Source organism: Chamaea fasciata, unplaced genomic scaffold (genome assembly GCF_029207755.1).
Source record: "Chamaea fasciata isolate MVZ Bird 193981 ecotype frontalis unplaced genomic scaffold, bChaFas1.0.hap1 SCAF_1, whole genome shotgun sequence".
NCBI classification, from domain to species: Eukaryota; Metazoa; Chordata; class Aves; order Passeriformes; family Sylviidae; genus Chamaea; species Chamaea fasciata.
Window position 1 is genome coordinate 52,189,592 of NW_027094086.1, and position 72,089 is coordinate 52,261,680.

A 72,089-nucleotide genomic window follows, 5' to 3' on the forward strand; every position below is an offset into this window, starting at 1 on the left:
CAAGTATACAGTATCAAAGTAGTTATTTAAAATTTTTTACGAATGTAGCACTTTAAAAAAGGGTAGTATGGTTAAGAGGGAAAAAAAGTAAACCTAGTTAACTAGAAGATACAACTTCTGTAGTAATTCTGGGCACCAAATTTAACCCACTTAAAAATACATATATATAAAGTTCATTTAAGAAAAAAGTTATTTGTATCAGTGCACAAGTTATTTGTGCATTTCTACTCATTCTCTAACAGCTGTTGACAAACACTGTTGCCCAGGCTTGCATGTTTCTGCTGCTATGTTTGAAGCCAGCTTACTTAAAAGAAGCAACCAAACATTAGCTTGGAACTTCATTATCCTCCTGGGAGGGGGGAGGGTGGAGGGAAGAGTTGAGAGGTGACATTTTGCCAAAGGGGAAAAGACAAAGTCAATAAGCAAAACTTATCTTTCAGGCCTTCTTCAAAGTTATTAAAGGTTGAAGTATTAATAAACTATTAAAAATGTAGCGGTGTCCTTTTTATTTTGAAACTTCTCCCTGACTCCATTCTGTGGACTGCTGCTAGTGAAGAGGTGTATCTGGTCCATGGGCGCTGTTACTGTTCTGCTCTAGGTTTTGCTGGCAAATGGCAAGAGGCTGCCTTGGATGAAGAGTCAGTGTTGGAGTGAAGAACAAGTGCCTGGATCCAGGCAGCACTGAGGGTGCTGTTGGGTCTGTCAGATTTATAAGGGTCTTCTTGACAAATAATTTTCCTTTTGGGAGTCCCCAGGTTATCTGTGATTGACTTGCTGGAGCAAACACTTGTTTCAGTCTGTAGCAAAAGATGGAATGAGAGCTATGCAGTTACAGAGCAACCCTAATAAATACTTGCTCTAATACTGAAAAGCCCTGCTTTCCAAGTTTGCAGGCAGGATTGAAATTGTCTTTTTAGCTGCATTACTGTGAAGGTAATAGTTCCCTGCCTCGCCTGCTGCTCTGGTTCCTGTGGAATGGCTTTGTCGGGTGTGTTCTGGAAGGCCCATCTGTGTGTAGCACTCGCCACTGCTGCTGGAGAGCCTCTGTCTTTGCTGATCCTGAGCTTCTGTGGTAGCTTTAGAGTGATGGCACACTGGAGTGTTGGACAAGAGGGGGAGCTAAATGCAGGAGTCAGTTTTCACAAGGGTTTGAGCTCCTTCCTGTGGGAAGTACTGAAACTAATGATGGTAAAATGAAGTAGGTTATTTCTTGTCCAAATGCGTTTTCCAGGGGCACTCAAATAGTGTAACCAAGTGTCTGATTGAAGTTGGTCTGTTGTGTTTTTCTGTTTCAGTGTGTGTTAGGCAAGTTGAAGAATTGCTGATTCTGACAGGGCTGCATATGCAGAGGTAGTGCTGGTGTTGTCACCTCTTGTTTGCTGTGTATGTGACAAATGATCACACAGAACAAAGGTCTTGTGCAAAGACAAAACAGTTGCTTCTTACCTTTTATCTGGCATTGTCATTACTGCCAGGGAGTGGTAAAGTCAGTGCCTGTGCCTCATTTGCTGGGACAAGGGTTTATGGGTTTGTGTGGTGAACTAGATCTGGAAACTGCTTTGGATGAAATTACTGTTTCATCCCCTATAAATTACATTTTAACTGAATCCTGGTATAACCATCTCAGCCACACTGCAGTCCCATTTGATTTAAAACTTGGTACCAGTTTATGTAATGTTGGTAGCACTGCCAGCAGGCTATTGAATCCCTGTTTGTACCGCAGCTACTCTCTTGCTGGCAGTGGTGGAAGGCTGATGTCCTCCCTCTTCCTTATAAGACTTAAAAGGATGTTTGTGGTTACCAAGCACAGAGGTTTGATTCAGCCAGCCATAATTACACTGAAGCAGTCTGAGCTCAAACACTTGAAATAAGTGAAACGGTAATTGAAGGGTGGCTGAAATAGTTATTGTTACCTTTTGAGTTGGTTGATAAGAAAAAAAGCATTCTAAGTTGTTTTGTTTAGTTGTGTGGGGGTTTTTTTGTGTGGGTTTTTTTTTTTTTTTTTTTTTTTTTTTTTTTTTTTTTAAGATAGACTGCTGATCATCCAAGTTCTGGAAGGGAAAAAACCCCAACAACCAACAAACCAGTTGCCATAGTCTAGGAATAATTATTTCAGGATAATACAGAAAGTTTTTACTAACATTGGTGCAGGCTCACATGCAAAGGTGAATTTAGAGAGACTGCTATTGGGGTTCAGTATCTAGGCTTTTCTCACTGTTGGTAGTAGTTAAATAGAAGTCTCTGTGAGTGTCTCGGTCTGCCTTGTCAAGGATGAGTTGTCCTGGCTTTTGAGATGGGGAAACTGAGGCATGAGTGTTGAGGCAAATGACTAGGTAATTTAAGCACAGCCCTTATACTCTAGCATACACTCTGTCCTGTTTCCCATCAAGTATTCCTTGAGCCATGTCCAAGTCTTTTTTGTTGTTATTGGATTTCAAAAATGCTGCTTTGTGTTGCTTAGACATCTGTAATAGTATTTTGAAGCAGCTTCCTAAAGACTTAGCTGTTGCTTTGTCTGTTCCTGAAGTCAAGTGTTGAACAGACAGAAAATGTAACTGTTAGGTGTTTAAAAGTGGAATGTACTCACTGGGATTATAATGCCTGACCTCAGCCAAAGATAGTCAAGAGGGAAAAAAGGAAAAAATATGCTAAACATTTGGGTGTGTTGTGTTTGTAGTCCTGAAACATAAAAGTCAGTCTCTGTTGCAAATAACTTCTGTGGAGCCAGTGTTGTTTGCACTTAACAAGTAAAAGAAAGCAAACTGTCCTAAATGTGTACAGCTGCCCTGTTAGTGGGGATATATATTTCTGCACTGGGTTTCCATGGCAAGGCTTTGGTAGTGGAGGGGGTCTGCAGAGGTGGCTTCTGTCAGAAGCTGCCAGAAGCTTTCCTGGTGTCCTACAGAGCCAATGCCAGCTGGCTCCAAGATGGACCTAACACTGGCCAAGGCCGAGTCTGTCAGTGATGGTGGTAGTGCCTCTGGGATAACATGGCTGCAAAGGGGAAAAAGGTACTGCAAAAGAGCAAATGGAAGCCAGAGAGTGAGAATATATGAGAGGAAGCCTTGCAGACAGCAGGGTCAGTGAAGAAGGGAGGAGCTGCTCCAGGCACCTGCACGGACACTCCCCTGCAGCCCATGGGGCAGCCTGTGATGAGGCAGCTGTGCCCCTACAGCCCATGGGAGTTCACAGGGATTCAGAAATCCACCTGCAGCCCATGGAGGATGCCACACTGGAGCAGGTGGATGTTTGAAGAGGCTGTGACCTTGTGGGAAACCTGCAATGGAGCAGGCTCCTGGCAGGACCTATGGACCCATGGAGAGAGGAGCCAATGCTGAAGGTTTTCTGGCAGCACTTGTGACCGTACTGGAGCAGTCTGCTCCTGGAGGACTACACCCTCTGGAAGCGACCCATGTTGGAGCAGTTTGTGAAGAACTGCAGCCCATGGGAAGGACTCACGTTAGAGAAGTTTGTGAAAGACAGTCTCTTACAGGAGGGACACCATGCTGGAACAGGGAGTGTGTGAGTCATTCCTTGAAGAAGGAGTGGCAGAGACAATGTGTGATGAACTGATCACAACCTGCATTCCCCATGCCCCTGCACTGTTTGGAGGGAGAGGAAATCGGGAACAATATCAAGCCCGAGAAGAAGAGGGGGGTGAAGGGAAGGTGTTTTAAAATTTGGTTTTCTTTTTCATAATCCTACACTGATGTGATTGGCAATAAAGTCATTTGCCCAAATAGTCTGTTTTGCCCATGATGGTAATTGGTGAGTGATCTCTACCTGTCTTTATCTTAACCCTTGAGCCTTTCATTGTATTTTCTCTCTGAGGGGAGTGATAGTGCAACTTCGGTGAGCGTCTGACATACAGCCGTGGTCAACTCACCACAATTGCTCTGCCCATGGAAGTGGAGAAATGTTTTTCCTTTGCTGCTTTGATAACCCAAACACAGATGATACAGACAGCTACTTCAGAAGAGCCAAGCACTTAACTTTTTAAAACCTAAACATGTTTGACTCTTGCAAGCAAAGATGCTCCAGAATCCATCTGACTCAGAGGTTAAGCCCACTGATGTGTTTTCACTCAAAATTAGTAAATGTTGCTACTACTGCTTTTCAGACTGCTGAACTTATGCACTGGTATGAAAGTTGGTCTGATGAATATTAATAATGAGAAAAGAGTGATTATCTCTGTTTCTTAATGGTTGAGAGACATTATCTTAAATCCTTATGTAGTTTATAGAGCCATGTTGTGGAAAGGCTTACGAAGAAAGTCTACAGGAAACAAAACCTGAACCTTGGGTCCAGCCCTCTTGAACTGCAGTCGGAAGTACTAAGAGTGCAGCTTTTATAATGAAGTGAGTGGTTCTTAGAAGAAGTTTATGTAGTGGCTATTTTTTCACAGCTTGTCTTAATCTCCTCTGGTTAGTTTAAAATGTTGAAGTGATAAGTATGAGATATGTGTCCCACAGCTCAGGAATGGTTGGTGTCAAGTGAAGAAAATGGAAGTATGGTGGGAAGAGGTGGCTGTAACAAAAGTGAGGGGGACTGCTTCAGAAGTGGCTTTGTGATGGCTTTATAGTCCCAGGACGCTTGGAGTGTTGGAAAGGTCAGTATGTGCTGCTTTCTCTCCAGACATATGCTGGAAATGCTGGAAACTGCTGTGCCTTCTCCGGGCATGGGAATTTCTCTCCAGTTTTAGGGTGTAAAGCCTCAAACGTGATGGTTTCCCTTGTAAACAGGAGAATGCCAGGACAAGGATTTTCATTTTGTTCATGCCCAGGATTGTCTAACCTCAGATTTCAAGTGCAGTCCTCAGCTTCATGGCAGTGCATTCTGACTGCACTGAATACCTTGGAATACTTTAGCCCTTGGGCCTCTCATTTCACATCCCGGCTTCAAGAAAATGAGAACAGATTGCCTTCCTGATTAGGTGAAATAATCTCTTCATCCTGCCTCCACAGGAACCAGGTTACAATGGCAAAGGAAGGTCAGCGTATTTGTGGGAAAACCTGACTTAAAAGAGACAAAGAGACAAGATTATGTGATTTCAGCATTTTTATGCTGCTCTTCCCTGTGTGAATTTGAAATCTAGTTCAAGCCACATTTGATAGAGAGGTGTGTGTTTCACAGATACCAATTACCTCCAATTAAAGGAAGATTAGAGCTTGGATGAAAGACATTTAAATTGAGTCTCCCAGCCTGGACAAGCCTGTGTGGCAAACTGGGAAGATACCTGTTCTTCTTGCTGCTGTTTCACCAGTTAATGCTGGCACCCTTGCCAGGCTGTGGGCACAGGCACAGATCAAACACCCCGGCAGCTGCTGGCAGTGGCCCTGCTCTTGTCAGCAATGAGAGATGAGTGGGCTACAAGGGAGCAGGCTGGCGGGAGCAATGGGGGCAAGAGCTGTCACCAGACTAAGCTCAGGGAGCGGGTGTGGAGGTGAGAGTGCTTGATCTACCAGGGAGCGGGAATAGCTGACCCAAGACACCTGCTAAGAAATGGGCTCAGAAACGCTAAAAATTGGAAGTATAATCCTGCATGTTATGCATCCTCACTTCTCTGCTCTGCTCAGGCACTTCAGAAATGGTTCTATGATTGCAAACAGATGGGAGGAGTCTGCTGTTCAGAGTAGCCTAAACAAAGCTCAAAGCTTCTTGTAGACCAGAGCTTTTTTATAAATTGTGGGTTTCTAAATCCGCTTTGTGAGGTGTGTAGAGCTTGCATGTGTGGAAATAGAGGTTTAGCAATGAAGCAGCTAATCAAAAGTAAACCAGCAGTGTATGGAAGGGGTCTCCTGATTTCCTTGACTACTGCTCGGGGAGAGCAGCAGGGAACAGTGGTGTGTGACCAGAGTCCTCTGGTACTCTGCACACACAACACAGTGTTAGGTGAGCCACACAGCATTAACTGCCATATGGGGGTGACAAGGGGGTTTTGCTAAACCATTTTGTATGGCTGAGTATGTTTGTATTTACATCTGAGTTGTGAACACCATTCTTTCTGAGGTGCCTGTATGTGGGCTGGTGGTTACAGCAGACTGGCTTTTTGGAGGGCTTTGCATTGTAGCATACATTTGTAATATCTTCAGTTGCCTCTAATCCATTTTCTTTCTTCAGCTGCTGCTAATTTTTTGAGTTACTTTAAAATTGCTGATTTTGAGGGTGGCTGCGTGCAAAAACACTTCCTTCCTTCTTGCCAAATTGGAGCCATCTCATCTGAAACCCCTCTGAAATGCACTCTGAGCCTCTGCAAGTGTTGAGACCTTCAAAGACAAACATGAGGCTTAAGCAGGAGAAGGCTCACACAAGGCAAGTTTCCAACCTCCAGGAGCAATTGCTACTGCTTTTGTGAAGTGCACCGGTCTATGCTGAAAATGCAAAAGCAATTTTATATTTAAGAAATTTAAATACAGATTTTTTACTTTTGCAGGAGATCCTTCCCAGTCTCATGCCTGATGGCTCCTAAGTCCTGTACGCTCCCTTCTGTGTCACTATACATGGATAGTTATCTCCTAATCATGGAAACTAAAGCACTTGCTTTTGTAACAGGGTGAGACAACAATAATGTAAGATCTAAAATTATAGTGTATCTGTCAAAATTCTGTAATTCCCCCTGCATTAAGTGTATTTATGAGTTTATGTCTCTTAGTTTTAGTTGAGTGTGTGATACTTATTAAAAATTTCGGTAATTCCCTGGATAAAATACTTTCATACGAGCTGTGCATATATCATTACAATTTTTGGTTGCTACCTATATATACATTTCTGGACAGATCTGGAATATGGACAGATGGTCATATGTTGAGGCAATGCAAGGCTGGCAGTTTATTAACAGTATTTTCCTTCTATGGAAAATGCATAAATGCAGAACTGATTGGCATAGCTTAGACCATATAACCATTTCCCCTGTATTTCCTTGCAGAGTATGGAGAAGGGAATTGTTTAGTGCACAGGTTCAGCAAGTTTTGCCCTGATCATATGGCACTGGGCATGCAAGAGGGGTTTCAATGAAGGCTCCAGGGGCAAAGCTTTGTTTTGACATTTTCTAGCTTTGGAAAGCGTAACTTCACATTTTTTGGAGTGTAATTCTTGATTTCTTTTATCACTACTGCTCCCATGGATGGTGCGCCCCTCTGGTCAAGAGAGCATCGTGCATCATGTGGAATGAAACTGTAGTGTTAGTCTGACCCTCAGGGAAGACTTGTGAACTGGCTTTAAAAGATGGACGTTTTATTTTCTGTACGCTAAAACCATGGCCTCCGCAGAGAAACTAGCTTCGTTTCTCATTCAAGTTTTTGAGGTTTTTTTGCTGCTTGTGGTCGATAAAGCGGACAGAGCCTCACATGGCTGGGCAGGGTTTAAGCCCCCCCGTCCTCCTCGCTCCCTGGCCGCGTTCCCGCTGGATTTTGGCGGGGTACGCCGCGAGGGGAGCCGATGTTCCGCAGGCTCCCGCCGCCAGATGGCGCTGTGCCCCCGGCCCGCCGCTCCCGGGCGGCTCCGGAGCCCCGCTCCCGCCTCCCGGGCATCCCGGGCCGGCCGCTCCTCCTCACCCCGCTCCCGCCTTCCCAGAAAGCGGCGGGGTGTCTGGGGGCTCCCCTGTCTCTTGTTCGTAGTGTTGAAACTATTGTTTGTAGTGTTTGCTGGAAGATGCGATTGTTTCCAGTAATGCCCTAGAGAATCCTGGAATGGCTTGGCTTGGAGGGGACCTTAAAGATCATCTGCTTCCAGGTTGCTCAAAGCCTCATTCAACCTGGCCTTGAACACTTCCAGGAAAGGGGGCATCCTCAGCTTCTCTGGCAACCTGTTCCAGTGCCTCACCACTGTCACAGTAAAGAATTTCTTCCTAATATCCAATCTGAATCGACCCTCCTTCAGTTTAAAGCCATTGGCTCTTTTCCTATTGCAGCAGGCCTTGCTGAAAAGTGTGTACCCATCTTTCTTATAGAACCCTTTCGGGTATTGAAACGCAGTAATAAAGTGGCCCTGGAGTCTTCTCTAAACTGAACAGTGCCAAATCTCTCAGCCTCTCCTCGTAGGAGAAATGCTCCAGCTCTGATCATCTTCATGGCTCTCGCCTGGACCTGCTTCAACAAGTACAGGTCTTTCTTGTGCTGAGGACTCGTGCTGGATGCAGCGCTCCAGATGTAGGTGGAGATCTCACATTGAACAGTTAATAAAGCTGATGCCCATACATAATTTTGATTATTTTTTTGGCCTTTGGTTGGCGCTAAGAGCAAAGGGATTCAGTCGTTAGGCAGTTGTTTAAAGAAATTAATAATGCGTCTGTCCAGCAAGCATCTGTCCTTTAGATGAAAGTACATACTTTCATCTTACTGATTCTGTTATTTTTTACTGTGCGTTAATCTAGGGGATCTAATGCCCAACATTCCCAAGTATAAACTTTCTCCTAGCATTTTTCATTTATTTACTTGAAGACAGCACCACCCTGTGCAGCTTGCTTTCTCATTTTCCAACAGAACATCTTGGAAATGGCAGCAGACAAGGAGCACTGTGGTTCCCATGGGAAAGGATGTTTGTCTGCTTTGAGGTGGTGATCATGGGCAGTTCCCATTTATTGGATGACATGCAGGAATTAATTACTGGCCTCAGGGCTAGTACCTTAGCTAGAATCCATCCCATGGACTGGTCCTGTACTCTGGAACAGACTTGTGAAGGCGATGGATGGGCAGTGGGTACCTGATAAGTAATTGCTCAGGCCAACAGCACTTCTGCCTTGGCTATTAAGGGTACCCATGGTATGATTCCTCAAAACTGTGTTTGTCTGCGTGATTCAGAAGTGGAGTTTCTTGTTATTATTTATTACTGGTAGCAAATGGCAGTGAAAAAAATCCAAAGTGATTGCACTAGAAGAGAAGACTCAAAGGCAAAAACTACTTGTGGGAAGAGGAAAAATTATGGAAAATTAATGCAACTGAACCAGAATGAGTGGTGCTGGTTTTTGTTACCTGTCTCTCCATGTTCTGTCAGGACTGAGTAAATTATGCCAAATAGAATCTTGCAGAATTTTGAAAAAAATTACCTGAATTATTCATACTGCTTCGTGAGGAAGGGAGGCCATTTCAGAGGCTGTGGCTACTGCACTTGGAGTACCTTGTAATTTTGGGCATACTTCCTGAAAACAGAACTGATCTTTCAGGGATCTCCTGAGTCACTTAGAAAAACGGAGGAACTGGTGAACTCCAAAGCTTTTGATAGTGGTAGTGAAAGGCTCAAAGACTAAATTTCACCTCTTTCTGTGCATAAGGCAGGAGTGAAACTGCAGAGCACTGAGCAAAGATAATTCTGTTATCCTGTGTCTTGCTTTCCCTTCATGGTTTGTTTCAGGTTTTTCTTTCTTTTTAAGAAGTCCTTTCCAATCCCTCCTTGCCCCAGGCTATAGCCCTTCAAGCAACTGGGATGCAATAGCAGAGCAGCAATACTGGTTTGTTTGTTTACATCTCACTTATGAAAAATCCTTGGTTTCTTTTGAACCATACCCTTTATCCTGGCCCTGCCCTCTCCTTGCAAGCCAACACTGCTGTTACTCACTGGGCACCCTCCAGCCATGATTTTGTTCAGAAAACCTGAAGATGTGCTGTGAACCCCAAATCCCACATCTGTATCCATCAGAACTGTTCCTAGTGACAGACATGTTCTGAAACAAAAAATGTTTTCTTGTGTATGTAGTAAAAATTGAGCTTTTCTGTGCACAAGTTGCTCAACAGTCAGGTTTTTGGCCATTTCTTTCCAAGACATCTAGCTTTTTTTTACGCTTAGAAAGTCAACAGAACAGGAAACTAACATGTAGAGGAGGCAAAGAAATCCTTAATTTTACAGTTAGGCTTTTTTATTTCAATCAATAGTTTAACAAGTGCTTAAACTTCCCCAGCAGTTTAATCTGGAACACAGTTGAGAAGAAAAATATCTTCTATAACTTTACAAAAATAAAACGATTTGTTTTTCTTTTAAAATCCTGCACTTTAGGCAAGCACGCGCCGACTCAAGCAAGACTGACATTATATCCTAAAATACAGACTTCTGTTCATAGAAATGACATTCTACCCCAGGACAGCAGGCACAATATGTAAGTGATATAGAAACAGCAAGAACACTTGTTTTGACTTTTCTGATCCCTTTTGTCCTATTTCTTGAATAGAGGCTCTTAAAACAAGAATTTCTTTAGGTTGCCATTTCTTCTGTGAGGTGGATTCTTGAGTAGAATACTACTGAGGGAAAAGCTTTCACCTGTCTTGGCAATATTGGCAGGAGCTGAAGATATCAACATTAATGGAATTTTTTTTTTTTTTAAACCTTCTGCATTTCAGCAAGGGACAAATTGCCTGGTTTGCAGATATTCCACTGCTAAACCACTTGCAGCTTAACTTCTTTAGCAGCCAGGGCTGCCAGCACATGAGGTCAGGTTGGAGAAATAAAATGAATGGAATATATTGTGTCACATATGTATGTGGTGCTGTGCAGCAGTTAATTTAGTGAGTGATGAGACCAAAAGAGGGGGTAAGCTTAGCTCCTCATTCTGTGCCTGGAAGCAAGGAGAAGCCTCACAGAAAATATGGACTAGCACATAAGCTATGCACTCTGAAGACTTACAGCTTTGTCCAATATGACTTGTATTGGCTAAAAGAAAAAAATATATAGGCACATGGAGGGAAGCTGGTGCAGCAAATGCTAAGAACCCAGATCATAAAAAGTATGTTTCTGGTCAACATTACAAGTAAACTACAGAAGTCCCCAATCAGATTTCATGTATTGCATTGTGAAGACCTTTTAAAAATACTTCCTCTTTACGTGTCTTTAAATAACAGGGGGGAAAAAGAGCATTAATTGTATAATTTGTACAGTGAATCACATTTTCATGTAGTCTAACCATAAACCTTGGAAAACCTTGACCTTTGCAAGTCTGTGATTCAAAACACAGCTGAGACTTGAATATGCTTTTAGAGGTTGTAACTAGACAGATCTTTCTCTTGAAACTGTTGCAACGTTTTTGACATTAGACAATTTACAGAGAAGCCACAAGGCACTTAAAAACTGCAGATGATTGCCCTGATGAATACAGAAAATTGTGCTGTGGAACAGTTTCTTTGGTCTTTACTTTCATCCTGCATCACAAGCATGTGCAGATTTCAGCTGGGATCGAGCTGTGTGTGGCACTTGTACAGGCAAGTGACACAGTCTGACAACTTCTAACCATGGATATTTTTTCACAGATAGGACCACATAGGAATGATCGATGGTGGTGACAGCAGCTTGTCTTGTGTGATCTAAGTACCCATCCTTTTAAATAAAAACTAGTGTGAATTCATTCCTGCCGCTAGATCTCAAACAGAAGTCAGAAATGAAGCAGGTACTTAGGGGACTTGTTTGACTGTAACCCAGTTAGAGATATGCTGGTGTCACTCTGCTGACTACAAAACTCAGTCTGGAGAAAACCAAACTCCATGCTGGTTCATAACTACTCTGTCAAAGGCATCCTGTCTCCTTCTTTGACCCTCTAGTTAAAACTGTGCTCCCTACCAGCAACTGATCCAGAGCTGGCTCTTCAAGTAGGTTTCACTGCATGGAGCAGAAAACCATCAAGAAATGCTGATCAGAACAGCTGTTGTTCATAGGGCTCAATTCACCATGGTGAGTTGGCATTCAGATCCTTCCAACAGGCTGAAGGAGGATCTGACATCAAATGGATGGATAAACACTTTCTCTGGTAACTACTGAGCCAACCTGAGCTCCATTCCTGACTCTTAAGAAACAGTTTTTTGTGACTTTTCGTTTGTCTGAGGAAAAAACATGAAAGATGTGGTCTGACTCAGCAGCATGTCTATCTATGATACTGCTCCTTCCCTCTGTCTTCCTGCTGTCTCGAAACTAGGTGAACTGCTTCAGTTCCAACTCTGAGGAAATTCACATCCATGATTTCAAGGAATGTGTTTGCTATTGTAGTCAGTATGAAGACTCACTATGTAAAGTTGAAAGACCTTCATTCAAAATATACTTTTCCTAGGATACTGAAAATCATACATTAAAGGTTCTTTTTCTGACACAGTACTGGGCTGGGCAGCTAGCAGCTGCTTATACTGCGAAGAAACGCTACAACTTTACTCCTTATGTTTCTTACAGATGTTCCTGCTCCTCCTGTGAGGCAAAACATGTACATCAGTAAAAGCCACAGCCCAAATGCAAGATTAAGCTATGCCCTCAGTTCACTCCCCATTACAGCAGAGGAGCATGGTTCATCTATGAACTTCTGACTCCTTGCTGGCCTTAAACATCTCCCCTACTGCTTCCAGAGTCTGCTCTGATTTGCATCAGTGCACAAAAGGATATATTCACCACTGAGGGAAACCTGAGAGTTCCCAGGGCAGGCTCTAGTTGACAAATGCTCTCTGAGGGCTGTGTCTGTCCACCCAGCAGTGTCTCCCCAAACCAATGCTGATTTAAGCTCTAGGAAACCGTGGCATGTGTTGAGACAGTTCAGCAAGGAGAAAAGGAAGGATATGGTTGCATTAGTGCCTCTTTTGCTCCTCCCTCTCTAAGACTGGGCTGGTGTTCCTCCATCCGAGGGTGTGTTTAGTGCTGCTTTCTTGCTCTACAAGGGACTACGGTGTGCTTGCTGCTGTAACCCTTTACCCTGATCTTACATGAGGTCACATGAATAAAAAGATGCTGCTAAATAGGCCTGCAGAACACATTACATTCCACTTGCTTTACTCTGCCCACCCAGCTGGCCCAAGTACTGCACATGGAATATGTAAGGCCTCAGGAATATGGAAAGAGAAGTCTTTCCTGCAGCCTTGTATTGGCAGCTTACCTGCACTCTGTGCATCCGACAGGAAAATTGCTGCTGCTGGCTGGCTTTGAGGGGGCTTGGTTGTAACTACTCACTAGATACAAAGGGAGGCCTCGAAGCAATTACACAGCTAAGTTAATTGAATGAGAAAATAGTAAACCACCGGTTATTTTTACAACTTAATGATTGTAAAACCAGCTTAAATTACTTGGAGTATTTTTTTTTTAATTAGGGATATCAACCATTTAGCACTTTTTGAACAGAGGGCTGTTGATTTGCTGATTCTTTCTGTATTATGAGCTGTGAGATAATGGTAAGATAAATCTTTGTGGGTTTCCTCATTATATACATATCTACATCAGAGCTGTGAAGTCAGAGGGGGAAGCTGCTATCACAGTACTGGCACAACACCGAGCCCTTCCCCAGAGCTAAATTCTGATGAGAGACTGGGCATTGGGGATAAGAGTACCACAACAGTAAGATGGCAGAGATGACTGAAGCAGGATCATAGAGTTCATCCTAGCAGTTAAAAAAACACAAAACAAAAAACCAAAAAACGAGACCCCCTCCCTCCCCCCAGAAGTCTGCAGTCCTAAAGTGCAATTACTTTTGTGCAGTCGTGTCAGGCCAGGGATCAGACTGGATGAAGTTCAAAGCACTAACATCAAACGAGTGCCGTTCGGGATTCGAGGAGGAAGAGGGAAGTAAGGAAAAGAACAACAGTTCTCAGGCATTCAAGTGCATCAAGAAAATAAATGTCCTTTTCTGTCTGAAGAAAAACAACCCCCAGTCCAGTGGAATCCTGGCTTTGTAGTCACGAAAAATAAGTTTTCCTCGCTTCTAGCTGAGAATGTCCCAATATGACACAGTACAAATAAACAACAAAGCAAGAGCTGGGGTGCTGGGATATTTTTCTGGTGCCCTGCTGCTATACAGCCTGATTTTATTCTCCTCTGGTGACTCTTCAGATCTGGGTACTGATGAGGCGCACTGAATTAAAGGCATCTGGTAGGAAGTGGCTCTTTTCTCAGGTCGGTCAGGGCTGGAGCCGTCGCTGGGTCTCTGTCCATTGTACAGCAGGTACCTGCCCCGGGCATCCTGCTCCATCTTGAAGATTTCGTACTCGGTGTGAGGTAGGCGGATGCCAAGCGCGATGCAGCCGTTGGTGTGGGTGACGTCCTGCTGAACCCCAACCTGCCAGGATCCCTGTGCTCCACACTCATTCCCATTGAAGACGTTGAGCAGCGAGGCTGTGGATATATCCATGGGAGTGACCTTCATGTGATTCACTGTGAGAGAGGAAGAGGGGAGCTGTTAGCAGAGGGACAAAGACAAAAGCAAAGCCAACATGCAGATTGGGGCACACCTCTTAAATCAAAATTGTCTCCCCTTGTTTCTACTTAAATTTATTTTTTCACATTACAGGTGTGGCCAGCAAATCTATAAGCAACATTTTATGCCTTTGTCTTTGTTGTGCAAAAATGGCTTTTTGCACAGAACAACCCCCCTCCAACTCAGTTGAAGAAAACCTGACAGCCACATATCTCAGCCAGAGACTAGGCAGAGCTTTTCATAAATTCCAGACAATCCTTTACAGATAAAGCCTGGTTGGTTATACTAGGAGATAGGGAAAAGAGGAAACAATAAAACTTTACTCATGTTTTATTACCGTCTGTATTAATTCATAAGTGGAGCATTTATCACTATTTTTCATCATTTCTTAACATTTGTTAGCCATCCTGTAAACCTAATAAAATAATTTGTTCCCATTGGAAAATATGGAAAACACCAGTTGCACTGTCATCCTATATGCCTGTCCTTTTTTGCATGAATTATAAAATATAGATGACCTACAGAAAGATGGTTTTTTTCTCATCTCTAAACATTGTCTGCAGCTTGTAGTATCAAATACAGAACTGCTGCAGCTTCTTTAGTTCCAACCTGCCTGTACTTCAAAGGAGTTTAAGGCACATAAAGTTTCATTTTCCAGCCAAGTTAAAAAAGTTGGGAAAAGCCAAAATAATTGAGCCTGCAGAAGCTGAATAGAGATTTTTCCTGGAGTGTGTTTGCCATTGTAGATCAAGAAAAGGGGATCTGAATGGATTGGTGCTGATGAAAACAGAAGCAAATAACCATCCCTCATGCCTCCCAACATACCAAATCCCAGATTCCCTTGCAGATCATTTTATAGCAAGATTTGTTGGGAGCTTTTCCTGAGCTTTAATAAACAGCCATTTGACTCAATGGCTCTACAGTTCACGTTATTTACTCTAAAAGGTAAATACCTGGTGTAAAAGGTAATTTACAGAAATTGAACCTGAAAGTTTTACCTAAATTAGTGACCTTGATCTGTAGGTAAGTTGGAACAACATAAACCAGAAATGCCAGCAGAAACTGGATTTCATGCCAGGATCTGAGCTGGGACATGCTCTAAAATGCCAAAGCTCTGACAGGCAAGGCTATCTCCCACCTCCTACAAAAATCTCAGATTAGTAGATTATTTCTTCTAGCTGGATGTTTTTCTAAATTAGGCCCATGCAAGATGCTTTACACTTCTAATATGGTAACTGAAATAAGAAGAGCCTTCAGAGGGCTTGAGGCTACCAGAGGCTCTGCTGGGGCTGGTGCCATGGTGGGATATTGTGTTTTGGCGATGTTTTTTTGTGTGAGTGGTTCAGGCCCCTGAGCTCTTTTTAAGCAGGGTGCCATGGGGCTGTTTGCACTGGAAAGCTTCTGAGCTGTGGGTGGCATCACCACTGAGAGCTGCTTTCCAAAGTACTCGATGGGTTTGGGTTGGATACATCTTGTCTTCGTTCTGGCATCTTTTATCAGAGCTGTCTTTAGAGACACCCTCATTTGCTGGAGGGCCCCTTGGGAGCACATGAAAAGATGCATGCTGCTGTGTCTGTCTTCTACAGAAAATCATTTATGCTGCTTCAGATCTGAAATGCCTTCTGAAGATGCTTTTTTCTCTCTACTGAAGGAGCCCTAGGACACAGATCTAACCACTTCTCTTAGAGGCTTGATGTCTGGCCACTGGACTTCAAGATCACTAAGGAATGTGAAGTCTTATTTTCTTTTGTGTAAAGACCTCTGCCTCAAATGTGTATTACTTCAGTGGTGCGAAATGCCATGCAGCTGTATAGTTTGGCTGAGCATTCACACAATGCCTGCAAACTTCCCAAGAAATCACAGAACGAAATCATAAGCAACCAAGTCATTATGAGCAAACTGCTTTGGTCCATAACTACCTTCCTCCCCATTGTATCAAGCTACTCTACCTTTGAACACAAACTCTGTGCCACCCATGACTTTGGACGAGTGGACTCCCCGGCTGTAGCGTCCCTTGGCATAGATGGTGAATGTGGGGTGCTTGCAGATGGGGTCAGAGTAGTGGTAGTAGTGGCCCTCCCAGGTGTTGTTGTTGTCGTGGAAGATGAAGTGCCGAGTCAGGAAGAGCACCTCCGGCCGCACCTCACAGCGCTGGCTCACCCACTCCCCGTGCAGCCCGATGGTCAGGTCTGCCTTGGGGGGCAGGATGGGTGGGTGGTGCTCGTCCGAGCGGTAGATGATCCTGCACGCGATGCACGAGCGGTCATGGTTCTGAAACAAAGTAGAGGAGCACTCAGTAAGCATCATCTGGGATACAGGGCAATGCATCAGGCCAGCCACTGCATGCTGAAGTGACACTAGCTCCACATTTTAAGGAATGCATCGTCATTTCTGATCTTATTAGTGGTACCGTTTGGTTTAGCACATGGGAGTTTATTTCCCTTGACTGCATTTATCTGAAATTAACATTTTAGTTCAGGATCTAGAAAAGGCTGACTTTATCCTTCAAATCATATGAGAAGCTAGCAGATGGTAATATACCGTGATAGGGATTTTGCAAAGCTTGTGTCAGAAATCAATACATTTGCTGAGGTCTTCTTTATCTGTCTTTCTTTAAGTTGTTAATTTTAAGCATTGTAGATAAACATGGGTGTCATAACAACTTCTTTCTTTCTGGATGGCACCTTGGGAGAGCAGTACCAAGTGCTTTTTAAACTCTCTCAGCTTTTAAGCCTTAACACAAGTTTGAGGAGTGTGTGATATGACCGGCTGCTGCTGGACATGGTGAAAGCTTTATGGCCCCCTCCAGCAGGAACAGGGTCTGTGGTGCATGCCAAGCTCCAGGGTGGCTTACCATGGCCATGCAGCAGTCTCAAGCAGCCAAGTACCCCTGGCCCCAAATGCGAATACCTGGGGTGTCTTAGGCGGGGTCTGCAGAATCCAAGTCTGAGGCAGGAGTGGAAGCAATTTCAGGCTGAGGCTTCTACGTCCTATGTGACACCATTTATAGTTACTTTGCACATAGACCATTATTCTACATCTCAGGGACATAGAACAGCAGCCATTTCATTGATTTCACTATTGCTGAGAGGACTTGGGATGACTGACTGGTCTGGGATGGGGCAAATATAAAACCTATTTAATATGTGTAAAAGAAATATATTGTGGGGTTTGTACGTTGATTCTCTGAAGCTACCTATGGTAATTTTTTGGAGGAATTCAGGGCACTAATGAAGATTGTGTGAATGTCACCCTTCAAGTGAGCCACGGCTGAAGGCAGTGATTGGAGAAATGTTGACTTCATAGCAGCTCACATGGACTTTAAAGTAGGAGCAGTGAATATAAGCATTTATGTTATGGAGGGTGCTCAGAGAGGCCTCAGAAAAGAAGGCTGGAAAGGTGTACAAAGAAAAAGTATTTCTGTAAATCTCCCAGATGGCTGCAGTTTGAGCTTTAGCTCTTAACTCGATGCATCTCACGAAAACACTTCACAGCTTGAATGTGGTGGATGTGAGTAACCCCCCAGTGCACCCCCTTCTCTCTAGGAAGGATCGAGGAGTGTCATTGAGAGATGAAGGCACAGAGGTATCTGTGTTTGTTGATCTGAACCAGTGCTGGCCAACAGCCCTGCTCTGAGGAGGAAGGAGTTTGGACTTGGTGATCTCCCAAGGGTTTTTCCATGCCAAAACACATGGTCTTCTGGAGACCACATGTCAGCATGCACTTAAAGTGGATGTAGTCCTTTCCCACTGTGGAGCTTGTAACCAAATTTTTAAGATATGTTTTTTTCAGCTAAATTCTGCAAGCGGGTGCAAAGTCCATTAGTACCTTAGTGAAATACAAAGAACATTTAATTGAGTAATTTAACTGCAACTGGTGAAATTAGGGCAGATATATATACAAAAAGTATATTTCAATTGTAATAGAAATAATGCTTTTTCTTCCTGGAGATCAGGATGCCAGTGCCTTTTAACCACACATTTCTGTCCTGCCATGGGGCAGACTGGCTGCACTGTTCCCTGACACATTAAGGGCACTGGTGACAGTAACTTTGTGGTTGTGATCGCCCCACTCACATAAAGTCAAGTCAGAAAGCAAGAAAAAGACAGTGCTATAAAACTAAACATAGCTTATATAAGTTGAATCCATCAATAGTAGGAGAGAATTTCTGCTACAGTCCCTTCTCTACTGAAGTGAATTTGAAAGCTTCTGTCATCTCCCAGAGGAGACCCTGGCAGAGCAGTATATTGGTTTGGTTTAAATTCACATTTTCCTCCCAGGAATCCGTCCTCCAAAAAGTTTGTGAGCCAAGGCAATTTAACCTGGGAACCAGTGATTTCTGTTGCCCTTGTTCAAAATCTAAAGAAAACCAAACAATTCAGCCTGTTTTCTTTTTTTGGTCACCAGTGGCCGCCATTACACTGCGAGCAGAAGTGACTCCTTTGGCAAACTCTAGGAAGGTCCTTGTTAACTCTCTGTTACTTGTCCGTGGTTCACCTAGCCCTTTACCACTGTGGTCCTGAACTACTGTAACTCTGTGCAGCCCTTCTAATTCTGAAGGCTTTGCACCAGCTGTGAAGGTCTGGCCAGTTGGGCTGCTAAGGAATGCCCAACCTGATGACCTTCCAGTCAGTGACAGTGTGCCCACATGAAGGGGCTGAGGTAACCAGGCGCTTTTTGCATTGAATGGCGAGTGCAGCAGGGAGAGGTGGAAGCAGAAACATCCCTTTCACAGCTGTGAGACACCAGCTGGCTCTGGCCCCTCACATGGATGTACTCTGAATGCATTGCTTTCTTGAGACCACCATTTGAATCTAAGCCCACATAAACCTTTTTTACCGTGATGCTATCTTTCACAACATTATAAACTTCTTAGTGGAAGAATATGCCACGTATAAACTCCCTCAGTATGATTTTTGCTCAAGTAATGGGCAAGGGAAAAAGCTAGCTCCGTTATGAGGCAATTTAACTTAATTATGGAGTAATTTATGTTTAACAATCGACTGTATATTTTGCTCTTGCTCTTTTTAGGTCAACTGCTCTTGGCTCTTAATTACATTATCTGAAGCTTTACAAATCACTCCCTTTCCATGTGTTTCAGGGAAAGATTATTTTCTAAAAACAGGCGTTCAAAGAAAATAGGGAAGAGAGACAGAGGATGTTTGAGTCCAAACACAATTAAGAACTCTCTAATAAAAAGCTCATTGGGGCGTGCCATAAACTAAAAAGCAATAAAACGAGCAGAGGACAGGATGAAGATCTATGTTTTGATTATCTTAGGTGCAGAGTGCAATATTTTTAATGGGGGGGCCTTGCTAGAAGGACTAGGTCCTGAAATAGCTGGAAGATCCCTTCCTATGATGGGTGGCTCCTTGCAGCTCTGCAACGCCAAAGCCATAATGCCACCATTCCTCATCCTTCCAGGTGTTTCTTTAAAGCCAGTTTCTGAACTAATCCACAAAGCCATGTGTGCCAAAACAAGCCTGAATCTCTGGCTGAAAACTCAGTTCTTGTAGCTGGGGAGAAAATGGCTTAGAATCTGAAAATTCCCACCAACATTTTTTTTTTTAATCACTCTCCCCTCCTGTCTCAGCTGAAGTGGTAATAAGGCTAGAGCTCTGGAAGCCAAGCAAGGGGGATTCTAATTTAAAAAAGCAAACAAGGATGAGGTTCCTTCATCTCTTTCCCAATTGCTATGGATAGTCAGAAACATAAACCCTTCCAGCAGAGTTTAATTTTCTCTTAAGTTCTGTGGAATCCTATGGCTGCCCAGGACTAATTATTTGACCATGGCTATGCCACATAGGATGTGACTGGGTCTGTCACATTGTACCAAGCATATCCTTGCTGCAGGGAGATGTGAGATGAGGGACCAGGCATCGGGTTTCCTCAAGCATGGGCTCAGGCTTGAAACTGTGTGTGCAGTATAGATCTAACCAGTACCCTGGGATGTTGGAGGGGCCAACAGCCTCAAAAGCTGGGGTAGGAAACCCCTGCCATGTGAATGCACATATTACGATAATGGGAAGAGCCGAAGAAGAGGGGAGAGAAAAGCCACGCTCAGCCGTGGTCTTGCACACCCCTGAATACCACGTGTCACTGGCAGGACTAGGTGGGACTGGACTGAGTCATGCCTGGTCAGGACACTTCAAACCTCACCACCCAAGGAAACACAGCACCAGGTGTTAGTGTAAGTAACTAGTGCTCCCAGGATAAGTATAAATGGAAATTCTTGGGAGAACATCAGTTCAAGGAAATGCTTCCAGCTCAACAAAAAAAGTTGGATGGCTTTGCTTCACATTGCCAAGGAGCCAAGTCCAAAGGAAGGACACATTTATGAATTGCTCAGGATAGTATCAGGCTTGCTCCTCCACCACTGTAGATAACTGCAGACCAAGACAACACTTTAAAAAATGACCACAAATTCTCTCCAGTACAAAAGTGATAATTTGCAGGCTTTGCATGACCTCATGAAGCTGAGTTGACTAATGTGCATTAGCCTGGCTCTGGGGAGTTGACAAGCACAGCTGACACAGTTGTAACTCAGCCTGCCAAATGGAATGAAGAAAAAGGAAGATTTAAAACTTTAATTAAAAATCTTGAGGCAAGTAAAATGCTGGAGAGAGCAGTAACTCCTTTGCAGAGTTGTCAGATGGATATTTCTTTCGGTGGGGAACAGAGGTGCTGCAGTGGGAAGGAGGGTGGAGATACACTCAGATTTATCTGCAAATGTGTACCATATATTCTAAGATATTGAGGAATGGTTTTTATTAACTGCTCTTATGAAGAGAAAGATAGTGAAGGAATCTCAAGGCACTACCATTACACAACCGTCTGATCCATGATGTTGATTCTGTTGCACAACCCTGCATAAATCTGAAATAAACAAAACCAACATGAAATGCTGGTTGTTCTTTTCTGGTATAAATGACTTTAGCCCAGGCAAAAGACAAGAACAAAGAGAAAACCAGACTTCTCAGATGAATATGCTTGCATGCCATCTGTCCCATTAAAATGATACTAAATTATGGTGACCTGATTGTTTTACGAAGTATTAACAAAAATGATTCCTGGAAAACCTGAAGGGACAGCTTGAATGTCCATTTTCAAGAATAAAGTATTCCCAAATAAAGCTGCCTTATGTATTTATTTTGCCTTTAAAAAGTATCCTATATAGCCCTCTAAACCATGCAGTATTACCACTGAGTGTCCCCTGCCCTTTTACAAAAGATGAAGCCGCTGTGCTTAGATGCCAAACAAAGGAAGGTGTCAGTAGTTCAGATACATATGCTGAGTTGACCTGAAAGCCTGGGCTTTATTTTACTAGGCTAAATAGTTAATTTTGATCCCTGGTGAGTTCGGACAGGCTTTTACTGCAGCTGCAGAGCAGACCTTGATAAGTGCAGATGTGGCACCTTCAAAGGCACAGGGCTACAGCCGAGACTGCTGTGGAGCATAGCAAGGGCCAACCTCAGCTAAAAGCTCCTTGCTTCCTCAGCTCTGTAGGGCACCACACACACTGTTATTGTTCATAAACCTGGAATTAACCCATTTGACCATTCTTCTGAATATTCCTACTTTGCTTCCCCTCATAATTTTCCTACCAAGAGCCCTTTTCAAGTAACAATGGACAAAAGACACCCTTGAAGTGTTGCCTTTATCTAGAAGTCTAGTGACACTAGTCAGGCGAACAAAGGAGTTTTGTCTGCCAAAATTATACTTTTTGGTTCTCTGAGGTGCTTCACATGTTTAACATCTATTTATTAAATTATGATTGCATTTTCCTGGGAGCTTCACAAGTACATAGCACTCCCCTAGAGATGAAGTCACTGTGTTTCAAAGAGATGAAGACTCAAATTTTTGAAAAGCACAGAAAACCTTGCACACTTTGTTCTTTCTTGACTAAAAGAAAGCTCAAGCACCAGTCTCCATACATTGAATCTGTATCAGCTGCAAATTCCAGGCTGCTGATGGAAGTCAGGTCCCAGAGATGAATAAAGTTGTAATAGAGAATTGATTAATTAGAGTCACATTTTAAAGGGAAAACATCTTACTGAAAGAGTGTGTCCAGCAACTGATTGAGCATGACAAAGAGTGAAGGTTATCCTTGCAGTTTTTAGACTTCTTGTGATGTTCCAGACCATGTCAGCCTTATTCCTAAGTAATGATCTAACCAGAATGACCGGTCATCACAGTCCTGCTCTGATATTTCCCGTTACTCTGTCACATGATAAAATAGCACAAGGAGTTCTTTGTTTACAAAGTAATATTGCTGAAGCAATTACATGTGAAATAAGTCTCCCAGTACTGCTATTATACACGTTTTCTGTAGCTTAGAGCAGACATTTCTGAAGACATTTTCTGTCCTGCACAGACAATGAAAACTGCATTCAAGCCTTCCTTCATGCTACACGTCCCTGTATACTTTTGTGATATTACAACTAATCAGGCAGCCTCCTTGGTGCTGTCCTAATGGGGAACATTTTGTGTAATATATGTGATGATGGCCAAGCAGTTCCCCCATCCTTCCCTTCCCACCCATGTGCTCTCTCATGCTGGCTGAAGAACCTCCATGTGTGATAGATTGAATCACTTGATAAACCTGCAATGTCAAGAGACATCAAAGATGTTCATCTCCAGTCATCATCAGCCAGTCCTAACTAGTATCTTGAGCCAGGTTAGAAGACAGCCAAGATAAATCTATATAGTGACATATTCATCATTTGCACTCAAGAACTTCCACGTATTTTACAGGAGGAATTTGTTTAAGGAATGTTCTTATCTACGAGAATTCGTAAAGCCTTAAGAGATGACATATGATATGTTTTTATAAGCTCCCTGATTCTATATGAACACTTGAGATAGGGTAATCTGTGAATTTTTTCAGATTTGTAGCTCAGCATAAAGCTGTCTGGTTTTCGGACAGCCCTTTTGATTTACCATCCCGTGGTGAAATCGCTGCAGGAATTTGGATAAGGTCCAATTCTATTTGTTTAAAGTCCTGATCATGTGGCTTTGGCATTCCTAACATATCCAGCAATCATTTGCTTTTAATTACCATTCATTTCAACCACATAAGTAATGAATGTGGCTACCACATCCAACTTACAGGCTGTGTAAACTCTTGGGCTGGGTGGAACTGTCTTCTATATAGAGGCTTAACTATAAATTTAACTCAAAATGTGAATCCTCTTAACTTATTTTAGGCAGGCCTTTATGAGTCTAAAATATAAATAAATAAAAAGGAAATGAAAAAAGCCTTAAATGAAAGATTCCTCACAATACACCTGATTCACTTCAGAAGCAATTTCCTGGCCTCCCCAACCTCTTGGTATGGCTGTAGAAACCTTAAAAAAACAAGTTGATTTAACGTTTCTATTTATTCATGGTGTCCAGTTTCCAGAGGAGTCTGTGACTTGTAGTTTTAAACTCAATTTAGCATTTAAACTCATTTTCAGCTGGGTCCCAGTGGAGCAACAATTAGAAACGGAAAAGAGTTCAAAAAGGAAGGGTTATAACCTTTCAACGGTATGTTTGCCTGGACTTCAAAAAAAAAAAAAAAAAGAAAGAAAGCACTTCTGTTACTATTCTTCCTACATTTGGCAAACAGTAGGTCAGAGTGCCTGTAGAGAACCTGTTGGTATAGGGATCTTTATGCTTAGGTACAAACCCATATCCTGGAATTTTTCACAGCAGCTGAAGCAAAGGCACATTTTTTGGTATTGCTATTTATATCATGCTGAAAGCCTATTATCAGCAGGCCCAGCTTCTCTTAGCTAACCTGTCTCAAGAAACACACCTCTCTTATGCAAAATTTGGTCCCTTAAATTTGAACATTGTATTTTAGAGCCACTATATTTTAGAGAGAAAAAGGGATGCTACAGTAGCAGGACAGGCAGGAAAATCTAAAATTACAGCAGGCCTGGACAACAATCCTAATTTTCCAAAGAGGGCTGAAAGTACATCTGACTGCTCTGACTGTAATGAAATGACTACAAGGTGGAAGTGTAGGCATTTACTATCTTATATATCAGCTCAGAGTAAGACACCTAGATTAGACCAGAAAACATACTCAGCCACAGTGATTTAAATCAAGATTTTGTCTGTTTCAAGAGGTTGGAAAAAGATCTACAATATTTTCTAGAACAGATACAATACAGTTAGTGTCTGATAATTTGTATCTACAGATACCTGCAAGGAAGAGATCTAGGAAAGAATCCTCACTCTCAAATCAGTGAAGTGAAAGTTGATGTAGTTGTTTGAATCAATTACAGGAAAACAAAAAAATATTTTGCAGAGGATTGTGCCGTGATACATCTGCTGCTGCTGAAACTCTCTATTTTGGGAAGGTAAGTTTAAAAAGAGAACTCAAATTTGTCCTTGGTCACTTCAAGACAGCATAAGAATGACAGAAATTACCACAGTTTTCATACAGCAAAACAGTCAACTGTGGATTAAAATGATCCCTAGGCCAGGTTACAAAGCAACTAAAGGCAGATCAGATAAGGACCTAACTTACGAAAATATTTTGTTCACAGGAGACAGAAACAACCCAGCGCAGATGGTTTTGAATGGAAGGGAAAGCCAAACCTTTTTCATCAAAACTCTCCCTTCTCCTGTTGTTTTTCCTGCTATTGCTGATAAGCTGTAACTGATTTTTGAACCATTTGTGATAAGATGACTAAAAATGGTGGTAATCCACTAGCTGGAAGTGATGCTGTGGTAATGCCCAGCAGGAGCACACCGATGGCAGCAGCACCTGGCAATCCTGGTTCCAATTGCTGTCTGCCTTTGAAATGTCACCAGGAAAGATCTATGACAGCATTCCCTTTACAGGTCATCAGCGCTTCCTGTCTTTTATTTAGCCTACTATGGGTTGATCAGTTCCCGATGAAGCTGAGGGCACTTTGAGGCCCCTTTGAACACTGAATTATCCAGTGGAATTAGAGCTCCATTCAAAATTCACCTGTTTTTCATTTCATTAATGTGTGTGCCTGTGTCTGCATCCATGACCTATGCAGTCCCTATTTTTTTTTTCTCTTCATGCTGCCCCTTCCATGTGTTTACCTTCCAATTTCCTTGTCTCCTCTCCAGGTTATGGAACCACCCAACTTCCATATGCTGATATTGACATTCGATTTCCTCTCTGCCTGGTGTCCCCACAGCTACAGAAGCACCCACCTATGCCTGTTCCTCTGCTATCTCAGTTCTATATGAAACCTTCCTCTCAGCTGCTAGCCTACAGCCATAGTCCCAGCCAACCACTCCCACTTCTGCCTACAAATCTCTGATTCCATCTTCAGAGTGGCCTTTATTGAGGGTTTTTTTTTTTTTTTTTTTGCATATTTGCAGTAATTTCTGTTATCCCCTGTTAATTAAGGCTGTAATCAACCCCCTGTATTAGAAGCACACTTTCATTTTAGGTTACACCAGTGCACTTACTCAGAAGAACTGAGTGATTTGGGCTTTGTCACCAGTACCTTAAAAAGAGGATATATGCAACCCCCCACAACACGTACCTTGGCATTTTGAAGAGGAGGTTGGTAACTGGAGGGCCGATAGTACCTCCTCTGAGTAGCATCAGTGTGAATGTCTCCGAGGAATAGCTCCTCCACAAGGTGGTCTAAATTGTGGTGCAGGTACTGCTTCTCCACTCGGATCAGCTGGAGTTCGTGCATGGCAAAATTCAGAGCTTTGGTGCATTCACAGCCGTTCTCTTCTCTCAGCAAATCATAGCTCACATCCTGCTCCCAGGGACTATCTTCTGGGATAAATCCAGGACACGTCTGGTTCACCAGCTCACTTAATTTTTTGGCTACAGCTTCGTTGTGGCAGATGATCTGTATGTTGCGGAGCTGGTAGTCGGCCTCGGTGCCCCCGCGGATGATCCAGGACGCCTGCCGGAGGCGGATCTTGCCTTGTATGACTAAGGTGTAGATGGGGTTCGTGCAGCGATTGCCACCGTAGTAGAACTGATAGGCCTTGAACGTGTTGTTGTGGTAGAACCTGTAAGATCTGGTGATGAACTCTGGGCCTGCTCTAACCTCGCAGCTGTGGGAGGAAAGGAAGTGTGGAAACAAAATTTTAGCAAGGTGGCACATCATGTATACTACAGGCAATGAGACCCACATGGGTCCACAGAGACACCTGGGTGCTGATATCCCTTCAGCAGGAATGGGAGTAAAATGGAACTAGGCATCTGTGGCCTGCTGATTATCCCACAATTCCCTCTGCTGCTATTAATACGCTGTTTCATGGTGATCGTATCTAAAGGCTTTATCTTGTAGGCTTAAATACTTTGAATCGTGTTTTGCTTTTGCCTTTTGTCTAGGGACCACCATGTGACTCAATTTTCATTGAAAATAGTGGCAGCTTATTAAACATCTATTGCTCTCTTTCGCACGGTAGATTTAGCAGAATGACTGATAACATCAGAAAGTGAAATGCCATATGTCCAGGGAACAGCATAAAGAATTGGCTTATAAGCTGCTCTAGAAGCTTCTCTGCGTAACTCCATGATCTCTGGTCTGCTGCGGATAGGCAGGATCATGTCCTGAGCTTTTCCACTCAAACATTCAACAGGGGTGGCAGTTAATACAAACTTTCGTTAATGCAAAACTTCTACTTGGCTTGAATTTGGACTGTGCAATATTCAGGTTTTTTCTCTTTCTTCCCGATGTCACCTTTTTTTGTTTTTCCTACAAGTGTAAGTGGCAGTTAAATTCCACTTCCTGTAGGAAGCTTCTATGCCTTCAAACTTGTTTTCCTTGTTACCTCTTGACTGCTTAATAGACACAGAACTGTAGAATTGTTAAGGTTGGAAAAGACCTCTAAGACTATTGAGTCCTGCCACTAACCCAGCACCACAATGTTCACCACTAAACCACATCCCAAGTGCCACATCCACACATCTTTTGAACACTTCCAGAGATGTTAATCCCACCACTTCCCCGAGCAGCCTATTCCAATGCCTGACTACTCTTACAGTGAAGAAATTTTTCTTAAATTCTAATCTAAACCTCCCCATGTGTAACTTGAGACCATTTCCTCTCATCCTGAAATACACTCCTTTCTGTTAAAAAACCCCAGTCTTTCCTACTACAAGCCATTTCCAATGAGCATGTGAATATTGCCTGCTGAGACACAGAAAGCAAAACAGCTCACTGAAATACAAGTCATCAGGTCTAAAGAGTAACAGGACTAGTGAAATACAGCTTCTTAATTTCTTTTGCTGATAAAACCTGTGCTAGACACATGCTCTGAAGACAAGGATCCATTCAATGGATCTAATGCATGAAGACATACAGTAGAATGTTATGTTTGAATGAGCATCCATTTTGGCAGCTTGGTAGGCTCCTTCCTATTCAGAGAAATTTAAAGATATTTCACAGCATGCTGCTTAAAATCCAGACAATAAATTAATTCATCAAGACAGCTTTATCGCACGCTATTTTAATGTACATAATGCTGCTTCTTCTCCTTTTATGCATAAACATATAGAGAGCATCTGGAATTTAGAACATCACCGTATTAAACAAAATATTTCTGCTGTTGAAAGTGGGAATATTCATCCTTCCCTCTCTGCTTTTTTGTCATCTTCTGTTCCCCATCCCTAGCATCTTGTTTTATCTTTCCTTACCCAGTAGAGACCCAGTGGCCCTCAATATTGGGAGGCATCTGTACAGTGATCCGGGCTCCATTGTGAAGGTGTTTCAGCATATGATGGCACTGTGACTCCTTGAAAGCCCTCCAGGCACTCTTCTCCAAGGACCGAGGGTGGGACCTGCTGTCTGGGTGAAGAAGAGCAGAACCTTCTCCCAGCCCTGTGACAGAAAGTGTAAATTATATCATGAGACCCTGCTGAGTAGGGCTTCAATGTGATACAGGATATTGTGACCATCTCGTGTTGAATGACACTTGTTCATATTGTTATGTGTCTGGGCAAATCCTGTTTACATTTATTTCCTCACCTAAAAAAAAAAAATTATGAGGAGTTCTTCCTTTCTGTCGCACCACAAATAATCCACTACATAAATTTATTAAATAAACTGGGGGAAAGAGCTCAAACTGAAGTGTTGTGTTTCCCACACCCAGGAGATGTGGCTCTGAAACTGAACTTTATAGACACCTCTGTAATCTCTGGTGAGGACAATCAAAAACTTAGACCTTCAAACTTTCAGAAAGCTGCATCCAGATCCGGACACAAACTCTGTGGTTTCAGCCCGCCTTTAATTTGAACGCTTCTATAATAAACTTGCAAATAAAGACTGCTCTTTAAAGTCAAGGGAAAACAGATATTAAAAGCAAACCCTCTACACACAGGAAGCCTCTGTGATGACTGAGGTGGTCAATTAAAGGCAGATCCTTCTATTTTTATTTTAAAGGGGAAAAGGAATTTCAAAAGCTAACTTTATCTCCAGCACACAGTAATTTTGGTTTCTAGCAATGTATACATACAAAATCCACCAGCATGCTCTCTACACAATATTAATTAAACAAAATGAATACATCGCTTCAAAAGGAATGTGCCTTTACTCTTTTAGACACCGCCTGCTCTTAGATATGTTGGAAAACATGGATCAAAAGAAAACCCCACATCTAGGGGTTAAAAGGTGACAAACATGAACTTTACATAATGTGTTGAAAACTGTATTACATTGCCAGAAGGAATTTGAGCACCAGAGGGCTACAAAATGGATAAGGGGTGGGGAGAAGGGGCTGTTCGTGTGCCTGGGAAGTTGGGGCAGCCATCTGAGGAATGGGATGTCTCACTGTAACATGCTTCCAGGGGCAGGGTCTGGGATTTTTCCCCATATTTTCTGCTGCCTTCTCAGCTGATCCGGGGCTGCAGGGGATCACCAGTGAGAGCCATCCAGTATAAGACCCTATGCTTTATGCCCCAGGCCTCATCTGACATTTGGGCACATGCCTGGTGTGAGGTAGATACTTTCTTAAGCCTTTCCCATTTCTCATTTAAAAAAAAAAAATTCATTATGTTGGCTAGATCTTGGCTAGGTCTTAGACTTTCTGGAAGAAACTTGGGCAACACCTGGGAAAATGGCATTGCCAAAATTATAAATACATGTCAACCATTTAAAAACAGCAGTTCCTCAGCTAAACAGAAGCAAACACTTTTCCAGGAGCCAGGGTAAAAAATGATTAGAAAAAATACAATAAACACCTCAACCCAGACAGTGCTCACCATTGAACAACACCAGGATTTAACGAGATTAATGAATACAACCTCACAAAATCTTTTCTGGAAAATCTGATAGCTTTGTTATGTTGCAGGTTACAAACAATTCTTCAATGTGAATGAGAATTTATAGCCTTGCTCTCTATAGGGTAGTAAATATTAGGGATCCTTTGATATTTGAGCATGCTGTCTGAGATGCCCTCACAAAAAGCCTGATTTTCAGGGGTTCAGTATTTCTCCCTTTCTGGAAGTCAGGTATTTCTCAGGTATTTCTACACTGCTGAGCAGAGTAACTCATGCTAGCATCAAACAACTCCCATTCTGCAGCCAGAAATGATGTAGCCATGACAAGGGTGATGCTCTGCTTGAACCAACTACATCTTTGGAGAGGCAGGATTGACTAGGTAGGGTCTGTGCTTCATGTCTATACAAGGTAAAGGGCAGAGGTTGTAGCCACCAGTGCTAACTTTCAACATGGTGTCTCCTGCAGGCAAATTATCTCACATTGAAAAAAGACTTTGAAAATCCGCATTTTCTTTTGAAGTTGTTAAACATCTGAAATCTGCCATCACAAGGAGGTTTTGAAATTGTTCAACTGGCTATTTCCAAGGCATATTTATTGTACCACTTTCTGTTATGCAGTTGTATTTTGCCTAGTTCATGTCATATGACTCATGAATACAGACGCATTTAGAAATGATTTATTCATTTAGACATACTTGGGGATTTAATTTCTTCAAGCAAAAATCCTTCTGTGGGAGGACACCATCTTGTATGTGCACATATCAAAGAAGAAAACGCAGTAACCACATCAGACATTCCCAATTATTCCCTGAAGGAAATAATGAAAAGAGGTTTTTGAAAAGGAGTCAAACTTTATGTGGTATTATACAGTGTCTTTTCCTTGATACAGCTCAAAAGCAACTGTGTCTCAGCTCTCCATGTCTCATGAAGGTAATCCTGTCTGCAACTTTCAAATGATGAACTCCAACAAGGAAACAGAAGGGAAATTTGCATGGACAGCCCTAGAGCAAGGAGGGCATTTGTTTGGGACTCTATCCATCAAACTGTGACAAATGAAGGCAAGAACAAATTCAGGTAATCAAGAGAGGCATAAGAACATAATGAAGGCTGCAGAGACACAGGGAGAGATGCAGAAAACACAAACATAGAATGGTCTGGGTTGGAAGAGACCTTAAAAATTATCCAGTTCCACTTCCCCCTGACCATGGGCAGGGACACCTTCCACAGGACCAGACTGGTCAAGGTCCCATTGAGTTTGGTCTTGAACACTTCCAGGGATGAGGCACCCACAATTTTCCTAGGCAACTTCTTCCACTGCCTCATCACCCTCACAATAAACACTTCCTAAAGAAAGAAAGGATTAGATTTGGATCTAATCTAAACCTGCCCTCTTTCAGTTTAAAGCCCCTGTCCTATTACTACATGCCTTAGTAAAAACTCCCTCTCCAGCTCTCTTGCAGGATCTCTTTAGGTACTGGAAGGTGCTCTAAGGTCCACCCTGAACCTTCTCCAGGCTGAACAACCCCAGCTCTACCAGCCTGTTGCCATAGGAGAGGTGCTCCAGCCCTCTGAGCATCTTCATGGCTTCCTCTGGACTTGCTCCAGCATGTCCATGTGCTTCTTACACTGCAGAGCCCAGAACCGGACACAGTACTTGAAATGGGATCTCACCAGAGCAGAGCAGAGGGATAGAATCCCCTGCTTTGCCCTGCTGCCCACTCTGCTTTGGATGCAGGCTGGGATGTTTGGCTTTCTGGGCTCTGAGCACACACTGCTGGGTCATGTTGAGCTTCTCATCAACCAACACCTTCAGGTCTTTCTCCTTGGGGCTGCTCTCAATAATGCTAAACAACATCGCGGGACCAGAATAACAGAATATGAAATACAGTATAAAATTAAGAGACAGCAATGGGACCTTTACTTGTGTTGGCCTTGCTGGAGCAAGGAAATACTTAATTTATTGCAAACTTCCTTACAAAGAAGTAATTTCAGCGCTTCTGTAGTTACTGATGTACGCCTGTAGATACAACTGCCATACAAAGGAGATGTACCTTCCCTTTGTACCATCTGCAGGTCAAACACTGAGAGCAGTGATATGCTTCCCACCCAGAGCAGTAAACCAAACACCACCTTCTGTGTTTTTCCTCACAGCAGGTGCTCAAAGGCAGTGCAGTGCCCCCCTGCTCCACCCCCGGCAGTGCACATGAGGTGTTCTGCAAAACTGAGGAACTGCAGGGATGATGTCATTTATTTTAAAAGATCCATTTGGCCATGTTAAATGAGACATTGCTGGAAAGGCTCAAGGTTAAAACATGCATTCACAAACTGGGAAAAGAATTTCACCACTCTTTAGAAGCCCACTTTGGAGAGTAGATGCAGTTGCAACATATTTGGAGCCATTACTTTCATTCAGAGAGATCCAAGTCTGCTATTCTCTACAGCACTGACAGATGGTAGGTTTCAGTATCTCCATGACTGAGTATCTCAGACTCAACTGAGAATATTTCAGACTCCCTCTCTGACTGACTTTTGTGTGTTATGAAGGAATATTACCCACTTGTTAAAAATATAAAACCAAACTCCACCCACTATGTTACTACTCAAAAGTGTGACAGACTTCAAACAAACGAACAAAATCTTTGCACGAGACCAATAACAATAATTTTGTGAAGCCTCTGGTTGGCTCTCGCTTTAGCTACACCACAACTAGAGATGGTTATGACTGTATCCCCCAAACCACAGCATTTGTTTTCACAAAGGAACAAGTCCAAAAGGAAAAATCCAGAATTCACCTGAAATACCAAGTAGCAAAACAAAATCATTTTATGATGAACTGATATCCAGCTTCCCTTTCAAAATCAAGCCCTAGCAGTGACACAGCTTTAGCACAAAACTAACTGAATATAGCACAAGAGGTGCTACAGCTCATTGGGGATCCCTGCCCAGACCCTCAGAGATCACACAGAACTTTGAGGGCCTGTGATCCCAGACCACGCTTTGCAGGAGCAGGATCCAACATCCATCTCAGTGGGAAAGTGGAGGCCTGTACAGCTGCCACGCCTGACGTGGATAGGAGCACGCACCACACCAGACAGAGGGCTTCAGGCTCTCATGTTCACCTATAAACCTGTATCTGATGTGGGAACAACCACTCAAGATAAAAATAATTGTTAAGGGAAGATAGGTTACTTTCAAGTTTTTCAAAGATTTCTGCACATAGCTGCAAGTAAAATACAAATCTTAAAAGGGCAATCTGTTGGCAGCCCGTTACACAAACGTGTTTCAAAAATGGTTATGACAAAGCTCTCTGCCAACATTTCTGCAAAAAACTGCAAGCTGCTAGAATGAATGTTTTGGTTTTCTGAAAAATAGCATGCAAATACTGAACAATTGCAACAAAGATAATAAGTAGAGTTGTGCTTGAACACAGATAGTTTTAATTTAATTTGTGCCTCAACACCCAGGCCAAACTCTGCCCACAGCTATGCCAGACTGCTAAAGTATAAGGCAAATAATCTTAAACTGTTTAGATTTTATCAGTTTAATGAACGTCTCTACCAGAATCTAAACCACGGCTTCGAACATGTTCAAGTGTAGCGCTTCAAACCAGTCTCAAAGCTACCAGGTGTTCAGCAGGTTCATCCTTTGCTAGACTGGGGAAAAGATGTTACCTTAAAGTAGGATTCAAACCTGGATTTAGATTGGGATTGCTCAGCAGGAACCACTTAACCTTTTTTTTTTTTTTTTTAATTTCTAGTGATGTAAATACAGAAGAACAAAATTTTATTATGAAGTAAAACAACCTCGAGTGATAGCGTAAGTTCAAAACCAGCAATGGCTTAATCTCTGACAGAAACTTTTTAACATTCATGCTTTACTCCTGCAGCAACCTCTTTTCAAGTTAGAACTTGTTTGAAACTGGAAAAACCTTACAACAGATAAAAGAATAATTGGCTGGATTAACTTTATAGCTCTCCTTATCTGGGCAGTTGCCCTGCACAATTAAATAAATAGACATTTGGATTATGCTCTTTCTTGATGTGGGATAGTGTCAGATAATGCCTATGACAGGCTTTTAGCTCCAGTGCAAGCTTACATAATTGCCATGGAGAATATAATGTCCTGTTACCAAGCCACGAGCTGTGTTTACCAGTGTTTTCCCTGCACTTGAAACTTCAAAGAGTCCTCGCAAGACTGGGGCCCAAATTAGCTACTACAAACAAAAGGGTTGGGAAAGGAAAGCCGGGTTTTACGGCCAGGGATGCAGACAGGACAATGACTTCCTTTCACATGTATCTGTTGCCTCTCTTGTGCACACAGAGTTTCCAAGTGCAGCTTTCGAAGAGAGGCAAAATGAATGCTTCAGTGCGTGGAAAATCCTGAGGAGGGATCCAAAGTATGTTTACATGGGACAGCTAAAAAGTAACCCCCTCAAAGCTGACAGGCCCAGCAGGGAGGTCCCCTGTTACCTTTCAGCTTGGTCCTTATTCAATGCCTTCTCTTGAAAGAGGTCAGAGAACCAAGTGCCAAGCAGTTACACAGTCCATAACCTCTCTTTAGCTGAAGCTCTTAATTGGGATAGCTGCTGGTACCTGTGCAAGGTGAAATGGCACTGCCCAGAGTGAGAGTTTCTTTGTGAAACCCTGAAGGTTAAAGCCCATCTTCCTTCAGGGCAGTGGGAACTCTGCCCCTGACAGGAATGGGTGCAGCGCTGGGATGTCAGTGCAGTACAGTATCAGTGGTAGTTTGGTCTTGCCCTTTTTGCAAGAAACATCTGCTCTCTGTCAGAGACATCTGCTCCATCCTGTACCCACACCTTGGCACTGGAGTTTATTCATGCAGAACTGCCCCCAACTCCCCCGGGACTTGTGTCGGGGTAAAGACAGCGCTAAGCAAACTCATTACATATAATCCTACCCTCTATCAGCCCTAAATAATCACCTCACTAATGAAATACTACCCTTGCCTCCAAAAGCTGAAGGAGTTTGCCTCCCGTGTGGTTGAGGCTACTTTTGGGCCCCATTGTGTGCCAGCCTACTTTCTACAGACACCCTACAGAGCACAAAAAAATTGCCCTTTCTGTTGATGACATCAACATCTTACCACTGTGTTAGCCCGCAGTCAAGCTACAAAAATCTGTGAAATTGAATTTACGCTGACAAAATTGTGAATAAAATTTAGTCCATCTTCTAACTCTCCCTGCAAATTCTCCAAGCCTTACACAAAGCCATGTGTCCTGTCCTCCTGTCCTTTTATTGTCTTCCAGATTTTAAAATGCATTATTTAACTGAGGAAACTGATCACATATGTCTCTAGCACAGAGCACAATATATGTTCACTTTATGGCTATGGATATTTATATCTCCTGATGCATTTACTTATCATTTTCCTGAAAAAGTTTTGAAATAAAACACTACTATGTAACCAATTTAAGCAACATTGACAGAAAACTTTTAAAAGCATAAACAGCTTTGCTCTGAAAAGCCTATCAATCTTGTTTTCATCATCTTTATTAGTACCATTTCCATGATGTTATCAACTAATTGTTTTAAAGTTTCTAACTCATTACTCTAACAGTAGCATAATCAGAAATACACTAAAGTTTTTTCAGCATCTGTATTTATAAAAATTAAAAAAGGCTATGTTTACAAAAGAAATTAGCCAAATTTGTTTTGAATCCACTTGACCGTAGCTCTTATTATTCAGGTTTTTTGGAGCTGAATGATCTTAGTGTTTGACATCTGAAACTTCTGTGGCTTTTTGTCTCAGCAAAGAAAACAGTGATAATGGACAACTTCCAGCTGCAAACCTTTTTTTTTTTTTTTTTCTTTTTTTTTGGTGACACTGTACATGTACAGGTTTTATTTTGATTAATGAAGACTAGTTTTTCCAAATTTCAACTCAGTGACGTTAAAGTAGGCATTTCTTAATGTAATGAAAGCAGAAGCTTTAGCCTTACAGGACGTTTTAACTTGTGTCACAAAGCTTTAAGCCCTAAAAATCCTCAACCACCCACCCACCCACACTCACTATTAACCCTCAAATTGCCATATGCAACAGAAATCCAGAAAGAAAACACTGTATGCTGCAAAGAAGCTTAACACTGCAATCCCCTGGGATTGCTGGTTATTCTTACACATTAGCAATTTGGGATAGCCGCTGATCGAAGGATGCTTCTACTGACTTTATGGCATGGATGGAAAAGCTCTAGACCAAGTAAAAGCCAACATGGTAAACACATTTCCAAGGGCTACATTTCTGTGCATTATATGCCACTGATACAATTTTCAAGTTTGTAAGAGGGCAATAGTTTCCAAACTCTTGAAACTGATCCAAACTGTGAACTGCTACACTACCAAGGTGTTCGTCATCATGCACAAGGCAGTGATTTGTATCTTTCTACAAGAACTTAGGTTTATATTATTTGGTGAAATATAACTGTAGATGGAAGAAATGGATGCCTTTCCTTCATCATCCTCTTTTGGCAGCTGCTGTTTTGATCTGATCACTGGCCCTGATTTGTTTCCTGCTCCAGTCAGCATTCAGCTCTGCTCTGTAATTCCAAGCAGATGAGCCAGGGAGTCCAACCCTGCAATTACACCTCCTCTCTTTACCCTCTAAATTCAAGTCTCCCATTTCAACTTTTACATCTCAAATCACAGAGTTTAAAGAACACCTCTGGCGTCCTGTCAGGTCTGGCTCAGCTAAACATGTTTCTACGCTCTCCGGATCTCATAGCTGAGCTGTGAGAAGAGTATAAAACCCCCTCCTGGGGATCAGAGCCTCCTACTCTTTCTTTCTCTAAACAAAATATACCATCAGAAGCCCATGCTCTTTATTATTTATTAAACGCCATAGTGTGTGCTTAGCACTTGTACAAACACAGAGAGAGACAATCCCTGCTTCATAAAATCAACCCCAGGAATAGCTTTGAAATCCTTAACCCCAGCTCACAGATCTCCCACTGAACCCATGTAGGTCACTTGCATTTTAGCAGTTAAAAAAAAAATTCTCTTTTTACGACTAAGCATGGGGTCCTAAGAAATTTAACTGGATGGCGGATGCTGGATGCTACAAAGGACTTCAGAATTAGGAACACTCTTCAAAATGATGCTGTAACCGAGTAGCTTGAGTCACACTTTCAGAAGGATATCATACCCAGATTTTTCAAATCTGGCTGCCAAATGTTAGACATACCTAAGCAGCTCATTAAACCGCCTCCTTTTCAGAAGTTTCTCTTGAAGAACACTGGCTTTCTGGAAAGATGGGTTATCTGTTTAAAGGCCCACAAATGAACTTACAAGCTGAATTTTCAAGTTTAAATACGCTGACTTTTCTCACTAAAATTTTGCCTACTATGCAGTTTCAGAGAGACATCAGTTCAGGGTTAAACTGAGAGGCTGTCAAAGCAGGACTGTGTGTAATAACACCCAGAATTTTTGTACTCTGCAGCAAAACAATTTTAGTTGGGCATAAGATCCGGTGCTGGCACGCTTTGCTACCGAAGGCTTCCCAGATAACACCTCCACGGCAAAAAACTTTTCCCGATAAGAGGAGGAACGCGGGCCCCGCAGGGTGTCTCGGCCGAACGCGCCGGAGTTCGGCGGCGCCAGCTCTTGCCCGGAGGTGAGTAAGGAAACTTTGTGCGAGGTGTCGGACCAAGCGCTCCATCCAAGCAGTCCCAGGCTGCAACAGAATCCGCCGACACACACTTGGGAGCGGGGAGCTTTCGGCGCGGTTTTACCCACGCCGGCGGCTGCCGCTCCCACGCGTGCTGCGCAGGGCTGCCGCTAACACGGGGCTCAGGCAGAGCCAGCGGGGGCTGCCCGCTTCCCATCCTCTGCCAGACCTCTGTCCCTGGCAGGCGGGACCCAGCGCCCGCGGCCACGACGGGACAGCGCACCCACCCGCGCCCTCTGCCCCGCCAGTGAGGCTCTGGGGCCCCCTCGCACCCCAGCCGCTTTTGGGGGCACCCCGCGGGCCGAGAGCCGCCGGCAGCCGCGCCGGCCCCGCACTCACCGTGCAGCAGCAGGGCTGGGAACAGGTACCGCACGAGGCTGCCGCACGGGGCGGACATCTCCCCGGCTCGCAGCGCTCCTTGCCCGCTCCTGCGCTCCGGCCGCCGCCGCTCCCGCCGCGCCGCCCGCGCCTCAGCGCCGCCGCGGGCAGCCCACGGCCCGGCGCTGGGGGGCAGGCGGCTGGCGGGCCGGGGGCCACGGGCACCCTCCGGGACCGCCGCCGCCGCCGCTCCTCAGGGCTCCCGCCCCGCACGCTGCCGACCCGGCAGGGCTCCGGCTCGGCCGCCGCCGCTCGGTGCCAAAGGATGCCCGCGCCGCCGCTGCCGCGTCCCCACTCGTCTCCGCGCAGCGAAGCGACGGCTCCGCTTCATATTTCCCCTTCCAGCAGGAGGAGGAGGAGTGGTCGGGAGGTGGGGACTCCTCCCGGGGCGGGGAGGGGGTGGCCCCGCCGCTGGGCCGGCGGCAGCGCCGGGCAGCGCTCCCACGGCGGGGGAAGGGGCGCTCGGGACCTGCCGGGCGGATCCGCGGGGGCGGGAGCGGGACAGAGCGGACACCGCGCTGTGTGCGCACCGGGCATCTCGGCGCTTTGCCGGCGGGCGGCGGCTGGGATGTGCACGTGGCGGGCAGGGGATCGCGGGCGCGGCTGGTCCGTTCTCCCGCGGCTGCGGGCAGGGAGGTGCCGGCTGAGCTGCGGCTCCCGAGGCGGGATCTCTCTTCCCTTGGAGTGCGAAGCGGGATTTCGTCGTCGCGACCCGTAAGCTGAAGAGAAAAAAAGTTGGAGTGCATCCTCTCTTCGAAAAGAAACCTCTGTGTGGTTACTGCTTTCCGTGTAAATCCGGCATTTTATAAGCTAAAAATGCGTGTCAAGGTTGCCTTTGGTGCTGTGCTCTCCTGCGCTCATTCCCCCGTGTCTGTTCTTGATTAGTTTTGCTTTCTTCTCTAGTCTTAGGCCCTGGTCATGCAAACATGCATGGACTTAAAAGTACCTGTGAGTAACTCTTGCCTGAGTTTAATCACGGAACTTTTCATTTGTGATGTCCTCTGGATAGCGACTTCGTATTTTCCAGTTTGTGTTTGATCTTGTGGGCTCAGCTGTAGGGCCTCATGGCAAAGAATGTGTAACAAATTTGAGGAAATGTTGAGAAGATCAACAAAACTATGTTTTGAACAGCTTAACTGAGCTACAGCGTTTACACACTGCATGCTTTAAAAGAAACACAAACAATGTTGATTCCTTCCAAGTCCCTTGAGAGGGAAGAATAAGCTTAATCTTCCTCACTTATATGGGGAGGAAACTGAGACAGAAGCACGTAAGTGGTGAGTCAGAGTCAGCGCTCTGGTGCCTTGGATTCTCAGGGTTACGCTTGCGCCTTCACACAAATGACATCCCAGCCGGAAAGGATGGTTTCCGGAGCACTTGGTGGCGGTCTGTACAAGCCTATAGTGATCAGATATCCTCTCAGTGACCTGTATAGACATGGACAGAGAAAAGCAACATCCTCCAAGAAACGGGTGTCTATGAACATGACCTAGTAACACTGGGTAAGGCTGTAAAAATGGCTTTTCCCCACACTGGTTGCTCATCATCTTCTGTAGTTGCTGCAGAGGTGTTTTTCAGGCGAGTGTGTGAAGGCAGGTGATTCACACTGCAGATGCAGTGCATTTGGAAAGAGTGTTGCGTATCCAGGTCAAAATTCTGATTTTTCCACTTGTAACAATCCTACAATAGCAGAGACACCCAAGTAGTTTTTGTTTATCTGCAGGTTCAATGAATCAGATACAGTGAACAAGGAGAACGGTAGTACCCACTCAAAGTACAGTACAAGCATCTGCATTTTTGAATCTTGAGGACCTCTGATATACTTCAGATCTGTGTGTGCCAATTGCCTCTTCTAAGAGAAGTCCCTGTCGGGGTTATCAGTAACGTACACAGGGTGTGCAAATGGGTGTTAGAAGGAGAAAGGAAAGGTGATGTGGGTGGGGAAGCAGATTGCCCTTGTTGTTGGTTGACCAGCTTATTCCTAAGGGTCCTGCCTCGTGGAAGAAGCCAACCTGAGGAGTCTCACATGTTTGGCATGCATGTAGGCATGGCATGTAGGAAGTCTCCTAATGTAACTTCTGCTATTTACCTGAATATAAAAGACAGGCCAGTGTCACTGTGAGCAGTAATGAAGGATTAGGAGTTTTGAATATGACTGTATAAAAGCAGCAACATCCCAAAGGAGAGGCTTCTCAGAGGCACAACCTGTTTTACCACCCCCAGATCGAGCAACATAATAATTGGCAAAAAGATGAGGCTGAGAATCACCTGCAAAAAATTATTTCTTACAAAAGGCAGTTATCCCAGACGGTCAGGGTTTCTCCCCTGGGAAGTGGCAGCTCCCTATGGCAGCATCACAAACAGCTTTTCTTAAGAGGAAAGGGCAATGCCTTTACTGCTCCACTGGACAACTTTGTAAATTAGGCTCTGCTTGTGATTTACTATCAGTGCAGCTTCAGATGTGGTAATGGAATAAAATGAAATCAATACCCAGTGGGTTCAGATATGGGAGAACTTGCAAAAACAGCACAAGCTACACTTTGGTTTTTTCTTGTCTTTTTTTTTTTTTCCTTAAATTTTTTGTCATTTTAAGGCTATGTGTTTTATCAGCCTGATGCATGTTATTTTTCTTCAAATATTCCCAGTCCTACTTGTTTCATTGCCATGTCCCTCTTCAAAATGTGCTGGAATGGGAAGCAGCAACAAATAACAGCTCTCTGCACTTTGATCTAGGCAACATGTCACATCAGTACTCATTAAAAATGGCAATAACCAATCCAACCATGACTTTCTGAACTGGAGTTCCTGGAGTGTTTACCTAATTTAGGTATAATGTAATATCTTTCACAAAGGCATCTCTCATGCATATTCTCAAAAATACCATAGAGGTCAAAGCATTTCAAAAAGGAAACCGTCAGCAGAAGTTTGCACAGAAAGGAGCTGTTTTGAAACAGAAAAGAACAAACTCCAAACCTAATGGGAAATGTACTTTGTGGCTGAGGCCCTCTGCAAAAAGTATTAAAATAGGGGAAAAACCAACTTGTTGGACTTGTTGTGTGACACTTCAAAGATCTAGGCATATCAACGTAGCACTTGTCTAGGTAAAGTGCCGACTGGTTGGCTGGCTGCCAATGCCAATCTGGTGGTGAAAGGTACTTAAAAGAGGGAGAGGAATGGAAAAGAATGGAGGCAGCAAGTGTGTGGGACACTTTATGCTGTGGAGAAGAATAGGATTGGGCAGCACAGCTAGGATTTGCTAATGGCTATATTATGTTTTTAAAAAGAAGGGATGTAAAGATTTATTGGAAAGGAGTGGAGTGACTAATTCACAAAGAATCAAGTGTCTGTGAATTGCCCATGGCAAATTAATCAAAATAAGTAGGGAGAAGTTTTTCTACACATCCAGCTTGAGCTAGAATCCACAAGATGGGCCTGGAGCCTGTTTGATACAGACAAATACTCACTATGTAGCCTCTTATTTTGGCTTCAACTGCTTGAGGAAGAAGCTAATCTGTTTAACGATGTAAAATAAATGGTAATTGGTTTGTTTCTTCTTTCAACCTGAACTGTAAATGCCATAGTTGATGTGGTATAGCATAAATGGGGTTTATCCATTACTTCCTCTATCAGTTTTAAATATTAAGAATAAGGTGTTTGAGCTGCTGATTTTTTTTTCTTATTCTTTATTAAAAGAGTAATTGAAAGAACCACTGGCAATATTTCTTGAATGCTTGGTTTCCAAATTGTGCAGACTAATTCACCATCCCTTACCAGAGATTTGATCTTCAGTGCAACTACTAAAGCCAGCGGAATTTTATGATTGTTTTAAGGGATACTGAATCTGGGTTTAGTTTTATCAAACATGTTACCTGTGGTAAGGCTGTCCTGGAAACTAAGACTCTGAGGTGGAGCAGATTACCACAGAGATCTATCCTTTGTTGCTCTTCCTTGTTTAGGTAGATAACTAGTCTGATAAGTGTGTTTTGGAACTGAATTTGTTTTAGTCATCTAAGACACAATGCACAAGTTGAAGTCCTGTTACCTGGAAACAGGCACAGAAAGTATAGACCAAGCATAGTAAAATGAAGTTATTGTGGCCATTGTTGATAGGCTCTTTTCTCTCTCTTTTTTTCAGATACACAAAGACATGTGCATGCACATAAAAACACAGAGCCCATCTGCTAGAATTGACTTGATGGTTTCACAAAAATGAGGTTGGTTATCTGGATAAGGCTTGTTTAGTTTTTCTAGAATGGTTAAAGAAGCAGATGGAAATAAAGATATAAAATGATGTAAGAGTAGACCCTGCAGGGCTTGGGCCATCCCAGACAAAAAAAAATCAAAGATGTAAAGAGCTCTAACATAGCCAATGGCTTTTCATAAAATAAGCTCTCTCCTTCTTGTTTTCCCACTTGCTTCTGGCATTTGAAATGTGGTTTTGATTTGATTATTCAGGGGCAAAGAGGAACTTCTCTGTTTACTACAACCACGAATTTCATGGTGCTGTTGCTGCAGCCAGAGCTTGAGGGCCAGGTCCAGCTCCCAGTGAGCTTGGCTGAGGTCTTGCCATTGACCAGAGTGAGGGATGGATCAGGCCTCGAGTGAGACTGTTGGAAACACCAGCTGGAACAGTCAGTGCTCATATGTTGGTGACATTCATCTGGAAGCACTGCCAACAGGGGCCAAAGGTATTTCTTCACCCAGCATACAGGCAGCCATCCTGACCCTCTGCAGCACTGCCATCCATTCATAGCACTCAAATACCATAAAAATGCGTGTGGTAAAAATGTCTTCATAAATGTTGCTTAAACCTCCTGTTTTTTGTGCAGTGGCTTAGTGATATTGTGACTTAAGAAAAAGAAAACTACCTTGAACAGCTAAACCAGCTGATTGAAAATCTGTTGCAATCTGGACAAAAAATGCCTTACTTATATCTTCTTTCTCTGAAGAGCCATGGAAAGGGTCAAAGAAATAATGTTTTTGATTGCTGAAGACAAAGGAAAACTCCTGGAAAAATTTAAATGCATGTAGAGTGTTGTTCATTACTGCTTATATTTTGTCATTCTGAAATTGAACTTTGATTTTGATTAACTTCATGGAGAAAATGGAAGTTCTGGCAATTATTTATAAACTATCTAGAGAAGCAGGTTTCATTCCCAGACCGAAAAATGGAGTAATGTGATCTGACAAACTTGTGTTTAAATGTCTCAAGTAGCATCTAAAGCATCTGGGAGCTACTTTCTTAGTTTTTATTCTTCTTGTAGCCCTTTTGGGGCCAATGCTCCTCCAGGTTAATAATGTCCTTTGGGAGATGGGATTTGCATCCCTTACAGACCACTGCTCGTGGTCTTCGTTTCACTTGGCAAACTTTTGCCGCAGGGGATGGACAAAGAGTAGGAAACTGAACCTGTTCCAGGCAGCCCTGTTAAAAATAGAGCTGTTCCCTAGTGAGGGAGGAGGAAGTCCTCCTGCCCGTCTGACCACATCTGAGCCAAGCGGCCAGCTGGACTGGGTGGAACATGAGTGTTGCCTTGAGGGAGCAGGTGGGAAATTTTCTTTCGTGGTTTTCTTCAGAGTTTGTATTTGGTGATGAGTCTCTTGCAATGTGCCTTAGATACACTAATGGCCAAACAGAAATTGAAAGTATGACCCTGTTTTCAGTGCCCCTGGGTTTTTGTAGCAGCCCTTTGGTCGGCTTGTGTCCGGTCTCATTCTTGTGCTAAAGTTGGTTATTTCTTAGGGTGATGTTACAGCAGCCACTTTCAATCTTGATTTGCATTGCAGGTCTGACAGTCCTGGTGTTCTGCAGATATCTCAAACATACCCACGCTGCAGGAAATTTTTCTTTGTTCATTACAAAGCTGAATTTTGTTCAAAGCATTCACTGAATTTTAGACTTAGGCTCTCAAAACCACTCATATGTTCAAACACAAGTGCATTTTATCAAAGCTCCTTCCCAAAGGGGGCTAAACAACACTTTCAGCCATGACATACTGGAGGTGTCAGCATGGCCACCAAGGGCACAGTTGACTCCAAAGAAATGTAGAAGCATTTGTTTTCCCGAGTAGTTTGGAAGTAAGGAGGAGGAAAAGAAGTAAACAACAAGAAGTCTCGGAGAGTTATGATTTCTAATCTTGGCAGCTGGTGTGGAACAGAGGCCCGGGGCAAGCCTCTGCTCTGGTTTGATGGGCAAAGCCAGTGCTAAACACCTGGTTTCTCAGGGCCTCAGTTTCCCTAACAGTGGGGAAAAGTGACTAATCTATGAATATCGTCGTGAACTAAAAGGTATGTTTGTACAGTAAGAACTATTACTTAGGGTGGGAGCTCACACGCAGATAGAATGCTATTAATATGGTTTTCAATAAAAAATATCACAGAATGGTTGAGGTTGGAAAGGACCTCTACTGTTCATCTGGTCCAGCTTCTCTGCTCAAGCAGGGACACCCAGGGCCAGTTGCCCAAGACTGTGTCCAGATGGCTTTTGAATATCTCCAAGGTGGGAGACTCCATAACCTATAGAAGACAGCCTGTATATACATTGTCTCAGGGTATTCCCAATCAACTACAGTTTTGAATTCCTTCCATCATTTCCATCTATTTACCAATGTAAAATGTGTGTTATATACATATATTTGTATGGGTGATGTATGTACATATACAGCATGTATACATGTATAAAATATGTGTTATTTTCTATATACATAAAGTCTTTGAAACATCTGGATAGTGCATTATCCACGCATATGTGTTTCAAGTCCATATGCAGCCAGCCAGCTTGCTGACTGCCTGAATTAAACTGCAGCCTTCCCAGACAATTCTGTCTGCAGCTGTAATGTGTTCTATAGGTCACCTAAAAGCTTCCAGGTTCTGTAGAAAAACTCTTTATCTGCTAAGAAAATGTTACCTATGACTTTTTTGAGAGAAGCTCCAAGTTTCTCAGAGCAGTGGCCAAATTACAGTTTTCGGTAATAAAAAGAGAAGAAGGAAAGGAAAGGCACCAACCAGATGAATTCTGGCTGATTTCTTTCCTCGCCTGTGTCTGTGCTTGGTACAAGAAGTAGGAAGATAACAGCCAGGGTTTTGTAAGAAAGGTCTGTGTTTTCTGTGGCTGATGCTATTTAGGGTCTGAAGACTAGTGAGCAAGTAACTGCTCAGAGTGCAGAGGGCTGCTCTGTCCCCTTTTGTGTCTTTGCCTCTCTCAGGCAACAGTGCCAAGCAGTTGCATGGTCTCTGTGTCCAGAGGATCACAGAATTACGGAATTAAATAGGTTGGAAAAGGCCTCTGAGATCATTGAGTCCAACTTTTGACCCATCACTACCTTGCAATTAGACCATGACACCGAATGCCATGTCCAGTTGTTCCTTGAATACTTCCGGGGGCTATGACTCTACCACCCCCCATTCCGATGCTTAACAACCTTCTCCATGAGAAAGGTCTTCCTGATGTCCAACCTGAAGCTTCCCTGGTGCAGGATGAGGCTGTGTATGTCCTCTCACCCTGTCGCTGGTTGCCTGGGAGAAGAGGCTGATCCCCACCTGGCTGCATGCTCCTTTCAGATAATTGTAGAGAGAGGTGTGGTCTTCCCTGAGCCTTGTCTTCTCCTGGCTGAAAACCCCCAGCTCTCCCAGCCACTTCTTGTGAGACTTGCTCTCCAGACCCTTCACCAACTTCTCTGGATGTGTACCAGCACCTCAGTGTCTTTCTTGTATTGGAGGGCCTGGAATCAGACACAGGACTTGAGGTGTGGCCTTAGCAGGGCCGAGAACACAGGGACAATCACTGCCCTGGTCATACTTCCTCCCTCCTCTCCTGGCTTTTGTGTTTCGACAAAGTTGCAATTATCTTGTGGCAAACAGCGCACAGAGGTACTTTTTCCTCCTGCAATGGAAGGAATAACAGCAGGACGGAAGTCCTTTATCTCTATCCCATCCACTGTTTGTGGTCCTGGGAGCTCCAGAACCCCTTTCCCAGCTCTCCTTTCAGTCCCTTTGCGCTGCTTCCTGGCTTTGCACCAGCAGGAATCGTGGACCTGTGGAGAGTTATAAAACACACCTGGCAAAAGGGACATACACCTGCATTGCCTCATGTGATATGGGGCTGTGTGTGTGGGATGCTTCAGGAGGGAAACAAAGAGCAAAGATGTGGACCATGGAGTATGTAGCCAAGGTGTGCCGGCCCTTGCATTGCTGTTTCTCTGTCAGACACATGTGTGCACAAATAAACACCCCATGTGCAGGTGACCTGTGGAGCTGTTTTTCCCATTGGAACAATTGCAGCTACTCCAATTATAACCACACGTGTGTGCAACTTACTCCTGGCAGATAATTCAGTGATTGTAAAGCTATCAAGTAACTAAAAATATCCCCTTCAGCCCACTCTTTAATTACTGAAGTGTTTCCCATCACATTACAGGATGAAAAAGTACATTTGGTAGTAATTGTCTGACATGAAGGCGTCTACACACAGAGTTCTCTGCTCATCATGCAAGTGTGGTAAACTCCCTGAGATATTTTTAAAGGAGACTTTTACAGAGGTTGCCTCCATTGTGAATCAAGGGGCTGACAGCTGCTGCTGCTGCTGCTTTCACTTTGGTCCCTCTCAGATTGGGAGGAAGCTGATGTGGTCAAAGCGAGCAGCTGGTCGGTGAGTCTGCATTGATACTTGTCTTGGGAGTAGAATTTTCTTCTGAGCATTGTTGTGTGTGGAATGGGAGCAAACTGCCTGTGATGAATGGAATTGTTTGGAAGGAGGAAGAAGGGGTGAAGTTCATATCCATATAAGCCTCGTGGATTTTCATTTTTCCAGAGGGGGCACAGAGAGACAGAAGCAGTGAATGGGAGCTGATATTTTACTTAAAAAGTGTAAAACAAAATGTCTTGCTCTAGCTACTGCCTATTTTTATAATTGTATATTATGAATGTAGACAGTAACATGTCTACTGGTTTCTGGCAATGCCACAGGGTCCACATTCCTATGGGCTAACACCTCCAGGGAATATGGGAGGAGGGGAAGAGGAGTACAGATGGTTGGATGTAAAGGGCCCTCTGCAGTGTGCTCCATGACTCTCAGGCTCTCTCTCACTTGAACATTGAGATTGGGAAACCAAGAACTTGAAAGAAGTGAATTTGATTACTCACGTGCTTTCTTTCGTGGTTGGCCATTACCAAACTGCTGTTACTCACTTTGTTACTGTCTGACATGAGTCTGTAGCTACTTATGAACTTCCCAAGCCTTATTTGATGTGCTTATGCTTGGCTTTGGGCATCTTGACAGTGTAGTCGCTTGCTCTGAAGAGCTGTGCATTCCTTATTCACTGGCGAAACGCCCTAGATATAAGCACTAGGAGTGGTTCCTAGTGTGATAAGCACTTGTACTGCCCAAGGTGTATCGTTTAAGGCCTTTTAATAAATACCTACTTTCTTCTCTTAGCTTTGTCTTGTCTCTCTTCCAGGTCAGCCTTCCCAAGGAATCAGTTCTGCTCATATCCCGGGGACAAAGAGATGCGTGGCATTCCTTAAATAAAGGATGGTAATTAGCCTACATTTTGCCAGCATAGATGACCCACTGTGCTCCCTTCCAACCTTGCCCACTCTGTGTTTCTGTGATGATGGCAATATTTATCCTTTTACTTGTTATGTTTTTCAATTATCTAACAAACCTCTATCACCAATTGCCAGGTTGTTCCAGGTTTTGCCCGAATTTATACAGTTCAGAAGTTTTCTACTGCAGTCAGTGGGAGTTTTGCCTCTGATTTCAACAGAAGTGGGGTAGGTTGTAGGGCTAGTGACAAACCCTTTATAGTTCAGTCTGAAAGCAAGTGCAAACAACTAGAAGAATTCTCTTAGTAATTTGCATGTTGAAACTTACATTGCATAAATGTGCCATTAATATCATTAATATCTTCCTGGAGATAAGATGCAATGAACTTCTTTGAAGACGAATTGCTCAACTCACCCTTGGCATGGCTTCAGTGGAATCTCACCCACTTCTGACAGTGATTGATTTTGTCTGGAGCACTTTCCTCTGGGAGTCCAAGATGTCTATCTTTTCAAATCCACACAACCTTACATCAGAGAACTCAGAAGCAGGACTCTCAGGTTCCAGTACTAGCTCAGCCATGAACTAGCATTATGCTGGTTATCTCATCTAATTTCTGTGGGCCTTGCCTTAATCATTAATCTCATAGGCATACTTATTTCTTGCAAAACTTATCAGAATCTCACTTTGAAAGGTGTACTCATGAAAAATTTAAATATCCACAAATTAAATGCTTCTAAAATAATTTGCAAGCTGAGAAGGAGATTCATTCCCACAAAAAGGAAAGGAGGAGATGTTCCCTGAGGCTGTTGTATAAATTTTTGGTCGTGTCTCATATGGCAGAATAGCAAAGAAATATTCTTGATGTGTTTGTTTGCAATGGAAAGGAGGCCCTGTTCTCAGCTTTCTCTGTTGTTGTATTGGTGCTTATCTGTGTATATGAAAGTTAAAAGCATTACTGCTGTAGCAGGAAAAGTGGCAACAGTCCAGGCTTGAGAATGAGTTGTGATGGGCTGCATTTAAAATTTGTCACATTTGACATGGGATGAAAAATTCTCTATTCAAATGTTAGTTTTAGAAAACAATGTCAACATTGTAATTCTTTATGTTAAGTGAACAACTGGGTTTCTTTAACCCACTTTTGTGCCTCCTTGATGCTGGCTCTGATCTGTTTTGGGTCTGCAGTGGCTTTACGTATTCATTTTCAAAGTTCAAAGTTTCAATGTTTTGGAGGCTTTGCCTCTTGCCTCCAAGAAGGTACGAACGAGAGTGGGAATGGGCACATTTCCATAGTCTAAATGTCAAGGAAATTTGCCTGCATTGCAGCAGTGCAACATGCCCTTTAAGAGTGGAGTCCTTTGCTTTTGTACCTCCTCTCTTTTCATACCTTGAATTTGTGTTGGAGGTACTCAGGCTCCTTTTTCTTTCTGTGATGGTAACACCAAGGGACTCATGGTCTAACCTGACCTCTTCCTTCACAGAAGGGCTTTATTTAATAGTGCAGTCACTTGCTGCTGAAGTAGAAAGAGCCATTACTTGTCTAAACAGTCTCAGACACTTGGACACTGCAAAGACAATTCAAAACATCCACAGGCAAAAAAAAAAAAAAAAATTATAATGATAGAGGGCATGGCACCTCAGAGGTATGGTGGCATTTAACACTTAGAGAGATCTGTTAACAAGAGAAGTTTTATGAGCTGTTTGTAAAGAAATATTTATCTGCTGGTGAAGGACACTTAATAAATCGCTGCAGCTGAAGAAATGCTAGGTAGAATGGGATACAGTTTATCATACAAACTACACTGCATTCTCCTGTTACTATTTCTCTGCTGCATGTGAACATTAGTGTTAAAATACTTAAGGTGTATTTTAGGGTCTACTCATATATATATATATATATATACATACAAACGCACATATATATGTGTCTATGCCAAATCCTTTTATGTCTGAACTGTAGATTGTGTCACAAGATTAAACAGCTTGTTTTTGTAAAAGTAAAATAAAACATCTGTTTGGAAAGGCCCTGGCATTGTAAGAAATTTTTTGCAGGCTGGATCTGCATTCAATGAACATTAACCCACATAAGTTTTTGTAATTATTTCAACTCAAATAATCTTATCACATACATTCAGAAACTGAAGCTAAAGTATCTGTTGAACTTAAGCAAAGGCTTCTCCTGAATAACAGTTGTTAAGTTTGTATAACTCTCTCTATGGTAGTCTGTTGTTTTTTTAGTGGCATTTAATTTTCTGGGCTGCTTCAGTCAGCTCCCTACTTTAAGGTGAAATATGTTTTTCAATTTTTTAAGCAAGAAATTATTAGATTTTCACCATGTCTGTGAAATACAAGAGAGAAATTTTTGCCTTACTTACCACCAAATCCTGCCTGTGAAGCTACTGAAGAGGCCTAGGGATAAAACAGGGGACCTGGGGATCATAGCCCTTCTTATACAATCAAGCATCTTTAAGAAATATTTATTAAGCATACAGAAAAATGTGACTCCATCTGAGGAATTAAATTGATGAGAATTTGAAATCTATATTATTTAACTCAGGTCTTACAGTCAGGTCTTGGTATCCAGCTTTCCGGGATGCTCAACGGTGTTTTGTCTACAAGACATCCTTGTTTCTCAGACTGAAATGATTCCAGATTCTGTTCAGTTCTGTTTCCTGGTGAGCAGAGGATATATTTACCCATCTGGGACAATCCCTTTATGATCTACCAGGGAAAAACACATTGTAATTGCTGTGCTTTCTTACTGCTGTTGATACAGATTGGCTGCCTGATGTACTGCTCAGCAGCAATGGAACAGCACAGCGGGTGGAGGCCTGCTTCTCCTCTGGAAATCAGATCACTTCATGTTGCACCATAATTTCTCAGTCCTTTCTGTATTCCCCTCAGATAAGATAGCTTGGATTTGGATGCTTGTTCTGGGAGCAGGACAACAACAAAGAAAACTGTAGTCTTTTCATCAACATACCACAATCTGTGTCAGAGCAAAGAAATGCGGGCTCTGAAAAGGAAAGGTTTTTTTACTTTTTCTGCCTGAGTAGAAACAAAAACAGAAAAATAGCAAATTGCAGTTGTGAAAAAGTCACAGTTTTCCAGCTGTAATTGTCCCTCAGTAAAATGCGCTAACTGGGAAGCATGGGTGATCCAGCTGTGTGGGCATTTCAGCGTGGAGCAGGCTGGGTGTCAATGTTGTGTGCATTTCCCTTTTGCAAATGGGCTCAGTGGGTGGAGGGGCTCTTGCAGCCATTCCCACTTTGTATGACTCCTTTTGCATGGCTTGTTGCACCCTACCTTGGGGCTTTGGAGAGATCATAATTTATAAGCACCTCTGAGTTCTTAGCGGTCTCATGTGATTTTTGGAGTAAGGCTGTTAAGTCTGCCACACAAGGCTGTGGATGCAATTATGTTGGACCAGGTCCTGGACCTTGTAGATGTACAGACATAGAGGAAACCAACACAAATAGAAGCTTTTGGAAGAGCAGAGGTCTAAATGCATACCATACTGGTCCACACATGCAGGTGGGGGTCTTTTAACATGGTTATGCATCCAAATAATTGCACTAGGCTTCCAATGATTGCCCTCCTATCCCTATTCTCATGTTCCCTCAACCACATAGACTAAACAGTCAAAGCGCAGTCTTTCTGTTTTCCAGTTTTAGTCCCCCTTCTTTCCCACATGCTTTGTGTTTTGGTTAGGCGACTGGCTAAGACTTCAGAGGCTGCTTATTAGTATCCATGTAGATGTAATTTAACTGTCTTTTATTCCAGTCATGCTTTTATTTGAAATTTTAAAAGATAGTGGTACAATACTAAAAAGAAACAAAGAAAAAGAATTTAACGCATGATCCCTTTCGGAAAAAACAAATTATTCTATGAAATGGTGGACCACTGGGCAAAATAAAGCAGCCTATTAAAGAACAAGAACTAAAAAATAGAACCAATGAATAATAAGTATCAGCGTCCAACAAATACTAATCTACAGACTAGGCACCACCGACAAAGTTTAGGCTCCATTCTTGCATGTTCTTATGTTCCTGAATCTGATCTATTTATGGGAATTGCCTATAACTGTGTCTGGAGGATGTGGTTCTACAACTCTGCTACTTGGAATAGAATGATGTATCCATTTCACTGTTAGAGCTGTAGGTAAATGGCACTAAAGCACTGAATTAAATTCAATCTGATTAAAATGTTCTCGTAATAACCTTATGGTGTAGGTAAGCCTTATCGTGTACATTCAGGAAAAGATGAGACACACCATAAATTTTCATGCACGTACTCTGTAGGCCAGGCAGCTAAGTTAATTTTGAGTGAGGTCTGTTGCCTGTCTTTGTTAAGTGTGTTGGATCCAACAGTGGGGCACACGTGCTTTTAATGCAGAATGGAACAAGATCCCATGTCCACATAGTTTGTTTCTGATGAAATCTCATCTTATACGTTTGTAAACATTGCTATTTCTCTCCTGGAAGCTCCTAGCCCTGTGCATAATTTCATCAATTTCTCGCGTAACCATTTCTGACACAGCACATACTTGGGCATGCAGTGCACGCACACGGAGCGTTCAGCGAGGCCAGCAGCAGCCGTGCTCTCACGAAAGGAGGGATTTGCTTTTGCTAATAGGGATTTTGGGCTGTGGAATGGCCAGCTTATGTGGAAGGGGCAGAGCTGTGTTTAAAAAGAGACTAGATGTGGCCCTTGATGCCATGATCTAGTTGAGGTGTTGGGGCTGGCTTGGACTCGATGGTCTTGAAGGTCTCTTCCAACCTACACATTCTCTGATTCTGTGATTCTGTGATTCTGTGATTCTTGGTAGGATACAAGTTGTCCCCTCAGGGCACCCTCCTGGGGCTGCCTGTTCCTCCTCTGTGGTTGCTGGCACCTCTGGGACCAGAACTACCCTGCCCTCATGGTGGGAGCTGGGAAGTTTGGTCCAGCCTTCCTGGAGATGGGGTCTGTAATTTAACAAACAGGTCCTGAGAGAACTGAGCTGGATTTTCTGGTTTTGGGTGCTTGTTTCCATCAGGGAGACCAGTTGCTTCTTCTGGCCAGAGCAAGCTGCTCTCTGGTGATCCCGACCAGGGAACTGATCTGCCCCAAAACAAGCACTCCTCAGCCCAGGCACTCTTTAGCAGGAGGAGATCATGCACACACCAGAGTAGTGGTAGGAAGGACTGGCCAAAGATTAGGTGGTGTCCCAAGAGACATACTCGTTGAGGAGAAAGAAGAGGGATGCGGAGCATCATGAGTGCTGGAGTGCAAGGAGTTCCAGTGAAATGGACTTACAGTGCATTATGTCAGTTATGTTTTAAACAATTTTTGTTTGACACCTTTGTTGTCTCATCAGTTTTTCAGATTTATTTTGATTGTATTTTATATATATATTTTTTGTCACCTTTTTCTTTTCAGTGCAAAGGAAAACATAAATAAAGATAACAGGGAGAAGATCAGGACTTTTCTTGTGCCTTTGAAGTAGCAAATGTCAAAGCTTTTAAAAAGCGATAAAAAAAGGAATCGGGATTGTTTAAAAAACACAATCATCAAAACACTATGTTTACAAAAATCACATTTTTTTGATAGAAGAAAACCCTATTTAATTGAAAAAATGCCTGCCATCATGTTGACTGAATTATATAATGCTTTGGTGACAGTTGCAGAAATGAAACACATAAAATTTAGCTTTTCATGTCAAGCAGGCCATGTTGTCCCATACTTTTCCAAGAAGAGCTAATTTTTAGTGCAGGATGTCTCACTAGCATGAAAGGCCTATTTTGAGAGTCTTTTGAAAAGTTGACATTTGGAATGAGTCCAGGATAAGTGTTACTGACCCTTTTAAAGCTGAATATTTATTAAGTAAGCCCAGAGGATTTTTAGCTTGACCCTGTCAAATTTAGCAACAAGGATTTTTGTTGGATGTGCTGTTGTTGCTGCATTGGTGTTTTTGCTTTCAGTGTGTATAAATAAATTTTAAAGTATTTTTTTTTAACAAGTAGTGGAATGTTTGCCTGTTAGTAAACAAGACAAAATGTTCACAAGCCCTGATTTTTTAATCTCAGTTGGACAAGCTTGAAAATACCATACTTCATCTTGGCTATCAAGTATATTTACCTGTTTCCTCCAAAATATCTCAAACTTTCTCTGAAATAAAATTTTTAATGGCTTTTCTTTACCTTGGGGGACAAGATGTAGCTACTGAAATATCATATAGGCATTTATAATGTGTATCAGTAAAGCAGGATTATTTTATAGGTTTTTCTGTTTGTTAGCTTGTTTCAGTTTTCTGTGTTGTTTATTTGGGTTTTTCTTTTTTTGTTTGTTGGTTTTGGTTTTGGTTTTTGTTTTTAAAGTTGAAATATTTTGCTTTGGCTTTAAATTTACAGATTGGGTTCAGACCAACCTATCCCTTGGTCATTCTTCTCTGACAAGTCATGCTGATTAAGTGCCCAAAGCATGGAGCATCAGGTGCTCTGTGGATTAATTAATCCATTTTCTTTACACCTTCTGTACTTTGGAATGTAAATGCCAAAGTTTGTCATGCAACTTATGCAGTTCCCCTTGACATTAATGCAGTTGTGTTTCCTTATCATTTACTGGGATGTTCCTCAGATGACCCCAGAGAAGATTTATCTCCAGAAATCTCCTCTTCTGTGTCAAAGAGGAAGGACTGAAATGTTGCAAGCAGGGTGCTGAAAGCAAGGTGTTCTGACGAGAAGAGGGTTGGCAGGTAACTTGGATATGAGATGGCTTAGATGCTAACAAAAATCTGTCACTAGAAGTGGTTTTCAGCATCAGAGAGAGAAAATAGGAGTGTAGGAATGGCAGTGCTAGTCAGACCAGACACCCATCTAACCTAGGGTCCTCTCTCTGGTGTTGTTGAGCCATGGATAGCTAGCTAAAATAAGAACAGGGCTTAGCGAGCAGTACTAGCCTGATGTACTCTCCTGCCAGCCAGCAATCTGGGGCTCAAACTCCTCTGAGCTGGAAGTTGCATCTGTAAAATGCAGCAGTCCCCTGCAAACCTTTGTTCTGTGAATTTGTCTGGCTGTTTCCTGAAACTGCTGGTATCCACAGCATCCTGAGGCAAAGTTTAATGCTGAGTTTAATGACACGTTGTGTGAAGTGCCTCTGCCTTTCCTTTGTTTTCCACCTGCTACCTCCTCTCTTCACGCTGTGCCCCGGTTTCTGCCCTGAGGATACAGGGCTCCCATTGTGCCCAGTTTGCTCCCCCGTGACACACGTGTGTGATTTATGGACCTCTGTCCTACCCCCACTCTGTCATTTCATTTCTAGTCTATTCTGTTTAGTGATTCCTGGTGGGGAAGCTGATCCACACCTTTGATCATCCTTGTGACCTTTTCCTGAACCTTTCACAGTTCAAATATATCCTTTTTGGCGTCAGAGGAACTGAACTGCACAGGGTATTCAAGGTGCAGTCTCATGAGAAATAATACAGTGGCATAATAAAACTTTTCAGTCTTGTCTTTAAAAACCCCACTGTTTTATTTCCCTTACTAATGGCTTCTTGCTACAAAACTTGTATTTATGTGACAATATCCACATAAAGGATTGTACTCTAGAGGGATAATTGTCTTAGAGATCATAATTTTATATCAGTCTGGAAAGCTAGACTAGACTAGCCTGGCTGAACCATAGCAATAAAAAAATAATAAAAAAGGTTTCTTTCAAGATGGATAGGATGATTTTTTTAAAATCCAGAATGAAAATAAACTCTTCTAGTGCAATTCACCAAAATTTTCTTTTCACATTTTTTTTCAAAAGGTTTTACTTGAAAGGTTTCTTTATTTGTCTTTCTTTACTTTGTTAAGAAATATTATAGTGGTTTAGAGATGATTCAGAAAGTCTCAGTCCAGGAATTTTACATTCAAGCCTTGCAAATGGCTTTGAACTGCCGAAATAAAATTAATCTAGAAGATCACAAGGAGTGTTTGCAGTGGAGGTTTTGCTGGGCAAATCCTTCTTTGACTATGTCAATGAAGTGGTCAGTGGATAAATTCAAATGAGTTAATAAAATTTATTTAGACTTTGAAAGACCTTTGACAGCAACTACTAAAAAAATTAAGTAGTCACTGTTGTTATTGCTGAAAAAGCAGGAAGGAATCAATTTCTATCAGTGATCAGTTTTCATTATTACAAAATCCTAAGAACAGGGTCTGACAAGTTTCTGTATTATGGCCAATGTTTCGTGTATACAATAATAACTTGGAAAGGATGGTGAGCCCAGAGGCAGTAAGTCAGCAGATGGCCTCCAAATAATTTAGACTAGTCAAGATGAAAGATGTAGATAGGAAGACAAAAACTGGGAAAAATTTGGTGAAGCTTAAGAAATCTAGATAAATTAACTACTCATAGCAAATGGCTAAATGCAATTTATAAATGCAGTATTAGTTATAAAAACAATGGAAAAATCCAGTGAAAATGTATGGGAGTGCTCTGCACACTGTACACAGTCCTATGTTACAGCAACTCAAGAAAATGTTGAAAAGCATCTGCTCAGCGTGTAGCTACTAAACTGCTACAAGTAGCATATGCAGTAGGGAAAATCCTACCCAAAGAAGAAATAGAAACGATTCATGTAGTCAAATCTCTCCTTTTACATTTGAGAAGTCCCTGAACCACAGGGGTTTGGAAGACAAAACATTCATAAAGAACATAATTTTGAAGATGCTACTTCCCTTGCATAATTATAGTCTTGGTAACTAGTTAGAAAAGTGTTCTGACTGGTGAAACCCCTGACTTTGACTAAATTAGGTTAATTATCATTCTAAGTTGTTTGAAGATTATAAAGATAGCTATCTTTTGGTGTACCGATGCTACCTGTAAGTTTGAGAAAGTTCTCACATCACAGGTTTAATTTACTTAAAACTTGTGGAATTGTTTCTCTTTTGTGACTGACCTGTGTAGTAATATAGTCCTGGCTGATTGACAAGTTAGGGGATAAAGCCTAATTAAAATTTGTTTTTCCTCAATATGCAACACTGTGCACTTCTGCCTTGTGCAAGCATTTGAGCTAGGAAAACCCAATATCATAAATATCCAGAAAAAAAACCAAACATAAAGAAGGAAAAAGCAGCTGGGAAACATTTGTTTAGAAAGTTGATCAAATATTTGCACACTTTTTTTCCTTCTCCCCCGTATTCACTTTCCTGTGTAGGCAGAGAAGTCGTTTTCTTTATGTAGGCAAAACTTTTCATGTAGACAATTCAACCTGTTTTGCAGACAACAAGCAACACATGAGCTTCAATTACATTGCTGTGAGCTGAACTGCACTAGCCTGTGGTGTGAGGTAGGCACAGCATGCCAATTAGAAGCCACATCCCCTATTTTTGATACTGTGCCAATATTGTATCGAGGAGGAAATAAAAGGCAAAAGTGGAATTTGACCTGCAGACTTGAATCAACATCTTCATTGCAATGAAGAATGTCCTAGATCTTTCTGTGGCTGCAAGTGGCGAGGTGCTTCAGCCAGATCCTCTGAGCGATTCACTGGTCAGGGAGGGATTGCAGCACTCAGATCAGAAGTTTGTTAGAAGTCCTGTGGTATCTTACAGACTCCTTTCGGCTTTTTCTAATGCCAAAGGAGGTATGTAAGGCATCAGAGAGCAGTCATTGTGGATTGTACACAGGGCACTCAGTGAATTCAGCCTGTCTCTTCTTCCCCTTTCTTTCTTCTGCTCAGGTAGATTTGCTGCAGCTTGAATCAAATGGATTCCATTTGTCAGTTTTCAGGGTTGATGCAGTATCTTGCCTTACATCTTGATTGACTTTTCACTCTGTGCTTTTTGCTCTGCAGCTGCTCACAATTCTTTACTGTAAGTTGTCACAGATGCAGACTTTGACTCACATGCTTGCAAAGTGAATCAGTGGCAACATCTGTTCCCCCAGAGGGATGGGTGCACCGGCCTCGAACCACCCACGGCGGCAGTGCCTATGGAAGCTGGTATTTCTTGGCTTGCATTCTGGCAGGCATGTTCATTAAGGGGGGAAAAGAAAATCAATCCATACATCTGTGCTTTTGTGCATAGGTGTGAAGATCTCCCCCATGTTCAGAAAAACAGGGTTAGGGAGAGGGAGTCATGTGGCATTACTACTGGCGGACATCCAAAATTTTCAGTTGAATCCAAGATTCCCTATATGGTTACTGTAGTCAGAGATGGCATTTTTATTCTGTGGCAGATGTACTACCACACCGTAAGAAAATATTTGTCATTAAAAGAAAAAAAATTGCAGGGTACATTTTCCCCTCTGTTGCTTTAGTGGACCTTCATGCATGTACCTTAAACTGGCCTGTGTGAATCTTCCATGGAGAACTGAATGTAGATCCTTGTGAGATTCTACCAATCTGCAGTGACATCTGCAGTCTGACAAATGAAACAGTGAGATTCCGGGCAGTTCAGAAGAGGAGATACCAAGAAGAGGAGAGCATGTGGAAGGCTGATTAGGCGTCAGTTTCAGTCCTAAATCATGAACTGGGTCTGCAGTTCTTCTGTGATTAGATGCATATTCTCCTTTAAAGACCACCTCTGAGAAAGTTCATGTGATTGAAAACTCTCAGACTTCAGTGGTAAAATGGAAGAAAGGCAGTGATGAATGGACACAGAGTCAGGAGCTGTGAGGCACTGTGTTATGAGGAAGGATTAAAATGAACGGAGGTTTATCAGCATGGCTTAGTTTTCCCTCCCCTCTACTAGTAACACAAGGAACACTGCAAATTGTGGGTGAAGTGATTGCAAAGCAGTCATGGCAAGGTGTGGTTTCGCATCCTCTTTGTGGCTGCACTCCTCCATGGATGTCTGGGTGGTCAGTGGAAATGTGCCTTTGATCCTGACAGATCAGGGGTTGGGCACCCAGGCTGGCCAGGGTGAGACATCTTTGCCTTCTTGTGTTTTGAGGCTTTAAACTTCTTATTTCATTAGTTTAAAGGACAGGAGTGCATGATGACAAGACAACTATTCTCCCAGACAAAATCTTGGGTGTAAATCCTCCAATCCTGGTGTGAGGAAATACAGAGCAGGCAGCCTGAGATCTCTGTGGTTTGCTGGCAGCATCTATGTGAGGGAATCACAAGGGAGTCACCTCTTTACTAGGCTCTTAGAACATTGCGCTACAAACAAGAGGTCATGGTACTTGAGAGGTGGCTTGATGGGAAGTTGATTGCAGGAGCAGGGCTGGCAATCAGAAGTGGGGTCATGAGCTTGGAAGTGAACTGGGAAGTGAGGTCAGGAGAGGGAAAAGTTGAGAAACTGCCCAAAGATCTGTGTTTAAGTGCACTGCCGCCCTTGGCCTCTCTCACATGTTCCCATCTCTGTGTCCATAATGCTCCTAGCGAGGATTAACAAGCCTCTTCCCGAAGCATGAGAATATTCACTTGAATCGCATTTCTTTGGTATGGTTCAAAACACTTGCCAGCAGGCTAACAACAATCTCCTTTGTCAGTGTGAGGAAAAACCTGGGAACTCTGTGATCAAGGGCTATTTCTCATTTTCATGAAAGCAACAGGAAAGGGTTGAGCCACAGGGGAGACATTTAGAGTCAAAGAATAGAACTTGCCTCAGCAAAGCTATGATGCATATACACACAACATCTAGTAGAGCTTAGAAATCAGAGTCTTGTAGCACCAGACCAGATTCTCTCTGAGAATGATCTTGCATAAGAAATGAGACTTAATAGCTATTTGTAATTAAAAAAGGCTATTTGTTTATGTGTGCTGTTCTCATGAACCCTGCTTTTTCTCAGTCTGAATAAAGAGAAAGTAAAATATTCTGTCATATTTTCCTTTGTATTAATAAAGAAACCAAAGTTAATCTTGTGAAAAGGCTAGTGACATGCTTAATTAACGTCAAAGCATTAGAAAGGGAGATGGCAAATTGTTCTATGCAAGCAATAGAATAATTTTATGTGCTATCCTGCCCAATATTTGTGGCCCTGTAATTTATGTTTTATTAGGAACATTTTCCTGAATGTGCAATAGAATCCTTACGTGTACATATTAACAATGTCCTCTTACAAGGTAGCCTTAGAAGGGGTTTTGTGATTTTTAGGAGAAGCAAGCAAGATACAGGATTTCCTTAGAACTGCACTGATCTGTAAACAAAGTTTCTCACCATATCTCTGAAAGTTTAAATGTCACCTCTGAAGCAAGAAACAATAGAAGTATCTCAGGGTTTGCCCGTTTTGAATAATTATTTTAATTGAAATGTTGGATTGTGTTCTAATTCCTACACCAAAATGTCTCGCAGGCATAGAGAAGAGGAATTATTTGTGGAATGCAGCATCAGCCAAGTCTCAACACACACACTGGAAAGATTTGGCATAGGCTCACCTGGTTTTGTGTGCAGAGGAGTCTTGAAAAGTAGGAGTTTGGACTGGTTTTTCTTTTTAATTATTTTCATTAATGCTACAAAATAGCAGATTCAAATTTCCCATTGCCTGCTTGCTTTTCACATTTCTCAAAGTCAGAGTAACTGTAGCTGTCAGTGCAACCTGTCTTGTTGCAAACAATATCAGACAATTCTCCTCTCCTCTCCTCTCCTCTCCTCTCCTCTCCTCTCCTCTCCTCTCCTCTCCTCTCCTCTCCTCTCCTCTCCTCTCCTCTCCTCTCCTCTCCTCTCCTCTCCTCTCCTCTCCTCTCCTCTCCTCTCCTCTCCTCTCCTCTCCTCTCCTCTCCTCTCCTCTCCTCTCCTCTCCTCTCCTCTCCTCTCCTCTCCTCTCCTCTCCTCTCCTCTCCTCTCCTCTCCTCTCCTCTCCTCTCCTCTCCTCTCCTCTCCTCTCCTCTCCTCTCCTCTCCTCTCCTCTCCTCTCCTCTCCTCTCCTCTCCTCTCCTCTCCTCTCCTCTCCTCTCCTCTCCTCTCCTCTCCTCTCCTCTCCTCTCCTCTCCTCTCCTCTCCTCTCCTTTCTTTTTTTTCTCACCTATCATACAGTAATCATATTGTCTTCTCCTTGAACAAACTTAGTACACCTTCTCCAGTTGCAGCAATTTCTTTTGTAGTCTGGAGTTCTTACAGAGGCCAGGGAAATGAGACCCAGCAGTTGGGATTGATTTAATGTATCACTAAGGCTATGTGAAGAATTGATTTTGTTTCCCTCTGGTGATGAGGTAAAAAAAACCCCAAACCAAACCACATCACAAACAAACAAATAAGCAAACAAACAAGTAAACAAGCAATCAAGCAAACAAACAAACAGAAAAAACACAAACAAAAATATTTTGGTTTGGATTAAAACAAATCTAGACTTTTAAACATTTTTTTCTCCCCAAAGAAGAATAAAAACTCCCCAAATTACGCTTTATGTCGAATGAAACCTTCTGTTCAAACTCAAATGAAACATTTATTTTCCCAAGCATTTGCAAGAAAAGCAAAGGAAATTAAGGGATAGAGTCACAAAACTGGAAAATGAAACGGAGAGTTGGACAATTTTAGCTTAGTGCCAGAGAACTGTTCTGTCACTTTTCAGCTTTGTATAAATATTTATTAGAAAACAGAAATGAGTCCAGAGGACTGTTCCAACTTGCAGGCTACCTACGCCTCCTCCTGGGTCTATTTCCCTTGAAGATAAAAAAAAAATATTAAACAAAAAGTAGACCAAAAAGAAGGCAGCATCTTCACTCCCATCCGTTCCTGAAGCACAGCAGTGTTAAAGACAAAGGGTAAGTTCACACACACCTTCTTTGCATGGCATAACATTTAGCTACTCCTTACACATGCAGCTCACTTTTCCTGTGCTACCAAGCCCCTGGAGCACAAAGCAGTGAATTTTAACTCAGATCCCTGTAGCAAACATCCAAACCATCAGGTTTTAGTGGTGTTTCCTCAGCCACTTCTGCTGAAGCTCTTCTATCCTGTTTAGATTTTTAGGAGCTAAGACAACTAGAGGAAGTGAATGTGGCTCCTTACCCCAAGGGGTAGGATGCTCAGCTGGAAGGTCAGAAACCTGCAGGTCAGGGCTTTTTAATAGTTATTGTTTGCTAGTGAAACAAGATAGGAGGGCAGATTGAGGTAGGGTAGATGCCCTGTCCTGAACAGGAGAAGAGTTGATATCATGGGTGAACTTCTGGGTGATGAGGGCCATTGGTTACATCTCCTCAGGCAGAGAAAGGGAACCAGTGTTTTGTCACATCCAGCTGTGTTTACTGGTATAATGCTAGTTAAAAGTATACCACAACTAATATTCTACCAAGTCTGCCTTTTAAAACTTTTCTTCAAGCCAAAATGATTTGGTGAATTTGACCAGCCTGCCCTTTGCTGCATATATTACATGGCAGGTATCCCACCAAATAAAAAAATGTCCTCGAACATGTGTGAATTTAGAGTACAAGTCCAGAATAAACAGTGGGCTGAATTAAGCCTTTAAGGTGAAATTCACCTTTTCTTTCAGAAAGCTCTAGAAGTCAAAACTATACATGGCATTTCCCTCAACACAAATAAAGTTAAAGCAGAGTAGTCTTTAAGCAGCAAAGAAAATTGAACTGTAGATTTTGTAGGGTAGATACCATATCTTCTAGGTATAGTTTTATGCTTGGAATAAGCCCTTGGCTGAATCTTTGCAGCAGGTTACCTGCAGCATTTGGGTGTCTGTAGAGAGAATATTAAAGAATAAGAGGAAACAGACACTTCAAAATACTTTGTGCATGGGGATGAGCTGAGAGAGGCTAAGTTTAGCCCTGAATAGGTTTTCCAGAATTGTACATTTCTGTGGTGGCATATTCATGAACATGGAACCTTCCTGCGTTTTCCTGATACAGACAAGGAAAAAGGCTGAGACCAAGCCAATTGCTCTGCAAGGAATCAAGTTACTCATCCCTTAGATTGTAGAAGCTTGCAGTCTATTTCCAATTCAGCTTTAATTCTCCAATTTACTGCATTTTTGTAGAAAATGGTACCTGTACCTGTGACTTTGTTTATGCAGATGAAGAACTTTTGTTGGCAACTTCAGCTCATGCTCACAAAGTTGAGCAAGGTGCGTTAATAACAGCCAAGTATTAGTGTTCATAGCTTGAGGATAAGCAAAGGGAGAGAGTGAAAAATGAGATTCTTTTTCTTCTCAATTTTTTACTAGAGCTAGAAAATAAAAAAATAATTTTGAAAAAGTGAGAAAGTTTCATTTTGTCTATAAAACAGACAAAAATGAAAAGAGAGAAGCAAGTTCTGACACAAGTGTTCCATGCAAGGTCTACACTGAATTTTTACTTGGGCAGCTGAATTGAGCTGAAATAGACTCTTTCTATATTGGTGACACCTAAGTAACCGATACTTGTTTGTATTTGTACTTGTCCTGTTTTGCCAGGACTCAATATCAGGACTTTCTTGTGGCATTAAATACAAAATTTCAGTTTATTTCAGAGCAGATAACAAAGAAAATGATCTTTGCCGCATTTTACCACAATGGCTAAGTAGATACACATAATTTACTTCATGTATTATATAGTATATATGTATAGAAGATATGAACATTTATACTAAAAGTAACATAAAAGTAATTTGTAATTCTACCATAAAACTGAAAATAATTTAGGATTGATAAAAAACTTTCATTTGATGGAAAGTAAAATATTCAGTTTCCTTTGTAAGGTTTTAAACTCTCTTTTAAACTCTTTCAAAGTAGTTGGACGACTTTTAAGCAAAAATGCCATTTTATAACAAAAAAGGGAAAGTATACTGAAAATATAAAATGAAACACTTTGGCTTTTTATTTGTCCTTCTAAGTTCTCACTGTCAAAACTGCTAATTAAATTTCATCTATCCGTCCGCTGCCCCCTTGCAAAAAGTGTTTCTCAGCATGTAAAATACTCACCGAGGATAAATAACCTAATCTACCCTAGAGACTGCTTGCTGCACTCCTTTCTCCAGTTTGCACATATTTTATTTGCCATTATTTGCATGCTCAAATAACTGCCGTGATGTTCACTTACCCACTGAGCTGTGCACAGAAATGTACAAGGCACACTCCTTGGAAGTTTAAACAGAAAGATCTGTGATGACAACATGCTATGACTACTGCAGAACTTGATCAGCTGCCCTAAAAAATTTCCAAAAGTGCAGTGAGCAGCATTAACGGAAGCTCCAGTATTGCCATGCTATCCTGCCTTCAGTGACCTGCCTCCCATGGGTCTTTCTTTTCTGCCTCCTCATGGTCAGCCAAGCTGGTGCTGCTGGATCTGCTGAATTTCAAGACGAGGTCTGTGTGCTTGCAGAGGAAATTGGATTACTTTTTGCACATTTGCATGCTTGTTTTTCTTTCTTCTGTCAAAAACATTTTTGACCTGAGAAAGAAGGAGTTAATAAAAATAGGCTTTTTGCTCTTGAAATGTCAGCCACAGCTTCTCATCACCCCATGAAAAGCCCTCTTGTTTCCTTGCTCAGCTCCTCCTGAACTTCAAACAGTCCTATAATCCCTTTGACCTTAGAAGGTCAAAGATATATAAAAAGTATCATTCTTTGTGTAAAAGCACATTAATCATACTTACCTAGCTTTTTATTCTCTTTTGCGGGCCCTGTGATATTTTAATTCATGAATCACCTTCTAGCATTAACATATATGATTTCAAATCTTTTCTTAAGCAGGTAAAAGAGGAGAAATCCTTTCTGTCCCTGCCTTTGCTGACTCCCTGAGTACAGGCATCTAATTTATTTTCATGATTAATTTACCTGCATAATTTAAAACATTAATATTCACTCAAAATGCACATACATATGTCCAATTGTACTATAAATATTGTTTAATTAAAGAGTGGAAGCAGATTTTTAACTATGCTGCTCTCAATTTCTCTGAATTTGGCAGGACTTGAAAGTCCTGGGAGTAAATTCTGATGTCAATGCAAATCTGGAGTTTAATTTAGTTCAATGAAAAAAAAACCCTCTGGACTTTCAGCTGAAGACAGAAATTGTTTTCCTTGAGGAGCTGTATCCTACAGTTTGGAGGGGAAGGGAATAGTTGAAATGAAAATCCCTCTAAAAATGAAGCAACTTTAGACAAACTTAATTAACAGTGCGGAGCCTGTCAATGATCAGGGTGAGATCAGTGCGGGAAATGCAAGTGCAAGTCTGAGACATTGGCAATCGGAGGGCAAAGGCAGAGATGAGCCTTTCAGGCAGGAATGGCTCTGTGCTGGTGAGCCAAGCCACCTGTGTGCTGTCAGGGAAGAGCTCCTGCCTCCTCAGGTCCTGCCTCTGTCTGACCAGCAGCTCAATGCCTATTGATGCCAACAGGCAGCAATTGTCACCGAACAAAATCACACATCACTCCTGCCATTATGCATGTGCTCGGTGCACTCCTGAATCAGGCCCTCAGTTCAGAGCAGGCAGAGGAATGGGCTGGATGGAGGAAGTTGGGGAGAACTGGGCTGGCTCTGGAACTGTTTTGAGCCTGACTTGTGCTTTCTCAGCTACCCTTGCTTGATGCTCTTGGAGGAGTATCTTTCTTGAACTGAAATACCAATTCACTAGTACTTCGGTTTCCCTTTTTTTTAAAATTATTTTTCTTCCTATTTTCTAAGTAAGATTGTTTGCCTGTGGATTGGCAGAACAGCTTTTGGCTCTACTTTCATGATTGTCAATGTTGTGACTGTCACATATTTGGAACAACTCTGCATGAGATGCTAGGAAAGGGAGTGCACAGAAGCATTTTGAAAGGGTGAGACGAAGGAAAACCACAGACTGCAGAACTGCATCAAAGTGTCACAGCTAGGGAAAGTCCCTCAAGGTGATGTATACTACCTTTTGTACTGATTTTTTTCCTGGGTAAACAGCATTTTGTTTACTTAGCATTTAGTGCCTGCACTAAAGGAATATAAGTAGCAACCGATCATTGTGTTGATAAGCCAGGGAGGTTATGTTGATGGGTCCGGGTCTGCCCACCATTTTCTTGACCCTGCTCTTTTAGGTCCGGAAAACTGTCTTGGAGACATACAGGGGCACAGCAATGTCCTGAAATTTGGGTGTCTGACACGGCTGTTCTCAACTTCTGTCAGCCTTCCTGGCATTATTCCAGACTCAACATAAAGCAGTCACTAATTCCCTTAAATCTTTGGAATAGAACAATAAGATGATGAGAGAAGGACAACTCAAAGTAGATGAGCAATCCAGGGAAAAAAGTGCATTTTTAATGTGCTGTGCTTCCCTACAGGGTGCGGCAAAATGCCTCTCACTGATGGTTGTCTCCCGCTGGATACAGAAAGGCTGCTTCTGACGGTTGTACAGTTCCCTGGTATTTTTATCTTTCCTTCTCTCCTCCCCTTGCCAGGAAGCAAGGGGAGCTGCAGCAGCTCTGATTTTTCACCAGTAAGTTCTGTAAGCTGAAAATGAAATAAAATAATGGATTGATGCTGGGAGGGCGAGGGTGCACTACAAACAAAATGTTCTCTCTGTTGATAGTGTGAAGTGATGAGCCATTGGGCTGCTCATGCCAGGGAAAAGCATGTTGTAAACCAGAGAACTGAAATACTCTTGTACCTGTGAGAGAGTCTCATGACTGTAAAATTCTCCTGCTTCTTGACATGGGATCCTGCCATCAAATCAATCTCAGACCATCAGCCCTCGACCCTGCAGTAAATGTTGTCTTCCCAGTCCTTTGGCACTTGCCACCCATGCAGCAGGGCAGATTTCTGGAGCTGTGATGGGTGCCCTAAGCTCAGATCAACAGCTCCCTTTCCACCTGAGCTTCCCTATTAGCCCTTTCTTCCCCCCATTGTGGTGAGGCCCAGCCTCCTTCCTATTGCAGCTGCCTCCTCTCTGTTCCCAGTATCAAAACTCAAAAATCCCACCACTGCCACCCACCAGGACAAATAACTTTAACAGGTTCTTTCCCTGGGTCCTTGCAAGGATGTAGGCAGCACTGTGCCCTTGGGCTATCTCTCTGGGGTTTTTGTTTAATTTTCATCTCCTATTATCTTTTAATTTTATTTTATTCTCTGAAGATTTAGCTACTTTTGTCCTGAAAGAATTCAGGCACTTCTCTGCCTCCCAGGGATGTGATCCGTTTTAACCTCCTACCTTCTGCACTGATCCTGACTTTTATCTACCCCCCTGCTATGCACTACTTTGGTCCCTGAGCCAACAGACAGTACAGGAGGGGTTTTCCCCAGACCATTTCCCATGCATGAGGACTCAAAATCACATCATGAAAGACGTGTATTTACTGTTCTTTGTCAATACCCATTTCTTTGCCCAAGCTGTGAGGGGCTTTGCTAAAGGTAATGGCCTAGCCATTATGAATCCCACCTGGCTCAGACATTTGATATTGTGCATGAATTTCACTAACTTACCTCCCAGAATTTGAGAGAGGTGGGTCAGTAGCTCAAGCCTGACTTGTGATTCCAGCCCAGCTTGGAAAACCATTGAAATCATACCCTCCCTTAAGGTAGAGGAGACAGAACTCTCCTCCAGACACTTGCAGAGGAAAGTACGTAGTTGCCGGCAGGTTTATGGTGTGTGTGTATGTGTGTATGCGTGTGTGTGTGAGAAAAAGCATAAAACTTAACCTAGGAACCATCAGGCCAGGTGTTTTACTCAGTGTTATGGGTTTCAGGGTATTGGCAAGATGTGATGCTCTTAATGGCCGTCCCAGGTTTCCTGCTGGGACAGAGAAATGGGGCATTTAGATATTAGCAAAGAGCATTTCCAGATACACGTGTGAGGGAAAGAACTGAAATTGTAAGGGATTGGGTGAAAGCTGAAGAATCTCTTGTTGATATATTTGGGGACAATGAACAGTTTATTCTGGGTACTTCAATGTGCAGGAAAGGTTCTGCCTAAGCCCTCCCCTTTCAGTGGAAGCCCTGACACACCACTTGCCTTGTCCTTGCTCAGATTCTTCCTGAAACAGAGATGAGTGAACATAGCCTGAGATGTGCACCACCTGTTTCTGGTGAGTGTGAGGAGGAGTTCAAGAGAAGGATTTGAGGCATCCTCCTCATCTAAGCCCTTTGCTTTCTTTTCCTTTTATAGAGGAGCAAGGCTAGTAAGCCTGCCTGTGAGAAAGACTTTTCATGTGTTACAAAGAAGCTGACTGGAGGAGGCTGACAGTTCACAGGTATCCAGGAAGAGATAGATTTCCTTCTTTATAAACATATCAGAATAAGCCTATAGAAGTAATAAAATATTAAACCTCCACATATTTACTTTCTTGGACACTCCATCAGAAGAGAAGTGAGGGAAAAAGTAAAAAAAAAAATCGTCATCATGCTTGTGCATGCATATGGTATTATTTCTCCAGAAAAAAAGAAAAAGGTCAGTCTGTGAGTATCTTTTGCAAGTAATGAGGAACATCACATAACTTCTAGCTGCTGGATTTACAAACATCCACCCAGCCCACCTTCCGTTACTGGAGAAGTGTACAACTTTCTGGATCACACTGCTTCACAAATCTTAGGAGATGATTAAAGAAAGGATCCAGTACAGGATCTAGAATTTATTAAAATTGCCTGTGACTTTGAGAAAACCTGCCTTTGTGCCACCTGGAGAAGAATCTGTGCATAATATCTGTCTTGTCCTTATTTAGTTTCCTATTATTAGGCATGAATGATCATTAGATCATTAGAATGATCATAAAATCATTGGAATGAATTTTCACCTGTTTTTGAGTACCCTGTAATGGGAAAATTATTCTGAAAAGTCATGACTTAACTAACAGCAACAATAGCCAATTTTGCTTTAGTAGCTTTGAGCTGATTCAGATTGTGGTGGTAAGGAACAGAACAATACTTTTCCATCAGTCCCATACCAGTTTACAGAGCTCTAATTTAAGCTCTTGGGGAGTGTTGAGCATCCATGGCTTGGGTGCTTCCAAAGAGCTTGGGCATGCAGGCAGGAAGCATCTTGCCTACTTCAGCCCATGCCGCTGGAAAGAGCCAGCTGATCCACCCAGGGTGTGGACAGGGAAGCTACATTTGTCAGTGGGGCTGGGCTTCTCTTGCTCAATAAGGACTGGTTCACCCTGAGAAAAAGGACTTTCAGTTCATGAGACGCAGACAAAAGGAAAGGCAATGCTGTCATGACATCTCGGAGTAGTCACACTCAGTGTACATTCAGATGTGTGACAAGTGTCAATATGCTGTGCAAGATGGGATCAATAAGAGGATAGGACCTGTAGGAATCTTCTCTTGGTCAACACAGTTGTTGGACTGTGAAGATCAGGATGGAATCACAAGGTAGCACATGAAAGTGTCACAGAAGATATGACAAGACTGGAAGGGTAACGTCAGGCTTGGATATTTAAATGGTAAGCACTGCCTTGGCCTGATGCTGTCTGTTGCCAGAGGATATTCTCTGTTGCCTTCTGTAACAAAACAGAAAAAAAAAATCTTTTACTTGGAGTTTGCCAGGTGGATCCAGGATATCTACTGGTAGTTCAGGGCCTCCCCTGCACTCACCTGCTTAAATACAGGAATGTAAAAAGAAATGCAAAAAATTTCAGCCCAAAAACCTGCCCAAAAGGGACAGAATTTCTGATGTAGAAGAGGTGGGGTGGCTTAGCATTGAATGTAGGCTGGAAATGGGTAGTCCTCAGGGATGAGTCCAGAGCTAATCTGCCAGGTTTCTCTGCCCTGGCAGTTAAGGCACATACAGAAGGATATGGATAATTTGGCTCCCCAATGAGAGTCAAACTGGAATGAAGTTTAGAGGTGGGATGAAGGTACTGCAGTGGGTCAGAATCTGGGAAACATGCTGCATTTTGCCAGAATGTCTGGTCAAGAAGGTCCTTAGAGGTTTAACCACAAAATTAGGGACTACGAACTGAAGAGCAGATTCTGGGATAGCAGATGAGATAAAGTTTAAGCAATGTAAGACAAGCAAGTCAGGATTAGGAGAAAGAAAATTTGCAAAGGTCAAATCAAAAGTCTGTGGAGAAGGGTCAAGAGCTAAGTAGGGAATTACAAGTGAGGTTCAAAGGCCAAAGCAAGGATTGAGCAGACAAGGAATGCTGTATGCTGAAAAAATATACGTATCCTATAGCAGAGTCAACCTGGACTGGATTAACTAGGACCAGAAACTCTGATTTTGTGCTGTTTCTCAGATACTTACAAGGACCAAACTTGGAGGCTGCACTTGTCTTTCTTCAAAGAAAGGAGTTCTATTTATCACAGACAGAATTCTCTGAGATTCTCCCTTTAAGATTCTGCCTTCTAGACTCCATGAAGATAACTACCTTTTGAAAGAAATAGCCCTGAGGCCCATGATGGTAGTTCTTTCTTCTTGTTTTAGGCAAATATTCAAAATAATTTTCAGTGTCCAAACCTTTCTAATCTAGACTTTCAAGTCACCCAAGTCTGACTGCAGGAATTTCTGAATGACTTCTGTGGTCTGTGTGCCACAAGCTGTGACCACCACAGTCCCTCTTGTCAACAAGTGTCAGGATGCTTTAGAGGATGTCACACCTTGTGGCACCTACAAGGGCTCCTTGCCTGTTGCTGTTGATTATTCTACTTAGTATTCTCTTTCCTCTGTGCCAAAAACTGGCAAGCTGGGAGAAGAGAATAAAGTCATTACCATTTTTCTTGGCCTCAACAGGCTACAGACCAATATTATCAACTGCAATAATATGATGCTGGAAAGGAATTGAATATTTTGGTACAGAGTACTTGAATGAGCTTCAAAATCTTCTGTGTTCCAACTGAAAGATCAACATAATTTTGGTTTTAAAAAGCTGACTCTGCTCTGGAAGGCTGCTGCTGTTATGACTTCATTAGTGTGGCAGAGAATCTTGTCTCCCTCACCCTGGCTTTACTCTGCAGTAGCTCTGTCAGCTCACTGCAGATGTATCTGACTTAACTCAAGTTGAGAAGAGAATCAGGCCACAAATGTCATCTGCCTAACTCTTGCAGACAGGAAGGAACTTCTGGTTTGGATCCCTTTGGGTTAAAAGAAAAGAAAAAAAAAGAAAAAAAAAGAAGCTTTAAAACCTCAAAAACATAACCTTTCCTTCCCCTCAGCAGCAGGCTTTGCTTTTAGTGATAGTATATGGCTCTATTTAGTGTGCTGGAGCTGCCCCACAATGAGACAGTACGTTTTCTATTTTTCCTTCTGGGAAGCAGCCGGCTCCCCAGCAGGGACGTGTGGACACAGCTCGGTTTGCTGCTGGAGCAGGCAGCAGTGGGTTTGCAGAGCTGACTCACTTTGGCTGCCTCTGCCCCCTTCCATCCATGGCACAGGCCATGGACATCCAGGCAGATATGAGCTAGAAGGATGTTTTTGCGATAAAACAATGGAGTATTTGTTTCAGGCAGCTCTGATGACACTGAAATTATATCACTAGAAAAGCATCTTTTCTGATAATAATTGCAGCCTACTGCTAGACCTAGATTTTGACAGATTCTTTTAAAATTTTACTGCCTACATGACCCAATGTGGGTGTAGTGCAAAATATCAAGCTAAAGCAGAGATGATGAGAATAACAAAACCTTCACATGGCATGAATGAGGTCCCCATGAAGAACAATGGCAGATCTGGGAGTTTGTTCTGGGTTTTCACAGAACCTGAGGTCTCCTTTGTGCATGAAACCATGATCACAGTGTTGTGGTGGGTTGTCTGTGGCTGGGTGCCACCCAAGCCATTCAATCACTCCCCTCCTCAGCTGAACAGGGGAGAGAAAATGTAACAAAATGCCCATGGGTCACGGTAAAGGCAGGGAGAGATCTCTCAGTATGAAAGCCATGGGAAAAACACACTTGATTCAGGTAAATTAGTTATTTATTGATAGACAAATCAGAGTAGGGTGTTGAGAAATAAACCCAAACCTGAAATACCTTCCACCTACTGCTCCCTTTTTTCCAGGCTTAGCTTTACTCATGAATTCTCCACCTCTGTTCCCCCAGCAGCACAGGAAGAAGGGGAATGGGGGTTGCAGTCAGTTCATCACATCTCTGCTGTGCTTTCCTTCTCAAGGGGAGGATTCCTTATCATCTTGCCGTGCTCCAGTGTGGGGTCCCTCCCAAGGGAGACACTCCCCCACCAAATTCTCGTAGGTTCTTGCACGGACTGCAGTTCTTCACAAACTGTTCCAGTGTAGGTCTCTCTCATAGGGTGCAATCCTTCAGCAATAGATTGCTCCAGTGTCAGTCCCCTGTGGGGTGACAAGTCCTGACAGAAAACCTGCTGCAGCACAGGCTTCTCATGAGGTCACAGCCTCCTTCAGGCATCCACCTGCTCCAGTGTGGGCACCTCCAGGGTCTGCAGGTGGATCTCTGTTCCATCATGGACCTCCGTGCCTGCAGGGAGAAAGCCTGCTTAACCATGGTCTTCACTGTGGGCTGCAGGGGAAACCAGTGCCTGGGGCACCTCCTGCTCCTCTTTCTTCACAAACCTTGGTGTCAGCACTTGTTGTTCTGACATATAAATGCTTGCTCCTCTCTCTGGCTGCAATTTGCTCTTGTGTAGTAGCTTTTCCCCCTTTTAACTACGTTTTCCCCTTTAAACTACGTTTTCCCAGAGGCTCTACCACTGCTGCTGATGGGCTCAGCCTTGGCCACCAAAACGTTGCCATGCAAACCTGATACAAGCATACAGGTCTGGTGGCTTGCCAGAGGAAAAGAGATGGGATTTTTTTTTTTTTTTCTCCAGTGCAAACTCTTTGCTTGTGAGTATAGTTGAAGATGTTGATACAGGAATCTGTGTGACAACCTGACACAAAGCCTGTTGGACTCAAGGATTTTCGATTCCTTACACAGGCCAGAAGAAAACCTTTTAAACTATTACTTGTCTTGCCAGGACAAGTGACATAAGTGGGTTGTTAGTATGAACAGTGGTTTATTAGTATTGTAGTAGTTTGAAGGCAAAACAAATGAGAGGCTCCAAGTCAGAGATACAATTTAATAGGAAAAAAAAAAAGGAAAGAAAGTAAAATAAAATCGATGCAATAATACAAAAGACCACTGACAGAGTCAGAATACAACCTGAGCGTAGTGATGGAAGCAGTCCAGATGAGGTGGTCTTCCTGAAGCAGTGATCCTGTAGAAAGGTCTGGTAGCTCGGGTCCTCTGGGAATCCAGTGGGTAAGCGCCCCTCTGGTGTTCAGAGTCTCAGCTTATATCCAGGCTGGAATGCTTGGTTTCTCCCTCTGGGCGGAGCATCCCACAATGGGATGGTGAGTCATGTGATAAGGCCTGATGG

At 42.7% G+C, this 72,089-nt stretch overlaps 1 protein-coding gene across 1 annotated transcript; it reads right to left on the reverse strand.

Annotated features, from left to right (window-relative positions):
* Positions 1–9,833: 9,833 nt before the first annotated feature.
* Positions 9,834–37,548, reverse strand: APCDD1 (APC down-regulated 1). The gene is made up of 5 exons (XM_066183517.1): positions 37,380–37,548; positions 27,780–27,963; positions 25,660–26,191; positions 16,090–16,411; positions 9,834–14,097 (listed from the first exon to the last, which is right to left on the reverse strand). The coding sequence occupies exons 1-5, from the start codon at positions 37,435–37,437 to the stop codon at positions 13,649–13,651; spliced, it is 1,545 nt and encodes a 514-aa protein (XP_066039614.1). The 5' UTR covers positions 37,438–37,548; the 3' UTR covers positions 9,834–13,648.
* Positions 37,549–72,089: the final 34,541 nt, after the last annotated feature.

Excerpts from the sequence above, each read along its gene's own strand:
- APCDD1 (XM_066183517.1), bottom strand. The coding sequence starts at position 37,437 with ATGTCCGCCCCGTGCGGCAGCCTCGTGCGGTACCTGTTCCCAGCCCTG. Across the intron at positions 26,192-27,779 it reads GGCCACTGGGTCTCTACTGG|CTGCGAGGTTAGAGCAGGCC; the intron begins GTAAGGAAAGAT and ends TTCCTCCCACAG. Across the intron at positions 14,098-16,089 it reads CACAGAGTTTGTGTTCAAAG|TGAATCACATGAAGGTCACT; the intron begins GTAGAGTAGCTT and ends CCTCTCTCACAG.